We start from the raw sequence: 66,814 nt of genomic DNA, 5'->3' as shown, positions 1-66,814 counted from the left end.
CTGGCTTCTAAGAGTGAGCCCCTCAAGACGGCCTGCTGGAGGCCATGTCACTAGTTTCAGCCTGGTTTCCACTGAATCCTCAAGGAGGAAGCGATTATAGGCCAGCTTTTGGTGGGAGGAGTATCAGAGGACTCATGGACGTGTCAAAAACCAGCACAAGGGCATTTCCTTACACAAAGAGTACCACTGTGCTGGCTTCAAACACAGAAGGGTCTGCTGTGTTTTTGAACTTCACAGAAATGGAACCGTGTAGACGGGCCCTGTTTTGGCCAGATTCTTTGACTCAGCACGTTGTTCAGAGATGCAACCGAGCAGTAGCAGCAGACAGGCCTTCGTGCCTGCATGCTCTTCCATTGCGCACACAGACCACATTTCACCCCTTCTCCCCTTCACAGACGTCTGGGTTGTTTTCAGTCGGGAGCTGGTATAAATAAAGGTGCTGTGAACATTTCTGTGCATGTCTTGGTGATGGATGCCTGCATTTCTCTTGGATGTTCTATGCATTAGGGTTTCAGCCTAGAGGCAGAACCACTATTGGTTACAGACAGGGTTCAGCCTGCCAGGGTGCGTGAGGCTGTAGCTTCTGCCTCTCTTGGACCTCAGGTCAGCAGGCCTGGCTTCTGGAAAGAAGAGACAGCCATTCGTGGGAAAGCAAACCCCAGTGAAGCCTGCGTTGGTCTCACCGTATCCCCATGGTTCAAGTGGCCTGCAGACAAGCTGGTGCACAAGGTCACACGCACAGCAACCCCCAGCCATGCTTCCCCCAGATCTCAAATCCAGACCACAAAGGTACTCCGCCCTCCACCAGCCTTCCTACCCCCTCCTCATCTGCCAGATCACACCCAAACTTCTCCTGAGGCCAACCTTGACCTGGGATCACATGTGGAGGGGAATTCTGGGAAATTCAGAAATTTCAGTTCAGCTCGGGTGACACAGTACCAGAGCAGCCCAGGCACATATACACACGGGGTGCATGTGGTCAGCCGTAGCAGGTCCTGCCAGATGTTTTCCAGTGTGGCTATACCAGTTTACTGCCCCCCCCAGCAGTTCGTGAGCATTCCAGTTGCTTCACATCCTCATGGATACTTGGTGTTCGTGTGTTTTCACTGTAGTCATTCCAACAGGGCTGTGAAGGGCTACCTCATTGTGGTTTTAGTTTGCATTTCGCTGATGACTCATGGTCAGCGTCCGTTCATCTGCTTGTTGGCCATCTGCAGCTCTGCTCCTGGGAAAGGCACACCGCGTGATGAGGCCCTTGTTGATATGCAGGGCTTCTGTGTCCATTCAGAGGATTTGTCTTGGATGACAAGCGTCCCATAGCATCTTCTGCCACTCTGGGCTTTACCTTTTCACGCTCTGAATGACATTTGTTGATGAACAGTTCTTAATTTTAATGAAGCCCAACATAGTGATTGTTTCCGTTTGGGTTAAGAGAAGATCTTTTCTGTTAAGATCTTTTCTGTTGGTCTGTGCTCTGCTTCAGAGATTTTGGCTTCCTCCAGGGTCATGAAGATAGTCTCCTTTGACTTCTAGACACTTCATTGTTTTACATTTCATATTTAGCTGCATGCGATACCTCAAGTTGATTTTTGTTTCTGGTGGCAGGTTGACATCAAGCTGTCCTTTTTTTCCCCACGTGGACATCCTGTCTCTCCCACGTATGTTCAGTCGCTCAGTCGTGTCTGACTCTGTGACTCCATGGGCTGTCACCCACCAGGCTCCTCTGTTCATGGGGTTTCCTGACCCAGGAATCAGACCCGCGTTTCCTGCATCGCCTGCTTGGCAGGCAGATTCTTTACTGTGAGCTATTGGGGAAGCCTCCACCAGTAAAGTAAAAAGACCATCCTTCCCCAGTGGATCACAGTGGGGACTTTGTCATCAACCTGCTGGCCAGCTCTGTTCTCTGTTCCATCACAGCAGGCTCTCTTCCTTCTCTCTACCAGCACCGTATCAGCTTCATTACTGCTGCCTTAGAGCAGGTCTCTATTTCTGTGAGCGCTGAGACTTCGGGTTTGTTCTTCTAGATCATCTGGTTTTTCTTCCAGATCAATCTTCCAGTTTTTCTGGGCTCTTTGCATTTCCACATAAATCGTAGAGCAGTTGGAGCTCTCTTCCACGGGTGCTGGGAATGTCAAATGGGTCAGCCACTTTGGAAAATGGTTTGGCAGTGTCTTAAAATGTCATCATCCACTTATACGACGATACCCTCTTCCCTGGCTAGCATCTGAGAGGAGCAAATTCATCCATCCACACCAAGACTTGTATGCGAGTGTTCACAGCTGCTCTAATCACAACAGCCAGACAGTGGAAACAATCCTAACAGTCATCAGGTGACTGTGTGAACTGTATGTTCATACAACAGAGGAAAACTTAGCAATAAAAAGGAATGAACTATTGGACTCAGAGTAACTACACTGAGTGAAAGGAGCCAGACCAAAAAAGCACACAATTCTAGGAAAGGCAAACTTATCTCTCCTGACAAAAGCTGGTGGGTGGCTGGTCTAGGGATGGGTGGGGATGGAGGTGCACGAAAGGGGAGTCACCAAGAGGGAGGGGAAACTTTTGGAGGTGACGGTTTCATAGGTAGAACTTTCAGAGGTCTAGGCTTTCAATTACGTGCAGTTGAGTTTATGTCAATTCTATCTCAAGATAGCTGTTTGTTTTTTTTTTTCCAAAATAAAATGTGACTCTTAAGCAACATATTGTTGGGGTTTTTTTCCATTTAATCCAGCCTGGCAATCATTGTTTATCCACTGACATTTTAATCTAATTGCCCATATGGTTGTGTGTGTGTTTATTGTGGTTAAATATACATGACATAATATTTATCATGTGAACCATTTGTATCTGATTCAGTGGCCCTGGATACATTCACAGTGTTGTGTAACCATCACCACCATTGAAACCCCCCAATTTTCTCATCATTACCAACATAAACCCTGTGCCCACTAACCAGTGACACCCCATTCTCCCTCCTGACATGCCCATATTGTTCCATCTGCTCTGTGTTCCTTCCTTTTTCCTTTCTCACATTCTTTCAATGTCACTAGTGTCATCCCTCTTGGGTTACCCTGCAGATCAGGTCTGCAGCCCTGCATGTACCCCTCCCCCAGCACTCCTGGCTTCATAGTGTCTGCATGGTTTCACTTATGCTGTGTTGACCACATAGATTCCCTTTCTAATGTTCTGCATGCCTTCCTGCTGCTCTGGTCTTCCACCCTGGATCCCTCCTTCCCTCCCTTGCTTTATTTCTCAAATGACTTCATCTCTTGGCTGAAAATAGGGTCAAGAAAATAATGAGAGGATAATATCACCACCAGAGCCATTAATGAGTATGAACTATCCTCTGCTGTTTTCTGCTCTTGACTCCTGCAAACATCACCAAATCCCCTCTATGGGGCCCGTGACTTAGACATCAGTGTTTTTTGAATAACACTTTAAATAGCAAATATTCTCTGGATGGACCTCTGCACGCAGGGGAAATGTGGGGCTCCTTCAATCGTTTATCAAGAGGGCTGGGGTGACTATGCTGGGGTCTGTGACACCCTTTCTTGGCTATAACTCACATACCATAGCGTTCACTTGTTCCAAGCTGCAAAAGGAAATGGCATGCCCATCAGCAGTCACTGCCTGTGTTTCCCTGTCCCTCTTCCAGCCTAAGCCTGTGCTTGGTCACTCAGTCATGTCCGACTGCGGTCCCATGGACTGTAGCCTCCCAGGCTCCTCTGTCCATGGGATTTTCCCAGCAAGAATACTGGAGTGGGTTGCCATGTCCTCCTCCAGGGGCTCTTCCCCACCCAGGGATCAAACCAGAGTCTCCTGCATTGGCAGGTGGATTCTTTACCACTAGCGCCACCTGGGAAGCCCCAACCCAAGGCAATTATTAACTTACTTGCTCTCTCTATGGTTTTAGCTATTGTGGACATTCCACATAAATGTGACCTGTTGTGTCTGACTTCTTTCCCTGAGTAGCATGACTTTCAGGTTCAGCCACATTGCAGCCTGTGTCAGACCTCCATTCCTGTTGATGGCTGGATAATATGCCATCGTATGGAAAGACCACACTTTGTTAATCCATTCTTCCATAGATGGAAACATGGGTTGTTTCTACTTTGGGGTGCCTATGAATAGTGCCGCTATGAACATTTGTGTATGTTTTCCTGTGGATGTGTTTCATTTCTCTGGGAGTGGAATTGCTAGGTGGTACGGTAACTTACGTAGAACATTTTGAGGATCTGTCTATTTCCACAAGGGCTGCACCATTTTACAGCCCCACCACCAATGTGTGAGGGCCCCAAGTTATTGTCTGTCCTTTTGACAAGCACCATTCTAGTAGGTGTGAAGGGCAAGCTTATTGTAGTTTGCAGGTTTCTACTTCCTTAATGGCTAATGCTGTTGAACACCTTTTCATGTGCAGGGGCATTTCCCTTCAGCCTGAAGAACTACCTGCAATGTTTCTTACAGGATAGGTAGGCTGACATTGAGTTTCCCCAACCTTTGCCTTAAATGTATTTATTCCGCTTTCATCTTTAAAGGCTATTTTTCTGGGTATAGAACTCCAGGTTGGCAACTTTTCCCTTTTGGCACTGTTTCAGGTATCATCCTATCACCTTTCATTATTTCTTTTGAAAAGCCCACCACCAGTCTTATTATAATGCTTCTGCAGGCAATGTTTCATTTCATTCTAGCTGCCTTGAATAGTTCTTCTCTGTCTTGCGTTTTCAACAATTTGACTGTGTGAGGCGCCTGGCGCCTAGCTGTGATTTTCTTTGCGTCTATGTTGCTCAATGTTTGTAACCTCCTTTAACCTGGGATCTGACGTCTTTTTGTCACTTCTGGAAAGTTCCTGGCCACTATCTCTTCAAATATTGCTTCTGTCCTCTTTCCTCTGTAGCCACTCGAGTAGGCCTTGTTCTCTGGTGCCTACAAATTGTTCTTGAAAAAAATATATTTTGACCAACTTCTCAAGGTGTTCCCAGGGAGAGTTAGTTTTAATATACTCTTATCAATTGTGACCAGAATGAAAAGTCACCACAAGTTATTCTTGACACCTCCCATTCCCTCACTCATACTCCCAACACCAGCTAGCCAACACATCTTATCTTCTTCCACACTGTATATCTCTCCCCACTGCTTCCTTTCCTGCCACTTGGGTCTCTTCATAAAACTCAGACATTAAACTATAACGTCGGTCAAGACAGATCTGTGCCCAAGCAAGCCAGAACCAAATGCAAGCAAAGCTATGTCCCTTCACTCTTCTCTCTGTTGAAGGGATGAACCACACTAAGCTCCCCAGCTAATTCTGGGTGGTGTTTTTGGCTTGCTTGTGCTCTAGGAGCCACCAGTTGCAAAAGGAAGCTTGCTTTATGCCATCAGCAGGAGGTTCTGGGATGCCAGGCCACAAGTAGAAGCTGCAGATTCAGTAGAGCCAAAGGAATGGCTGGCAGAGGGCAGGGGACCTGTGGTCTCCTAGGGACAGAAGAGACATCACTCTGCTAGTGACAATTTAGAAGAGAGGGTCGACACATCCTAAAACCTTCATTTTTTTTAATCCTCTTGCCAGATTGCAAATGTGACATCAGAAATTCTCCCTCACTGTTGTTTTTCTAGAAGAGAATGAAAGTCAGCAGGCACAAACAGTGAATGGAGACCTCCCTCCTGGGCTAGGTTTTCTGCTGAGTCACTGCCTTAATGGCTCCCCTAGATAACTGGCTCCCCCTCTCTTAGCCTGTTTCTAAGGCAACGAGTGAGCAGGCTGGGAGCAAAGCCAACCTGGGATCAGTAGTCCCATTCCTGGCCACCATGTGGTCAGTTTTTTTCCTAGCCAGAACATTTTTAGAGTCCATTTTTTTTTTTCAAAAACAAACCTTGCCTTTGAAAAATACCTGCTTCTCATGGAGAACCCCAAACAGCCTAGGAGTACAGTATGTGAAGGAAGACAAAGCCCTTCTGAGTTTCCCTTCCTGCATCATCTCCTCCCCAAGAGCAGAGAGCAACCACGCCAGCTTCCATGGTCCACCGGCCACTGTTCAAAATGGTGCTCCCCCTGCTTACCCGGCAAACAGCTGGGTGCCCAAAGGCTGCTCGCAGGTGGACCCCCCCTTTTGCTCCTCTGCAGAACTGTGGAGCAGACACTGTCTGGATACGCTGTCAAGTGATGTACGTGGTCCTCTGTTGGGGAGTCACTTAGGTTGTTTCCAGTTCTTCTCTTTGTGCTTTTGCCACTATAAACAATCCTGCGTCCTTGCACGTGTATTTTTACACACTGAGGCAAGGGTATTTTTTAGGCCAGACCATCAGGAGCTGGATCACTAGCTCATTTTGGTAGACGTAGCCCACGTGGCCTCCAAGACACCAGGTATTGGCCAAAGTTTCACCTTTACCAATTCACTGGCGAAAAAGCATAGCTTGCTTTTTATGCGCATTTCTTTCGGTTTGAGTGGCGCTGGATGTTCTTCGTGGGCCCTTTTGAGTTTCTTTCCATGTGAGTGACCTAGTTACAGATTTTTCTTATCAGGAACAGAGAGTTCTTTCCCTATCCAGGATGATCTGTGTTCCAAGTATTCTATCCTTATTTGGGACACGTCTTTAACTTTGTTCCTGGTACTTGCCATGCAAAACTGTACAAATCTTCACCTGTCAGAATGGCTAGCATCAAAAAGATTACAAATAAATAACAAACGTTGGCAAAGACGTGGAGAAAAGGGAACCCTCATATGCCATTGGTGGAATGGATAAGTTGGTGCAGCCACTATGGAGAACAGTATGGAGGTTCCTTTAAAAAGTAAAAATAGAACTACCACAGGACCCAGCAGTTCCATTCCCGGGTATATGTCAAAATAGTCTTAAAACATAGAAAAAACGAATCCAACAAGAACCACACATGATATGGAATGATATGCAAAGGGCTTGTATTCAGCAAACTTGTGTTCTTACCTTTCACAGAGGCGTTCCCACAGTGGGGTTAACCCAGGGAGTGTAAGAAGGAATGAGACTTGGGGGACCTTGCCTGGCTGAGGCCTGCTGAGGGCTGGGGCCACATCTCCCCCCACCCGGTGGCACCATCTGGCTTTGAACACAATTCTGCCTCTTTGCCTAATTAACTTGGGAACCTAACACAACCTAAGTTGGGGATACATGTGTTTGTGTGTGTGGTCCCTTGCTATCTGTGTGCAGCCACTCGGGGTGACCATGGAGGCCCCCTCCCACCTTTTCCCAATTGCAGCTGTTGGTGGCAGACTCCTCAAAGACCACAGGCAAAACCTTTTGATCCAGCAAAGCTGAGTTTACTGGACTCAGTGCAAAGGCGATGAGGAAGAACACCACCTTGACCGAGGAACCTAGAAAAAAGACTCAGAGCCAGGGAAGTGTGCAGTGATTTCCAGGCGGGAATCTGGGGGCAAGCCAAGGGTATGACATAGTCACTGTGGATTGATTGATGGACACAGCCTAGGGGTAGGTCTTCACCTAGGGTTGGGTTACAGTCTTACCTTCCTGGACCAAGTTTGTCCTGGAGCCAGAAGCTCGTGTACTCTGCTCTGTTCCCAGTTTGACAATGCAGTGGGAAAGGATGCCCGGTCCCAGAATTGTTTGTCTTGGGGACAGGATGGTCTGTTTGTTCCCAGTGCAATGTAACACGGGACTAGGAAAGGATGCTGGTGTCAGATTTCACAAGTTAAGACCCCTAGGCCACTGTTGGCGCCCACTCACTCCCCTGTGAGGTCACCAAGATGATTGTTGGTCAAGCCAGGCCAAGATCACTGCGGCCTGCACTAAGAGAGACCACGTCCTTGTCAGCGCCTTAGAGACTTCTCAGAAGGGCCAGGTCTGGGGTGAGATGTTTTTAATCAGGTTTTTTTGAGTCTGCTGTCAGGCTGGACTTTTAATGATGGGATCTTATGGGGATGGAGCCAACCTGACTCAGAATTGGTAGACCCTGCTAAGCCAGGGCTTTGAAGGTACCTGCAAGAACAAAGGGCCCTCTGCAAAGCCAGGGCTGTGATGTTCAGTTGGAGGCCGTCACCCTGATGAGGGCTGGATAAAGAAGGTCATATTTGGATAAATGGATTTTGAGGAAGCTCCTGAAATCAACAATAAAGTTATTTACAACCTCTACATCCTAGACAAGAATTTCCTGGCATGGCAGAGGCACCGGGAGCTAAGAGGCTTGGTGACTGGGGTTGTGGTTCTCGCCTGAGCAGGTCAAAAGCTGCTGCAGTGTGGGGGAAGCCACCTCCCCCTGGGACTGAAAGTGACGAGATAGTGGGTATCAGGTGGGCTTTCTCTCTGACTTCTACCCAAAAGTATGTCCTACTGAGGGACCCCCAGCAGCAAGAGCTGCAGAGTCAGCAGGGCTGAGAGGCGAGAAAGAAGACAAACCCAAGGTGGATGGATTCCTGGATGGAGGTAGAGGACAGAGGAGCCTGGTGTGCTACAGTCCATGGGGTTGCAAAGAGCCGGACATGACTTGAACAACAACAAAATAACCCAGATTAATCCTCAAAATTATTCCCCAGAGTGAAGCATCCAGGCAGTAACTCATCTAGCCTTTTGGCTTGAGATTCACTGCTGATGGTGATTGCAGCCATGAAATTAAAAGACGCTTACTCCTTGGAAGGAAGGTTATGACCAACCTAGATAGCATATTTAAAAGCAGAGACATTACTTTGCCAACAAAGTTCCATCTAGTCAAGGCTATGGTTTTTCCAGTGGTCACGTATGGATGTGAGAGTTGGACTATAAAGAAAGCTGAGCACCGAAGAATTGATGCTTTTGAACTGTGGTGTTGGAGAAGACTCTTGAGAGTCCCTTGGACTGCAAGAAGATCCAACCAATCCATCCTAAAGGAGATCAGTCCTGGGTGTTCATTGGGAGGACTGATGTTGAAGCTGAAACTCCAATACTTTGGCCACCTCATGCGAAGAGTTGACTCATTGGAAAACACCCTAATGCTGGGAAGGATTGGGGGCAGGAGGAGAAGGGGACGACAGAGGATGAGACAGTTGGATGGCATCACCGACTCGATGGACATGGGTTTGGGTAAACTCTGGGAGTTGGTGATGGACAGGGAGGCCTGGCGTGCTGCGATTCATGGGGTCGCAAAGAGTCAGACACGACTGAGCGACTGAACTGAACTGATATATATCATGAGGAGGGCCTGGCAACCCACTCCAGTGTTCTTGCCTGGAGAATCCCATGGACCAAGGAGCCTGGCTGGCTCTACAGTCCATAGAGTCGCACAGAGTCAGACACAACAGAAGTGACTTGGCACACAGGCATATGTATCATATATCAGCTTTTGAAGCTAGCATCTATCACAGATTTCACTTTCCAGCAATGGCTGTAGTGATATCCCCCACACCATTTGCTCTTCCAGAACATTTCCACTCCCCCATCAGAAAGTAGAGTCCCCTTGGCCCTGGGCGGGCCTTTATGACTGCCTTGACTAGATGGAGTCTGGCAGAAGAAACTAGTGACATCCAAGGTGAAGTCCATCTCTTGAGAGGCTCACCCTCACAGGCCCCACACTGTGAGGGAGGTGACCCGGAGGGGCACGTGTGCAGAGGGACCATCCAGCACCCACTTGCCCACGTTCCATCTTGGCAATAGATGCCCAGCCCTTAGTGGGCTGGCCCCAGCTGACACCACATAGAACAGAGATGAGCCCTGCCCATGATTTGAACCCACCAGCCAAATGGACCCTTGGAGTTGATTTAAGCCACCGTTCTGGGGTGGATAGTGAACTGGAACACCATCTATTCCAATTCCTGTGTTATTAAGCGAACTGATTTATTTTTTTTTTTTAACAATTACCATTTTGACCACTTTGAACTGTCTGGGTCAGTGGTATTTAAGTTTAGATCATTCACACCACCACCATCCATCCCCAGAGCTCTCTCCATCTCCCCAACCGAAACTCTGTCCCCCTTAAATACTAATCCCCCCTCCCATTGCCCAGGCCCTGGCACCCAGTATCCTACTTTCTGTGTCTGTGAGCTGGGCTACTCTAGGGACCCCATACCATAGAATCATGTACTCTTTGTCCAGCTGTGTCTTGAGTTATTTCACTCAGCATAGTGTTTTCAAGGTTTGTCCATGTTGAAATATGTATCAGAATTTCTTTCCTTTTTCAGGCTGTGTCTCTACTGCGCTTTGTCCACTCATCTGTGGACACTGATGTGTAAGTACGTGTCCCAATCCCCGCTTTCAATTCTTTTGGGTGGAATTGTTTCCAATACCCTTTTGAGATCTACTGATGTCATGTTTTCCTCCTTGCATGTATTAATATTGCTAATTATAGTCACATCATTTGTAGTTGAATCACCTCTGCACTCTTCCAATGAACTCCACTTGGTTATGACATTGTGTAGCCATGTAGTCGCTGAGTCGTGTCCGGCTCTTTGCGATCCCATGGACCGTATCCCGCCAGGCTCCTCTGTCCATGGGCTCTCCAGGCAAGAATACTGGAGTGGCTGGCCATTTCCTTCTCCAGGGGATCTTCCTGACCCAGGATCTAACCCACGTGTCCTGCATTGGCAGGCAGATTCCTTACCGCTGAGCCACCAGGGAAGCCCAGGTTATGGTATATTCATTTCTTAATCTGCTTTTGGATTGTCTTAGCTAATTTTTAATTTTTGAACTGTGCACCAATATTTCGGTGCAAAGAATCTGCAGTTTTCTTTGTGGTGTGTTTGTTTTTGGGGGGTTGGGTAGGGATTCTTTGTCAAGTCTGGAAACCAGGTCAGACCGTCAGTCAGGCCAGAAGTATCCACGGAGCACCCCGCCCGGCCTGGACTCTTGGAACGGAGCCCGGGAGGGAGAACCACGGAGAGTCGGCCTGTGTGCCACTCTCAAGACGGTTCTTTCGGTTTCATTAGACGCACTTGGAAGCTTGTCTTTACTTTCTGGAATACACTGGCACGACCCGTTTCTGAAAAGCCAGAAAGGATGCATTTGACAACTCTCCCCTTTTGCTCTCTTTTTTCTGGGGTCACTGTCGGCGGTGTCCGCAGCCCAGTGGGCAGAGAGGATGGGCGAGGCCACCGCTCAGAAGCGGAAGACACTCCGCGCCGCCTGGCGGGGTGCGGCGGTTGGGGCCAGCGGGCCGGCACTCCTCCCTGCGGACCCCGCCCCGCCTCGCCTCCACCCTCACCCTCCCCCTTCCTTGCACAGCCCCGCCCCCGCCTCCTGCTGAGCCTCGTCGGTCGCCGGGAAACGCCAGAGAAGACCGCAAGGACACGGCTGTGCACACACACACACCAGGATGACTAACACTAAAAAGACTGGTCATACCAAGTCTCGATAAGGGAGTGGAGACAACCGCGGCGCAACCTGGGCCAGCCACTTTTCTTACGAACTTGAACTTCACCTACCCACCGCCCCCTCAGCCAGCCGTTCCCTTTCTAAGTGCAGTGCAAGCCGCTCAGTCGTCTTTGCGACTCCATGGACTATACAGTCCATGGAATTCTCCAGGCCAGAATACTGGAGTGGGTAGCCGTTCCCTTCTCCAAGGAATCTTCCCAGCTCAGGGATCGAACCCAGGTCTCCCACATTTCAGGCGGATTCTTTACCAACTGAGCTACCAGGGAAGCCCATTCCCCTTGTACCTGTGTAGCAAAAAGCAAGGAATGCACACGTCCATACAAAGACTTGTACCTGCATGTCCACCGCAGCTATCCTATGAGCCCCCAGCTGGAAACAAACTAAATAAATGCCCATCAACAGAGCTGCGGTACCTCCATATCACAGACTGCCCCTCAGTGATAAAAAGGAATGGACGCGCCGTACGGGTATGGATGTCACTGTGAGCTTCCTTTCATACCAACGTCTAGAACTGCAAAAGGAATCTGGAGAGTTTGCTTTGGGGCTGAGTTTGATGGCGCCTCTGCTGTGTGTATGGAAAGTTCCAGTGGTTACACTTAGTATGTTTTGGCTCAATAAAAATAATGCAGATACGTAAGCGCATAAAGTTGTAAATTTTACTTTAAATACCACTTTCACTGTCAGCCATCAGTTTTATTATTTCCTTCCTTCTATTACTGTAGTTCTAAGTCTTTTTCTTTTTGGTCACACCAGGCATCTTGGGAGATCTTAGTTCCTGGACCAGGTATCAAACCCAGGCCCTGGCAGTGGAAGTACAGAGTCCTAACCACTGAGCCCCAGGGAATTCCCTGTAGTTCTAAGTATTTTTTAAATTTTCGTGATGATTTTTTCAACTTCGCAGCGTGTGGCAATTGTGTGTGTCTGACGCCACACCTTGCAGCTTGCCTGCTTCTTGCTTTATGGTGACGACACTACCATGATCTTCAGAGCCACCTGCAGACACAGGGGTATAAGATGCCCCTAGCCACAGGTTCATTCATGTTTTCTGAATCTTCACAGAACTCCTCTGCTTGACCTAAATACCTTCAAGGAAAGTCCATGGAAACCTCCCTCTAAGGTGGTAGATGTGTCTATTTCTCCACGGAGTTCTGTCCATTTGTGCTTTATATATTTTGAAACTATTTTAACATTATTCCTAAAATCTTGTAGGTTTGTCTGATATTAATATAACTACACCAGCTCCCTCTTGGTTCTTAGGTGCCAAGTAGATCTTGTTTTTCTCCTTATCTCACATGTGATCTTTCCACAGACATATGTTTTAGGTGAGTGTCTAGTAAACAGCATATGCCTGGAAGTTGTGGTTTGGATGCAGTGTGACAATGTCTGTAATCTCTGACAGTCCTGCAATCTGAAGTCCTCTTAGAGTTGACATCTGTTGTTTGTTGTGTCGGCCACCACAGAAGCAACCCCCCTCCCCACCCCGTGGGGCTGGCTCAGCTCATTGTGGATGTCACACTCTCAGCTCCCCCACCTGTTTGGGTTGTACACTATGAAGAACAATCTGGAAAGAAAGCCCATCTAAATGGCAAGGACAAAGAGTTGCAAATGATAAACATTTCAGATGGCTGCCTGGCAAGGTCAGGGTGCTCTCCAGAGAAGCTGAGGTGCCCCATGACACAGTAAAACGCTGATTAGAGGGCTTTGAAATTAAGCATGTATGTTCAAACCACAATGAGACCCCGTATCACGCCCACTAGGAGGCTTACCGTCAAAAATCATTAAAAAAAAAAAAAAATCAGTAACAAGTGGTGGTGAGGATGTTGAGAAATCGAAAGCCTTGTGCACTGTGGTAGGAATGGTGTGTCCAGTCCTCCAACAATTCAACAGAAAATCAGCCCCTGTCCCAGCACAGCCCTGCGAATGTACTAAAAACACTGAAACATACACATTAACAGTGTGAATTGGGGTATTCTCTGGTGGTCCAGGGGTTAAGACTCCACACTTCCAATACAGCAGGGGGTCGCAGGTTCGATCCCTGTTCACAGAAGTAGGATCTCACAAGCCACATGGCCAAAAAAAAAGTTATCAAAAGTAACACGAAAGAACATGAATTATATGGTATGTCATTCAGATCTGAATTTTTCAATGTATTTTCCAAATGAAATTTGGCTCCCAAGCCATGGTAGCAAGGGCTCCAGTTACAAAGACCAACATAGCAGCCAAGAGCAGGGCAAGCCTCACCTTGGCCACTTCCTACCTCCTCGGACCTGAAGGTCATTCACCTCCTCTAAACTTACTGTCCTTGACAGTAAGGCCTCCATCCTCCCCAGAACGATCTGTGTTTCCTCATCTACAATGTGGCCTGAGAGATGCAGCCCTGGGTGGGGAAGGGTGGTCAGGATCCCACCCGGTTCTGTGCAGACACTTTCCTGGTCTGCTGGATTTTTTTTTTTAAAGATTTATTTATTATTTTTGGCTGCACTGGATCTTTGTTGCTGTGTGAGCTTTCTCTAATTGCGGTGTGGTGTCTTCTCTTGTTGTGGGGCATAAGCTCTAGAGTGTGCAGGCTCCAGGAGTTTCAGCTCACAGGCTTGTTGCTCCGTGGCATGTGGGATCTTCCCTGACCAGGGATGAAGCCCATGTTCCCTGCATTGCCAGGTGGATTCTGAACAACTGAACTAGCTGGGAAGCCTGTGACCTGCTTTTATGTGACCTTGTCCAGTGCTCATATGAGAGGTGAAACTGAGGCACAGAAGGCTGACAAAAAAAAAAAAAAAAAAAAAGCAAGGTGTCCCAGCTCCTGAACTGCAGACATCAATGTTGATTTTGAAACTGTAATTAAGTACAGATAGCATCAAATTTGGGCTTCCTTGGTAGCTCAGCGGTAAAGAATCCACCTGCCAATACAGGAGACCCAGGTTCGATCCCTGGGTCTGGCAGATCCCCTGCAGAAAGGCAATGACAACCCACTCCGGTATTCTGGCCTGGGAAATCCCACAGACAGAGGAGTCTAGTGAGCTACAGTCCATGGGGTCGCAAAGATTCGGACACGACTTAGCAACTAAACAACAACAAACATCAAATGTAGCATCTTGACCATTTTTAAGTGTCCAGGTTGGCGGCATTAAGTACGTTCACATGGGTGTGCGTCCATCCCCAGAACTGCCCATCTTCCCCAATGGAAACTCTTCCCCATTAGACTCTAACTCCCCCTCCCCCAGGCCATGCCCCCTCCCCATCCTCCTCTCTCTGTCTAGGGTCTGATGACTCTAGGCACCTCATACCAGTGGAGTCATACTGTGTCTGTCCTTGTGTCTGGCTTCTCTCACTGGCCATCACGCCTTGTCGGTCCAGCCGTGTTGTAGTGGCTGTCTTCTTAAGGCTGAATCACACTCCATTATGGGTCTGGACCACGTTCTCTTCATCCAGGCATGCATTGACAGATACTTGGGTTGTTTTAAATGTTTTAGTTATTTCGAATAAGGCTGCTGTGAACACAGGGGGATGAGTATCACTTCAAGGCCCCGCTTTCCCTTCTGGTGGGGAGATCACCTTCAAGTAGGATTGTGGGATCCTATGGTAATTTTATGTTTGATTTTTCCGGGCAACTTCAGTTTTAAGCCAGGAAAGGCAAGCAAGAAGGCAGTGCAGTTCTAGTTGGCTGCTGTCTGGGTAGAAGACAGCAACCCTTCTCCCAGCACCACGTGCTGGTGATGCTTGGCACACAGAGACTCTGGCGGGCAGTCATTTCAGCAACCAGCGTGGCTGGAGTGCAGGTGTGCTGCACGCGGGCAGATCCTCTAGCAACATGCTCACACGTAGGCAGGGAGTCCCAGAGAGCAGCACCAAAGGAGGAACTCCCCGGCTGGGTACCCAGGAGCCCTGGGGGCAAACGTCCACAGATCAGGTCCTGCAGCTGGTGGGAGATGGCTCTGGACCACGTGGTACATCTAGAGAAGTTTAGAGCACGTGACAGCGGGCAGTGGGCACGGCTGCTCATCTCCCTCCGCCCCCAGGAAAGGTTTCAGAATGTGCCAGGGAGTGGGTTACACTGAACTCCCGAGGGCGGCTGCCTCTGGGGTGGGAGGGTAGGGTCAGGACCCCGATGTGATCTGTGAGGCTGCACGGGACAGCTGAGATAGTGGCAGCGCAAGCCCCATGGAAGATGCCCCAAGTGGAAGGCGGGCAGGGCCAAGAAAGAAGAGGCAGAAGGAAAACCAGAAGTCAGCGGTCCTGAAGCGCAATGGAGGGCAAGGATCCAAGTGAAAAGCAAGAAATGGAAGAAAATACTAGAAACGCATGAACATGGTTAGAAGGACCCCGGGCCCCATCGTTCAGCCCAGGCGGTGGCGGGCAGCCTCCAGGTCACTTAGAAGAGACGCAGCTACGGCTCGAGGGGTACGTGGGCCTGCAAACACCAGGAACCTAAGCCCCGCTGATAAGGGGCTAGTTATGTGACTGTCGGGGGCTCGCTTGGGAACTGGAATTGCCTAGTTTCTATTTACCCAAAGATTTCCCCTCATGGAGGTCTTCACAGGCGAGAGGAAAATTCTTACCTGTGGGATGCGGCCAGTTTTAAGGGCCAAGAAACAAAACCTCCTTTGTTCTCCAGCCTTTGATGAAACGCGTTTCATGGGGTTTGGGCATTTCCTCTCGGCCATGTATTGTGACTGTGAACAGCTCTGGTCAAGTTCAGCTCAGTGAACTTCCTGTGAACAGTGATGACAGCTGCACTGTTTGGTTTCTGAATGTACATTTCAACTATTTTAAGTTTTATTCTGAATACTTTTAGAATACATGTTTATAAGGCAAAATGTCTGAAGTAGCTATTGGAGATGTTAAGATTTGACAAAGGTAGCTGATATGTACACAAGAACCCCAAAAGCTACAAGGAAAAAGACAGACACATAGAAATCCATGACTAGGGAAAACCTGCAACCACCTTCCTTTAAGATGCCCACAAACGCAAAAGACAAATGAGAATAAGAAAACATGTATCATCCATATGGCAGGTGAATGGCTAATATAATATAAAAAGAGCTCCTGCAAACTTTTGGAAGAAAAAGCCCAAACTGAGGAAAGGATATAAACAACTCACGGAAGAACAAATCCTAACTTTCAATAGAAAGCACAAGCGTAAGTTGTGCACAAGTGTGCATGTGTGTGTGTGTGTGGAGGGGCACGAGTTAAAGTCACAGCAAGATCTTGCCTCGCCCCCATCAGATTGGCACAAAATGAAAAAGCCCATGACACCTTGCCTGTGGCTGGGGACCCCGGGAGGCCTCTCTGACCACCATCAAAAACATAGTGTTTTTGTGGGAAATACAAGTGTCAGTGGGAAAGGCAACCCGGCTGTCCTCTGAGTTGCCTCCTGAGGTTGACTCGGAGGAAGGCAAGCTCCAGGGCACAAATGCAGGAGGTCAGGTGAGGGCAGCCCACGTAGATGCAGCTGCAGCCATGCCCAGCACCGACTGGGAAAGACAGGTGCGGCGGGGGGGGGGGAGTCTGATGTCGGGGCTACCACAACCCTGACTGAGCTCTCGGGTGGCTCGTCTTCCCTGCCATGAGCCTGGATACCTGCATAATCAGAACGAAACTGTTACCGCTACTTTTGGCAGGGGCAGGAAGGGGCCAGGTGGCCACGCCACGGTCACCGCCTCCTGGGAGAGGTGAGGCCACCCCATGGACAAGGCTTTGGGCCCGGAGGCTGGCCACCTGCCTTTCTGATGCTCAGTGATGAAATCTGCAGCCAAGTCGAACATCTAAGAGTTTCAGTTTCTGCGAAACGAGGGGGTTGGCACAGATGCTTTCTGAGATCCCGCCCAGCTAGGGAACCTCTAAACCGTTAGGCCAAATGCGGGGAGCAGGCCCATCTGCCAACCACTGGCTTCTCTGTTGTCCTCCGGCATCTCAGACAGGGCTGCGGCTGGGCTGGGACCAGCCCCGAAAGGCAGGACTCACCAGGGCTGGAGGGGACGCAGGAAGCTGCGTGGCTGACGCTGGCAACCCTTTGAGAAACGCTGATCAAATACATGGGCCAGAGAAGGAAGGTTCCAGGCCTCTGGCTTTGGTTGGATTGGCTCAATGCGGGGTCATCTGATTTGGCAAATGAAGTCAGGACACCCTGTTAAACCTGAATCTGAGATAAGCAATGAACATTTTTTTAGTATAAGCACGTGTCGTGCGACACTGGAGACACAGTGGTCCTGAAATATCGCTTGTCAACCTGTATTTCATTGGACCATGTTAGGTGGGAGGCCTGCCAGGAGGCAGTGGCTTTGGGTTTCTGGGGGTTTTGGCCGCCCCTGAAGTGTCCCTTCCACACGAGTCTCTCCTTTGGGCAGAGTCCACCCTGTCCAGGGTCTCCCCAGGCCCCAGAGTGAAAAAGACCCCTGCGGTTCCCCGCTCACTCTCCCCATCCGCACATAGTGGTGTGTGTGCCACCTGTTTCCTGTGGGGACCCAGCTTGACATGGGAGTGGAACGAAACCCAGAAGGTTCTCAGGGTTATTTATTAAATGGGAATTGATAAAAAATAAAATAAAAAACAACTAAATACGTTATGGGTACTTGCAGCTCAAAGGTATGGAATGAATGAGGCTATGCAAAGCCCCGGTTCTCAGGGGACCCAAGCTGTCAAGGAAGGAAACAGCAACTCTGAGAGAGATAGCAGAGCAGAGGGGAGTCAGAGCCCCCGCCCCCGCCCCGATCAGACCCTGGTCCTCCCCCGGCCCTCCACCCTCCCACCTCCATCTCTAACCAAGCCATCCGAGAAATCACATGTTCCCCTCTGGCCTCTTCAAGGAGATGTCCGTGGCCTTTGTGCTCTTGTAGGACATACAGAGCCTTCGAGATAATTGTAGCGGAACAAAGTTGCTTCTTGAGGCAAATGCTGCCTGGCAGGCCCCGCCTCGGGCCCCATTCCTGGGGAGAGGGGCAGAGGCGACAGTCCTCAGCTGGATCCTTCAGGTAACAACTTGGTTGAGACCCACCATCCAGTGGGGATGTGCCAGCTGGGACAGAACATCCAGCACCCGGTATCTGGTTTCAAAAGCACCTTGGTAGTCATGGCAACGGTCCACCGGCCAACCCTGGAGACTCTAGGGACACTCAGGGGACACTGAGCAGACAGACGCATGTGGGCTGCCCATCCCAAGGAGCCATTTGGCAGGGACAGGGCATCCTCTCCTCTCCACCCTCACCCGTGTCTTTAAAGACCAGATGCCTTTCAGGTGTCAGGGGAATGAAACCGGTGTCTAAGGAACACGTTAACCAGCAGGAGAGAGTGCAGAGTTGGTCTCCACAGGGCAACCCCAAAGCAGAGTCCTCAGCATCTGTCAGGGTCGCCCACCCCTAGGTGGGCCCGCTGGTTCAGACATCATCACCTGCACGAAAAGTGCGCTTCAGGGTTGAAAGATGCCAACTCCAGGGCTCGTGACCCTGAGATGCCATCAGGGGAATCATGGTTCCTAAAGGCCCCGGGTTTCTCCATGGGTGACAGACAATTGACACTTCAGTAACCCTAGCTGCTAAGGATATCTAAGCCATCCACTGGCTCTGAGGGAAGAGCCACCAAACAACATTTTGTTGAGAACTCAACTTTGTGTTTCTTGTGGGTGTTTCTTCATCTAGACGCACCCTGCCTTGTTCCACAGAGGATCTGAAGGGATGTGGCTTCCATGGGACCTGCTGTCAGCCTGGCAGTCACACATGTCACAGTGAATTAGTGCTCTGGCCTTTGGATTTCCCCATCAGTCTGCTAGGTGTGTGTTTAATATGACTCTGTCTCCCTGAAGCCAGCTACCTCTGGGGACACTCACTGGTAACCCCAGTGCCTTGCCTGGCACACTGGTCAGAAGCTTGCCCTTCCCCCCGGTCTCCTGCCCATGCTTGGAGCCAACATCCCAAAGCAGACAACCATTCTCCGGCCAACTGTGAGTGTGATGGATTTCTTGGGGGTCACTTCCCCCCAACATTTTATTTTGAAGTTTCAAACCACAGAAAAATTACAAGAATAGTACAATGACCCCCACATCCCCAGCCCTTAAATATTTGCTCTAAGCCTTTGAAAGTAAGTTGCAGAAAGTATAACATTTCATAAAATTGAATGCTCATATTCATAATACTGAAGCCTATAACTTTGAAGGCAGGGACAGTCTTCCGTGTAATCACCCTATGTCATCACACCAAGGACACTGAGCACTGATGACAGAATGCCATCAGTTAGCACATGTAGATGGTGGGGAGGGGGTTGGCAGTCATAAGCCCCTTCTTCCCCCACTTGAACGCATCTTCTCCACAGGAGGGCACCTTCGGCAGGCGTGTAAGCTGGTCAGGAACAGGAAGGCAAAGTGGAACTGAAGCACATCGCAGACTTTGGACCAGAAGTGGCCCGTGAGCTGCTGGAAGAGATGCCACTGTGTGAGCTCATGGTCATACAGCTTGAGGACCACAAAACCCAGGCAGGAGAGCATGCCCAGAGCCAAGTAAGTTCCCGAGGAAGCATTGCCATGGCGCCCCTGGGTGTGCAGGGCCTGGCTCACGGCAGCGGCAATGTGCAGGCCCAGCGCCAACTCAAACCCATGGGGGTGCAGCAGGGCCAGGCTGTAACTGCACAGGGAGAGGCCCTCGACAGCCAGGAAGAGCCAGGGCTTCCAGCCCCTCTCCAGGCAGAGGCACCAGGCCACCGGCCATGCGAAGATGGGTAAGGTGAGCCACTGATCCAGCACGGCGGTGGGCCGTGTCTGCATCCCAACGCGCAGCCACTGGACTGGGCCGTAGACCAGAGCCATGCCCGCGAAGATGTCCTTCAGGTATCGAGCCCTCCGCCTCTCTGTGGGGCCCCCTGGGGCACGGGCCTGGCTCTGCAGCCAGTACACCCCCAGGAACACATAGGCCATGTTAATGAGGGAGTTGAAGGGCATGGCCAGGAAGGCAGGGAGGCTGGCGACCGGTGCTTCCGCGTAGTGCTCATAGCCCACTTGGACAGACACACGTTCAAAAATACCAGTGTAGATGGTGGCCACGCAGAGGCAGCTGGCCAGGGCCACGTGGAAGAGGGCCTGCCCCGACTCAGGCTTCATCTGGAACCCTAGGTGTGGCCCCAGGATGGAGAGCTTCACAGAGCAGCTGCCTCGGCTGTTATTTCAGAATTCGGATAAACGGCTTCTTTTTTTTTTTTTTTCATTTTTGCAAAACACTCCTCAGCCTCCCAGCTGAGCCAGCAGGAAGAAGTCCCCGTGATTTCCGACGCAGATGCTGCGACCTTGCCCCAGTGGAGGTAGTGGCCCCGAGGAAGGCAGTGGTTCTGCTGATTGGTTGGCACCAGTGGAGGCCTGTTCTGCCTTCTTCCTTTGTGGTTACAAAAAGAGTGTGGGTAGAAAGCAAACCATCCAAAAAAGCGCCTCCATCTTCCCGAACTCAGCCTCAGGCTCTACCAAAGTTTTCATCATGACCCTCTCCTGACACCTATGCTGTTCTTCTTTCATCTGTGTACTATAAAAAAATCCCGCTCCTTGTCTCCGTTCCCCTAGAGCCACTGCATTTAGAGACAAATCTTTCCTAGGTCTGTTTTTAAAACTCAGGATATGCTTTCTCATCTCCCTGGTACTACAAATGTGGAGTTTTCCAAGCCAGTCCCAAAGCCCTTTGAACTAAATTCCCAGTTAAATTAGAGACCATTAGCTGTGGTCCTGATTCTGGAATCTAAGGCAAGGGAATGGTGGGGCGGGTTGGGGTGGGGCAGAGACAAAGGGCTTGGCTGCTTCGTGGGTGTGAGGCCAGGTAGCAGGAGTCATCCCCCCAGGCCTGCCAACCTGGGTCACCCCCTCCCCTGCCCTCCCCTTAAGTGCCACACCTTCCAAAATCACCTTCTGTCCTTGGCTCACATGAAAACCTTCCATTTCCTGAAGTCACGGAAACAGATAATTTAAAAACAGTGTGGACTCTTCATGGACTGTCAACTGTTCCCGGGTCAGCTGTGGCGTGAGTAGACCTCGTTACCAAGAAATGTATTAAGAACAGAAGAGGTTCGGTGCCCTGAAGATGACTCAAAGCCAAACTGGCAGGCAAGCACATGGGCATGGGGATGAGAAGAACTGTCCACGGTCAAACCCCAGCTCCCCCACCTACTAACCCTGTGTGATCTTGGGCCTTAACCCTTCTGGGCCTCAGTTTGCATACCCGTACAATGGGGATGTACATCCTAGCAGAGTTGTTCTGTGACCTACATGAGTTCTTAGGTATGCAGACCACTGTTTATTTTTGAGGCCCCTTGTCCCCTCCTGCAGTTGAGGCCCTGAAAGGGCAGGGCCCGGTCTGATCCTGGGCCCTCCCTCCCATGCTTAGCAAAGACCTGCTAATTTTGGTTCAAGCACAAAGTTAGCACCTCTCCTCTGTCCTCATCCTGTTTGCCATTTCATTGCTATGACTGGCCCTGGGGCCCACCTGTAATATCCAGGAAGTTGCCGGCTGGGCCTCATGTTGACCCTCTCACCCCCTCTCCCGCCTCCGGGGGGCCTGTTGTTAAGGGGAGCAGCACTTCCGTGAAGGAAATGAAGCCCTTGTCCCGACCCTCATCTCAGCCCACGCCACTGTTGTGCAACCTCCCCGTTGCAGCCTCTGGTGAAGGAGGAGTCTTTAAATCCGGGGACTGTCCCTCCCCCAGAGTTCCCACTTCCAGGCTCGCCACCGCTCACGTGGTCTGCACACAGCAGCCCCCAGCAGCCCCCTCGAGGACCGCCCCTGTTTAACACCCTTCAGTGGCTGGCTCTTCGCTCACATGTGATCACGCCCCAGCCTTTTGGCCACACACCAAAGTGCCATGCTCATGCAGTCCTGTGAGTTCCCAGGCATAGTCTGTCTTCCTGCCCTCCTCTGCCTGGCCTGCTGAAGCCTTCAACTCAGCTATCACTTCCGCTTCAGCACCAGCACTTCCCCACTCAGCTCCCGAGTCCGGCGGGGACACCAGCTGAGGCCTCACCTGGTGTCTCCAGGTCCTTCCCTGATCCCACCCAGGGTGTGATTCCCTGGTGTGAAGAGCCAGGCTTCTGGGGCCCCAGGCCGCCAGCGCTAGCCTGACCCTCCTGTCTACCAAGCCAAGCATGGAGGAGAGCTGCGGACAGGCAGTCCGACACTGTTCGCTTGCTAGAGGAGGAGGTCCAGGAAGGGCGTAGAAAGGGATTCCTCTCCGGCCGCTGGGCAGAGGTTGCTCGAGCCCTTGCGCAAGCTGAAAGCGACATGTTAGCAAACCAACTTTCCAAGTCCACCAGGAAGGCCAGGGCGGGTCTCTTATGGCCTAAGTCCTAAGCTGCTGTGACCCTTGTAACGTGCCTCTCAAAGTTCTTCCCAGTTTCCCCTGCTTGGCACACGAAGGTCCGAGGGCTCACCAGCATCACCCTTTCCCCTGGTCTGGTTCTGGGCTCACTGCGGGGGGAAGTCCTGCAAAACCCGACAATCCCCGGGCTAAGGGGTTAAGACGTGTTCCTTAAACTCTTCTGCTTTCTCAGTCTGTATGCATTTAAGCAAGAGCCACTGTCGCCTGTCACAGTGGTGGCTTCTTTAACCTGTATCCCTTATGACAACTGCTTGTTGTGCCTGTGACTATCCTGACCACCGTTGTTCCCTTTCTGCAGGTAAGGGGATGCCAGTCTGAAGGCTGTACCACGGGACAGCAGCAGGAGAGATCAATCTGAGCCACCTGGATGCCCAAGGAGCTACCATAGCAATTCTTGAACTCTTGAGGACAGAATCCCTGCATGTGGTCAAGGCTGCTGGGAACCCGGAGCTCAGTTTCCTTATCTGACAGGGGAAGGACTTGGCCAGAGAGGTGACGTGAATTGCCAAGGACACTTAGGGCAGTCGGTGGCACAGAAACACAGGTGAGGGTTCTTGTCCCTTGACTGTGTCACAGGCCTTTCCTCAAACAAATGCTTCCAAATCCATAAACTAAAACAGAATTACAACACAAACTTAATATGTTTAAAGATAGTTATTAAAGTATTTTTGATAATGTATGATATAGTAATAATGTGCTTCTTTACTAACATGTTAAGTTACAGGATCTATGGGCAGGTTGAATAACTACAGTAATTTCAAATGAGTTATTCTTTGGTAACTTGCAGTTTAGTTAACTTTCAGGCTATCTAAAAGAAAAGCTATATGATCTCAAATGACGTCATTTCCCTTGGTGACACAATCACCAGGTTAACGCTCTGTGCTTTGTTACCTACACTTTAGGTGTGGAAAAGGCCGAATTTTGGCTAGAGGCTGATGAATGTAAAGATCAAATAAAAATGAGAGAAACTGGAAAAACCATCTGTTGTCATTCCAAGATCCCGGACAGCAGCGCATTACAGCCTGCGCCATCGGGGAGTGAGCCTGGGGCGGCGACCAGACGGGCTCCTGCAAAATTTGGAACATCAGGATGATGTACCCACCTCTCAAGATTGTTGTGAAAACTTACAGTATTGGCGCGAAAAGGCCAGCGATCACCATCCGGGCATTTTGCCTCTCTTGCTTTGCTGGGGGAAATTCAAATCTCGAAAAAGGGCGGTCCCTAAAGGCGGTTGTGCGCCTGCGCGCGGGGCGGGGCCCAGGGCTCTAGGAAGCAGGCGGGGCGGGGTGACGCGAGGTGACGCGGGGCGACGCGGACCTCTCCCGCGCCCGCCCGCTCGCCTCTAACACCGCCAGCCTGGCCGTCCGCCCGGCGGGCAGAGGGGCGGGGGCCGGCCCGGCGCGCGGCAGCCTGGCTAGTTTCCTTGGGGCGCCGGCGCGTGAGGCCAGGGAGCCTGGGAGGGCTCCGCCCCTGGCGTCGCGCACCAGGCTGCGTTATCGCCCACGTGCGCCCCTCCCCCGGCTCCCCCCGTGGCGGGCTTCGGGCCGCTTCCCCGGAGGCAGCTGGGTGTGCGGAGAGGGAAAATGTCCGCTGCCCAATCCGAAGCCTGATTTAGTGTCAGCCACTCTCTGCAATCTGTGCCCTGTCCCCACTGCTAGTTAAAAGGATTCCTCTGGCGAGTGTCCCTTCAGCGACCCGGGGGGGGGCAGTCCCAAGGGGGCGGGGCCAACCGCGTCTGAAGCATTCTCATCCGGGCATTCCCCAGATGCCGCAGCCGCCATCTTTGTTTTGTGCTGAAAGTCGCTATTGACGCCCGCGGACGGCCGGGCGAAGGGAAGTGGCAAGATGGCGGCTCCCAGGACGGAGGCGTGGAGGCGCGCTTCGGCAGCAACAGAGCTAGGCATGCCTGTGGCTGACCCGAGCGCGGCCTGACCTCAGGCCGAGCGTGCAGCAGCCCCGGTCCCTTGCCGCGAAGCAGCGCGGAGTTCCTTTAACGGGCCTCGGCCGGGAGGCGAAGCCTGCGAGGGCGGGTGAAAACAGTGACGTCACCCGACTCCGCCCCCTCGCCCGACCGCCGCTGCCGCCATGTTTAGTTGTTACTTCTTCACACAAGATGGCGGCTCCCAGGGAGGAGGCATGAGCGACCTGCCGTTACCGCTCCTCCTGCCGTACAGTTGCCACTTCGGGGCCTAACTCTGCCTTTTTGAAGCGGCTCCTGTGGAAAGGAGTCATAAAGAGGAAAGCGAGGATCGGACGCTGCCTTGCGTTTGGTTTGCAGTGGAAGAACTGACCCGGGAGGAAGAGAATGGGGGGAAGGGGGCGCTAGTCTCAAGATGGCGGCTCCCAGGGTGGCAGGCGCAGCCTGAGCAGCAGAGGCGGACTAAGGGGAGACGCTCGAGACCTCACGAGCCATACGGGGCGAGTCTCTGAGCAGCCCTCAAGAACTCAAGCTCGTTTCACTGGCCTCTGGCGCGCCTCTATTCCTTACGAGTGTCGAGGCTGTTAAGGGAGCAGCCTCTACACTAAGCGCTGGGCGGGGAAGCGGGACGGTCTCAAGATGGCGGCTCCCACAATTGTGGTCTGAGCGCCGGCGGGGCTGAGACAACCGCTGCGCTTGTGGCTCCTTTCCACCCGCCCCGGAAGCCGGCCAGTGCTGGGCACTCGGGGGGTGGGAACCGGGCCGGGGCTCCGCCATTTCCGGCGGGGGAGGGCTACGACTGAGGAAGGGAGGAGAGAGAGGCGGCTCAAGATGGCGGCTCCCAGAGCCTCCCGCTCGAGCCTGTGAGTGGGAGCTCCCAGGCAAGTAGTTGGGGCGGCGGGACTCGACGGCCTCCAGCTTCTCGGGTCCAGGCGCTTGACAGTTTCAAGAGGCTCTTGACGAGAAGCGGTAAGCGAGAAGAAGGGGAAGAGCAGAAAGGAAGAAGAAAATAGTTAAGATGGCGGCCTCCATGGAGCCGTCCACCGCTGTGTGAGGAACAGTTTCTCAGTGAGAGCCGCCTTAGACGAAAAGGGGTGTGTGTGAGTGGAATTGGGGGGCTCCCTTCCCACTTGACGACTTTTCTCCACCGCGCCTTTTCCCGGAACTATGGCTTCGGCCGTGTCACCCGCCAACTCGCCAGCGGTGCTCTTGCAGCCCCGCTGGAAGCGAGTGGTGGGCTGGTCGGGTCCAGTGCCCCGGCCCCGTCACGGCCACCGCGCTGTGGCCATCAAGGAACTCATCGTGGTGTTTGGCGGCGGCAACGAGGGGATAGTGGACGAGCTGCACGTGTACAACACGGGTGAGTGCAAAGCCCGCTGGGTCCTCGGATCTTTCTCTTCCTCTCTCTCCCTCCTTCCCTCTTCTCCCTTCTCCTTCCCTCTTCCCTTCCTCTCCCTCCTTTCTCTCCCTTCCCCAGCTGCCCTCTTCCCCCCTCCTCCCATTCCCTTCTCCAGCCGCACGGGACTCCCCTCCGAGACCCTTTGCTCTGCATGGCTTGTCTGTTCTGCCCTGCTCTTGTCCCCATTCTGACACCCCTGCCTCCCCTGCCTTCGAAGGGGGTGCTTTTCAGTATTGGAGAGGAACCCTCTAGGCCGGCTGGTGAGGGAGTGGGGGCGGCGCCCGCGGTGGTGACTTCAGACAAGACACCGTTACCCCCGCCAACTAGGCGGGCGGATGCGTCCCTTTGGCGCAGAGTCCCACCCCCTTCCCCCCCGCCGTGACTGCTAGGCTCTTCCTCATCTCGGGTGCACTTTGGGGAGCAGTGACAACTTTTCTATGACAGATGAGGTGGCCGTCTCGAGAAAGGGGGCAGAGTTGAGCGGCCTCAGTCCTGACCCAGGGACGGGGTGGGCGGGCGGTGTGCCACGCTGGGGAACTGTTGTCCTGGGGCCCCACAAATCCGACGTCGCTGCTGTTCTCCACTTGCAGCGTCGACTCCTGCAGTGTTTCCCTTCCCATGGCCCGTTGTCTGGATCTGGGGCCTTTGGCTGGAAGAGAGAGGAATTAGTTGCGGTCATCCTGCAGTGTACCGAAGACGTTACCCTGCCCATTCCTAGGCCGCCCCTAAACCCGAGGCTGGGTTCATTGGGAGGAGTGAGGTGCAGTCAGAGTCGAAGACTGCGGTGCACCCCTGCCTCCGGGTGTTGCCGCCAGGCTGACTCGCCTTGGGCCTGTTGTCTGGTGCCCCTGCTCAGTCTCTAGAGCTTCGCCGCATCCTCCTGCGGCCCCCTCCCCCGTGGTGGCCAGTTGGTACACCTGGTGCCTTCGTGGGCCCCAGCTGCCTGTTGAATGGAGGCTGGCCTGGGGAGAGGGACTGAGCGTTCTCACTGGGGGCAGTGGGTCTGGGCGCGTTGCGTTCTGTTCCGTTCTGTTTCAGAGCCTGAAAGGCGGAGGTGGGGCTGCTGCAAACCCCCTCCTGGTTCCTAGTGTGCTTTAAGGAAGCTCTTCTCCGCAGCTCCAGGTCGCTTTGGGGTCAGCCGCAGCCAGGGGCTGGCTTCTAGCCCTTTCCCCCCACGCCAGCTCATCTGCCAAACTCCTTTGGCTCCCGAGCCGTCCTGTCCCAGGGTTCTGGTGGGCCAGGTCCTCGGGTCTGGGCACCCCATGTTGCCCCTCTCTGTTGCCGCCCCCAGCTCCGAGGTTGCTCTGAGCTAGGCTGTTGGTCGGTGCGCTGAGGGCTGGAGCCGAGCTTTCTCTCGGTTGAGTGCTCCCCGCCCGCGCCTCCCCCGAGGCACAGAGTTCAGTGTGCTCGCGTCTTGTAAGTGGTTGACCCTACAAAGTTGACTTTCCGAGGCTGGTGGGTTGCCGGTGACCCTTCACATTCTGGGTCGGAGCACCTGTTGCCTCCCGGGAGGCTGGGCTGGCTGCTGGAGCTGGGTGCCAGCTTGGACAGCTGCGGCGGCAGCGATTAGCCCAGTAAGGGAAGGCCGAGGGGCAGGGCTGTTTTTAGAGAGGCCGGTGTGCTCAGCAGAACCTCTTCAACCCCTTGGACCACCTTCCTTCTTGTAAGGCCTGGAGCAGGTTCCTTGGCAGGGAACGCCAATTTTAGAAAGTAGGCCAGGGGCCTAATTACCATCAGCTCCAAAGGCCACTGCTTCCTGGGGCCTCCGTGTCGACATTCGTGTATTAAACTGAATTGACCATTTCAGCATTCACTCGTTCCCCCTCTGGAAGGGTATGTTGCGTAGTAGCGGGAGCCAGCCTTCCAAAGGGCCACAGCCCTGGATTCCTCCAGGGTACCAGTTCAGAAAGTGCCCCAAGAACTCCCTCGGCGACTTCTCGCTGCTAGTGGACGAAGCTGCCCGGTCCTCACCGCATGTTAGTGTTTCTTATTTGACAGAGCCTCGAGCTTCTGCTGTTCTCAGAGAGCCAGGCTTGGTGTGGCCTCTCTCCCACCAGCCGGCGCCCAGATGCCCAGCATCCTTCCTAGGGCATCCTTAGTGCCGCCTTGACAGACGGCCTCCTGCTTACCTTGTGTCTTAAATGAGGTCAGAGCATATTCTCTAGCTGCTTCTTCTACAAGAGGAATGCTCAGAGAGAGTCCCCCGTTGGTAAGACAAAAGACCCTAGGGGGCACGTGCCTGCTTTGCCATCTCGGGCAGCGGGGGTGACGGGCCTGGGGTTGGCAGGTGTGCGCTGAACTGGAAGGGTGTGCATGAGGAAGTGTGTGTCCTTCCTCCCTGGTGGCCGTGGAACACTTCCCTGGCATTTGGGAGACCCATCCTTGACCTCAGGGAAGTTTCTAGCAACACCAAAGTGGATCATCCAGGGGCCCTGGCTCTGACATGGTGGGGTGCGCCCTGGCGCGGGGAGGCTCTGTCTGCTGGGCGAAGCAGCAGTCGAGGCGGGTCTGCCTCAGTGGTTCTCCAACGTCCCCAGCTGATGACGCCGGAAGGAGCCTTGGAAAGCGGCTGGTGAAACTTCCTTGTTTTCGAACACACAGACCCTGGGGTCTCAGGCAGGACGTGCCGCGCCCAGGGTCACCCTGTTGGCCGTCTCGGCCTTCAGTTCGGTTATCAGGCGCAGGCCCCCGCTTTGGGGACACCCCCTGGGCGCGCTCTCCCTGGAGCTAATTGGTTACTAAGTTGAGCTTATCTCCAACCTGTTCACCCTCTGTTCTGGGCCCTTCGCTTTCTCACAGGCACTTCCTGCCCGGCCTTGCTGGTTTCACTTGTCGGGAAGTCCTGTTCAGCCTTCAAGGCCCTGGGTCCTGCGTCACCTCTTCTGAGAATCATATCCCCCTCTCTACGCCTCCTAGCACCTGCCACTGCCTCCACCATGCAGGAAGCGGGGCGGGGGTGTAGGGGGCGCTGGGCCACCTCCATCCAGGGTACAGGCGTCTCTTGCTAGCCCCCCTCTCAGCCTCTGAGAGCGGTGACAGGCGAGAACTGAGGGGGGAGGGGGGACTCGCAGGGGTTGTGCACCACCACCCCCCTAGATGAGTGAGGGGTGATAGAATTAGGGGACAGCTGCCATCTCAGGGCAGAACCAGGCTTCGGCCCAGAACCTGTGCTGCCTGACAGCCTGCTCCTGCCTGGAGTGTTCTAGAACGAGGTCAGCCCCTCCTGGGTGCTGCAGAATGAGCTCTTGGGACGTCACCGGTCCCTCTCACCCAGCCCCTGAATCGTCGGGTGGCAGGGGACTTGACACCTGTGGGCCCGTGCCTTTCCCGTGTAGCCTCCCCCCAGCCCTCAGGGAGGCACCTGGCTGTCCCTTTTACTCAGAGACAGGGTTCTCGTCTCATGTGTCTGTTTGACCCTGTGATATCTGGTCAGTTACTTCCCCTTTTGACCTCTGTTCCTGTGTCCAGTTTTAACAAGTTTGGTGGCTCAGATGGTCAAGCATCTGCCTGGAGACCCGGGTTTGATCCCTGGGTTGGGAAGATCCCCTGGAGAAGGAAATGGCAACCTACTCCAGTACCCTTGCTTGGAAAATCCCATGGACAGAGGAGCCTGGTAGGCTACAGTCCATGGGGTCGCAAAGAGTCGGACGCGACTGAGCGACTTCACTTTCTTTTCTTTCCCGTGTCCACGGAGGGAGGTTCAGAGGTCTGTGTTGGCATGTATCCTGGGAACTTGGATGTAGCTCTTTTAGGCTACATCTCTGGGGAGATGTGGCTCTCTGGGGGAGAGAGCCACATCTCCCCCAGTTTGTATAGGGCTGAGGGCTCAAGCCTGGAAAGCTGCTGCTCTTCCCAGTTTGTTTTTGTGCCTTGAGGAAGGATGAGGTGGACCTTTGGGCTCAGGGGCCAGGGTGCACGGAGCAGGCAGGGGAGATGGAGGGGAGTGCTGGGTGTCCCCAAGGCCAAGTGACTCCTCCGAACTGAAAGTGGGGCCTGTAGCCCGTTCCAAACGGATGTGTCCACCTGGGAAGTGGCCAGCCAGGATGCCTTTATGCCGGGAGGTGCAATGTGCTTTGGGGTATGAGGGCAGGCCTCTCCCCCCTTGAGGGTGGCCCTTAAGGGTGACACCATGGGAGTCCGGTTACCCAGCGTGGAGAGGGTGGTAGGGACCAGCCCCCATCACGCCCTGGGAGGGGCTCTATTGGTGCCCAGGTCCCTTTCCTGACCACTGTCTCCTCAGCCCCGATTTGCTTGCCCATGTTTGACCAAAACGGATGAAGGGGCATGGAGTCAGGTTTGCAGCTGGCTGCTGGTTTGAGGTGTCCGGTGAGAGTACAGTGTGTGTTTGAGGGGATGGCCCTTCAAATAACACAGGACAGGAGGAGTCCCTCCAAAGAGGGCAGCGTTTTCCCCGTGACTTTGCCAGGAAGCCCTGGCACGGCAGAGTGGTTGCCTGGGAGGGGCGTTGTCCACTGTGGCTCGAGGCGGCGGACTTGAGGCAGCTTCCATGGCTGGGAGGCTGCCTGCCACCACCTCTGCCCGTGTTCTGGAGGAGGGCGCTGTGGACCGTCGCCAGGGAAACCGCAGCAAAGCTCGAGCGTGCCTCCACGGCTCTTCTCGGCCTGTACCCGGGTTGCTGCCCCCGGCCTGCAGCATTCACTCTTTCAGTCACTGAGACGTGCAGCCAGCTGTGGGCCTCCGGGAGGGTAGCTTGGGTATTAGATGTTTCTTTCCAAGTCCCCATAGAGTGGCAGGAGGTGGCCCCATCCCCAGAAGCTGATGGATTCTCTTGTCAGTGACTTTCTGCTTATTAAGATGACCATGATGAGAAGTAGGGTGACTTTGGGGTGGTCTCTGAGACCAAAGGGTTTGGAAGATGGCTTAGAGGGTCGGCAGTTGGATGCTCAAAGGAAGAAGTCCCACATGCTTGGGAAAAGAGGTGCTGTCTTAGCCCGTCCTTTCTTGGACTGTATTTTGAAGGCTGGTGGGTTTGGCGAGGCAGAGGGGTGGTGGTTTTGGTTCAGGTGGCTCCCAGGGTGTTCTGACTTCTGCTAACTTTTGTCCCCCAGCGACCAACCAGTGGTTCATCCCGGCTGTGAGAGGGGACATCCCTCCTGGTTGTGCAGCCTATGGCTTCGTGTGTGATGGGACGCGCCTGCTCGTGTTCGGAGGGATGGTGGAATACGGGAAGTACAGCAACGACCTCTACGAGCTCCAGGTAGTGTCCTGCTTGTCGGGGCGGGGGCGGCCCTGGGCCACCCAGACCTTCTTACGCCAGTCAGGTGCCCCCTCCTACCCCCAGCAGCCCCTCTGTATGTGACGAACGACTCAGCTCACCCTTGAGTTAATCACCGAGCCTTGATTTTGCAGGCAAGCCGGTGGGAATGGAAGAGACTGAAAGCAAAGACGCCCAAAAATGGGCCTCCTCCGTGTCCTCGGCTCGGGCACAGTTTCTCCCTTGTGGGCAACAAATGTTACCTGTTTGGGGGTCTGGCCAATGATAGCGAGGACCCCAAGAACAACATTCCAAGGTGAGGCTTTTCTCCTGTTCGTGTGGAATCCCATGAAGGCTGGGGTGCTCGCCCACACAGCAGTCAATTTTGCCGTACCAGGTCCCTTTCGTTTGTGAAACACGAGGGTGGCCTTAGACGCCCTCTAAGGAGCTTTCCAGCGCTGAGGTGTCTAACCCTCAGGAGGACTTGTGGGAGGAGGGTTGGTTCCTCCAACCTTGCCTTGGACTGGTTTCTGCTCCTCAGACCCAGTTTAGAGCTGGCCCTTTCCTTCTTGGTGCCTGCAGGCTTCGTGATGGGTATTTTCCAAGGGCCTTTCTAGAGTCTGCAGGTAGTCCCGAGCTGGTGCTCCCTTTTCACCTCGGAGGTCCTCATGTCATGTCCAGCTTCGTGCAGGGCAGCTGAGCACACCCCATCCTGCTGCTCCCCTTCCACTCGCACCCCTCCTTAGGGGTGAGGACAGAGGTAGAAGGGTTTGGAGTTGGTGTAGCCTTAGCCCCACTTTGTCTCCCCAGGAGTCTGCCATTCCCTTGTCAAAGCGGGTGGCCTGCCCTAACCTGACCTTTCTTTTCCAGGTACCTGAATGACTTATACATCCTGGAACTGCGACCGGGCTCTGGAGTGGTAGCCTGGGACATTCCCATCACTTACGGTGTCCTGCCCCCACCCCGAGAGTCTCACACTGCAGTGGTCTACACCGAGAAAGACAACAAGAAGTCCAAGCTGGTGATCTACGGAGGGATGAGTGGCTGCAGGCTGGGGGACCTCTGGACCCTGGATATTGGTATGACATGGGTGTGGCTGCTCCCATAGTCTAGGAGTGCAGCTGGTCTGCTGGGCAGCTGGCGTGGGGTGTCGTGGTGGGGCTCTTGCAGAGGGGGAGTGTCCTGCCTAGCACCCTACTTGTGGCTGGGTCAGGATAGGACCTATCTGGGGCTATCCTCTTTGCCCTGAGCTTGTAGTGTTTAAGAAAGAGCAAGGTTCTGTTGGCCGAGTCGATCTGCTAGCTTGCAATGGAGTGAGGGGAGAGGGGACAGCCTTTCTAGAATGACGTTGTGTGGTTGAGGTAGCACGAGTCCCTGTCAACTTGTCAGTGGTCACGGTGTGCTGGGAGCAGGGCCCCCTGGTCTCTCCCAGTCAGAGGGGGTGCCCAGACACGGTGAGACCCCTGGGGGCTATTTCAGGCTGAAAGGAGTTCAGGCTTTTGACCTGAAGAAGGTGGAGGGGAGAAGGTGGCCGACTGCACAACTACGGAGGGTTAGGTGGTCCTGTAGCATTGCATCAGCATTCTAAAGAGCGTATTGGGCGCAGAATTCCTAGCAGCCCTGGGTCTGTAGATGGCGGAGCTGATGGTGGGTGAGTGCCTCTTGAGTGGGAGGTGCTATGGCACGTCTGGAGGGTATGGCGACAGCTCCTACCCCCAGCCCCAGCCCTGGTTCATAGCAGGTGCTTGAGAAAGACCGCTTTGGAAGTGCCAGAGCCTGGTGATCAGGGGGGCTCTCAAGGCCTGTTGGGAGGCCAGGCGTGCAGTTCTTGTGCTGTGTTGATACCTGCTTTCCAGAGCCTTCCCCACGTCTGGGACACAGCCTCTGGGTCAAAGGGCACATGTCCAACCCGGTGTGAGTAACCTTCTCTTCCCACTGCTCTGCACAGAGACTTTGACTTGGAATAAGCCCAGCCTCAGCGGGGTGGCACCTCTTCCTCGAAGTCTCCACTCGGCCACGACCATAGGAAACAAGTGAGTAGCCAGCCGTGACTTTTTTCTTTCTGTAGCCCCCACCCCCCACCCGCATGGGCTCACAGTTTCATTCCAGCAATCCCTGAGGCCTGAGGAGACCTTTCTTTGGCTGGGCTGGCATTCAGCAGCCCTGTCTTCCCCTTATGACCCTGGGGGACCAAAAACAAAGAGGGTAGAGGGACACAGATTGTTCTAGATGCTCTGCAGCAGCAGCCGAGTGTCTTTGTCAATGCCTAGGTCCCAAAGCGAACCTAAGGATGATGGGGACGGAGCGGAGCTTTGGGTGAGCTACACCAAGGCTCCGTGTGCTGGAGGTGACACAGCTCTTGTGAGGGCTGAGCCACCAAGGCAGAGAGGGTCACGTTCAGAGCTTTGTGCGTCCTGGGGAGAACTAGAGGACCCAGTGTGTTCAGGACGTTCTGGATGGAAGAGGTGGCCTCGAGCTTGGCACCTCGTCCACAATCGTCTCCTATTCTTTCCTCCCTCGTCCCAGAATGTACGTGTTTGGTGGCTGGGTGCCTCTCGTCATGGATGACGTCAAAGTGGCCACACACGAGAAGGAGTGGAAGTGTACCAACACCCTGGCTTGTCTCAACCTGGGTATGGCCTCCTCGGGCTCGGCGCGGCCTGCAGAGGGCTGCGGGAGGCCGGCCCACCTTGGCCTGCGGGCTGTGTTGGGGGCGCAGGGGGCCGAGCTGCTTCTAGGCCGTGCCTCTAGAACTCTGCAAGGCGTAGCCAGTGGTCCAAGCACCCTGAGGGACACTCCTTGGCGTGTTTTGATTAGGCTTTTCTTCCCCAGTATAACCACGCAGTGCCTCCCTCTCATCTCCTGTTGGTGGTTTCTCACCCACCCTGCAGGGACTGCGCAGTAGATGTGAGCGTTGCCTATAGGTTCCTTAAAAATGGAGCACACAGGACGGCGGCCTGCTCTACGCAGCGCAGTGCCTGGCCCTTGTGTTTCCTCTGTCCCGGAGACCATCCCATCCCCGCAGAGTGAGTGGCTCATTCTTTTGAATTGCGCTCGTGGTGTCAAAACTTGCACCGATGCTGCTCCGTGAGTATCCTCGCACCGTTCTTGCCACGTGCAGGTATATCCAAAGGGGGACAACCTAGAGGTAGCCTTGCTGGCAGGGGGATATTGCCGGACATGCAGGTGTCCCTAGTGGTGCTCACTGGGCCGGTAAAGCGTATGCTCTTCACCAAGCCGAGTAGGCGCTTGACTTCCCACGGGCCAGCCCCCGGTCCCCTCCCCTGGCTCACCCTCAGCCCTGGCTGCAGCAAAAGGAACATCAAGCTGCCAGGCACCTTCTGGGTTAAGTTTGCCTTTCTCTTACCTTGAGTGAGGGTATGTGTTTTTTTTTTCTGGGATCTTCTGTCACTTTTTCCGTAACTTGTGTTCCTCTTTGCCCATCTCTTTCTAGAGGCTTTTGTGTTGCTCCATGTGCAAGAAGGGGAACCTTTGACTGTGTCTTTCATGTAGTTTTCCCGGTTTATAGTTCGTGGTTTCTGATTTTGTACAGTCTTTTTGCCATACGGAGTTGTATTTTTTTTGTTTTTGTCTTTGTCTTACTTTAGTAATCTTGGATGACTTCCTGGTTTTAATTCCCCATCCCTGACAGCAAAAGGCTAAAGAGCCCCTGAGGGTTGTTGGTTCCTTCTGTCCCCTGCTGACCTTCACCTCCTGTCCTCCCCAGATACCATGGCTTGGGAGACCATCCTGATGGATACGCTGGAAGACAATATTCCCCGGGCCCGTGCCGGCCACTGCGCAGTAGCCATCAATACCCGCCTTTACATTTGGAGTGGGCGTGACGGCTACCGAAAGGCCTGGAACAACCAGGTCTGCTGCAAGGACCTCTGGTACCTGGAAACGGGTAAGGCCTACTGGAGGAGAGCTGCCACAGCCGCCCCCAAAGTGTCTGCCTCTCCCTCCTCACCAGTGATGCTCTTTTACAGAAAAGCCACCACCTCCAGCCCGGGTACAGCTGGTGCGAGCCAACACTAACTCCCTGGAGGTGAGCTGGGGGGCCGTGGCGACAGCCGACAGTTACCTTCTGCAGCTCCAGAAATACGACATTCCTGCCACGGCTGCCACTGCCACCTCCCCCACACCCAATCCGGTCCCGTCTGTGCCTGCCAACCCTCCTAAGAGCCCTGCCCCAGCAGCAGCCGCACCTGCCGTGCAGCCGCTGACCCAAGTAGGGATCACGCTCCTGCCCCAGGCTGCTGCCGCACCCCCGACCACCACCACCATCCAGGTCTTGCCAACGGTGCCTGGCAGCTCAATCTCCGTGCCCGCCGCAGCCAGGACTCAAGGTGAGCCGGGCGCTCGAGGGCAGGAACTGGCTCACCCAGAGGTAGCAGCCTGAGTGGGGGCTGCTAGACCGCGTGCCTAGAGGCTGTTAGTGCTGCTGTGGGGGCCTGGTCCTGACCCGCAGAGACTGTCCCCGAGTGGTGCTGGAAGGGCGGGAGCTGAAGCCCAAGCAGGTCCCGGAAGTCGCTCACATTGGCCCCTTCTCTGAGCAGGTGTCCCGGCTGTGCTGAAAGTGACCGGTCCTCAGGCTACCACAGGAACCCCACTGGTCACCATGCGACCTGCCAGCCAGGCTGGGAAAGCCCCCGTGACCGTGACCTCCCTTCCCGCAGGCGTGCGGATGGTTGTGCCTACACAGAGCGCCCAGGGGACGGTGAGGAGCCGGGACAGGGCGCAGTGGGATGTTCCTGGTTCCTGGCAGTGGCACAGTGGCAGGGTTTGAATCCCACCGTGTGCTAGCACCTTTTATCCAGGGCCTGGAAATTGCTGATGAGGTGATCTCTCATCACTAACTTCAGGGTTAGTAAGCTGACACCTCAGAACGATCTCCTTACCATCTGATCTCAAGGGCATTTTAAATGTGTATTTTCTGAGGGGAGAAGCTAACCAGCTGGGGTTTGACGCGGGCCTGGTCGGTGGTGGGAGTCCAGGTCTGAGGTCAGTAGAGCAGCGCCTGGCCGTCCTCAAAGCCAAGAGGTGCTGCTCCAGGAAGCAGGGATTGGGGCTGCCTCAGGCCTGGCGCTCCCTGCGGGCTCACACTCCTTGTGTCCCTTGCAGGTCATTGGCAGCAGCCCACAGATGAGTGGCATGGCTGCGTTGGCAGCCGCAGCTGCTGCCACCCAGAAGATCCCTCCTTCCTCGGCACCCACGGTCCTGAGCGTCCCAGCTGGCACCACCATCGTCAAAACCGTGGCCGTGACGCCGGGCACCACCACACTCCCAGCCACTGTGAAGGTGGCCTCCTCGCCAGTCATGGTGAGTGTCCCTAGGGGCTGGTTCTGAGCCCACAGCCTTGGGGCTGGGGGCTTCTGGGCACTGTCATTAGATAGTGGTCACTGCTTCCGGCCTTTGGACCAGCCACAGAAGATGGAGGTCCGTGGTTGGTGCTTGATGGGGGCTGAGGAGTAAGCTGGCAGCCGTGGGGGTGTGGCAGCCTTGTGCTGTGGCCCAGTGACCCCCCTTGTTTCACTAAAGGAGAGAGAAACGAAACTGAGCTTGCTGGACATACACAAATGCGTACGGGCCAGCTCTCCCTCTGCCCCAAGTTCTAGGTCGAGTCTGGGGTGCTTTCTGCCCCACCCACTACTCTTCTCTGCGATCTCCAGGTGAGCAACCCAGCCACTCGCATGCTGAAGACTGCAGCTGCCCAGGTGGGGACCTCCGTCTCTTCTGCCGCCAACACGTCTACCCGTCCCATCATCACCGTACACAAGTCCGGGACCGTGACAGTGGCCCAGCAAGCCCAGGTGGTGACCACAGTGGTGGGCGGGGTCACCAAGACCATCACCCTGGTGAAGAGCCCCATCTCAGTCCCAGGAGGCAGTGCTCTGGTGAGTGACCAGTGCCAGGAGTGCCCAGCCCCGGCCATGCCCTTGACTGGTCTCTGGATCACTTTTTTTGGTACGCTGTTGTTTTGTTTTTAGATTTCCAATCTGGGCAAAGTGATGTCAGTGGTCCAGACCAAACCAGTTCAGACTTCGGCAGTCACAGGCCAGGCGTCTACAGGCCCGGTGACTCAGATCATCCAGGTGAGCTCGTGGGCCCTAGACTGGGACCCTGAGCTTGAGTGGCTCAGAAGGTCCTGTTGCTTGGTTCTGTCACTTGCAGTCTTCAGAATAGTCCAAGCTGCTTGGGCTGGCAGTGAATCCTGGCCAGACCAGACTCACCATTAAACTTGCAGTACCTCTAAATAATGACAGATACATACGTGTATCACTGACTGACTCTGATAGACACCTGAAACTAACACAGCATCGTAGAGCAATCAGACTTCAATGAAAATTCAGCGATGACAACAAAGCTATACTTTGCATCCCGGCAGTGATGCCCATTCATCTCAGCCTTCCTCCCCCCATACACTTTCCCTTTACAGACCAAAGGACCCCTGCCAGCCGGGACCATCTTGAAGCTGGTGACGTCTGCAGATGGCAAGCCCACTACCATCATCACAACCACGCAGGCCAGCGGGGCAGGGACTAAGCCTACTATCCTGGGCATCAGCAGTGTGTCCCCCAGCACCACCAAGCCCGGCACCACCACTATCATTAAGACCATCCCCATGTCGGCCATCATCACACAGGCGGGCGCCACGGGTAGGGGCCTTCCCCGGTGTGCTGGGGACAAAGCAGGTGAGGGGGTAGCCAGTCTGCAACGTCTTTCTGTTGAGGTTTTCCCCTCTGCTCTGCCCACTCTTTGCCTCTTGTTTAAGATTTTCCTGTCTGCTCTGCCCTCCCCTTGCCTCTTGTTTACAATTTGTCAGGAGGTAGCAAGGGTACGGCTGCAGTTCGTACTTCTTTGTTTTAATCGAGAGGCAACAGGTGTAACTGTTTGAAAAGAGGGCCCGAGAGAAGTGGGCCCGGGTGGGAGGCCAGCACTGTCGCCTGGCCCTGCCTGAAGCCAGACTGCCCCCTTTTCCTCTAGGCGTGACTAGCAGTGCTGGCATCAAGTCGCCCATCACCATTATCACCACCAAGGTGATGACTTCCGGAACTGGAGCCCCCGCCAAAATCATCACGGCTGTTCCCAAAATCGCTACAGGCCATGGGCAGCAAGGAGTGACCCAGGTGAGGTGTGCCCGGCCCTATCCTCCCCGAGGGTCCAGCCCGGGACTGCAGCAGGCCACGCGGGGCCTGGGAGGGGCAGCACAGGGTCTGCTCTGGCCACCCCCTGAGTGACATGGGGGCCCTTTTCTCCGTTTTTCCAGGTGGTGCTGAAGGGCGCACCCGGCCAGCCAGGCACCATCCTCCGCACCGTGCCCATGGGGGGTGTCCGCCTGGTCACCCCCGTTACCGTCTCTGCCGTCAAGCCGGCCGTCACCACATTGGTTGTCAAGGGCACCACAGGTATGGAGGCCTCAGGGTGTGGGGCCGCGACGGCAGGGTTGGGGTGTGCCCCGGCCCCAGTCACCTGGGGAGAATAGCCGCACCAGCCGCTGACCTCCCACATCTGCCTCCTTCCCCACCTCCAGGCGTCACGACCCTGGGCACGGTGACAGGCACCGTCTCCACCAGCCTGGCGGGAGCCGGGGGCCATAGCACCAGCGCCTCGCTGGCCACGCCCATCACCACGTTGGGCACTATCGCCACCCTCTCGAGCCAGGTGATCAACCCCACTGCCATCACTGTGTCGGCAGCGCAGACTACGCTGACGGCGGCCGCTGGGCTCACCACGCCCACTATCACCATGCAGGTAGGGCAGTCGGAGCTGCCGTGTGCTGCTGGGCCCTTGGTTTCCCTCCCGTGTGTGGCACCCGTAAGATGGTTACCCTGGAAGTGCATAATCGCAATTCTTAGTCACTGCCTGCTAGTCTGTCGGGTTGAGACGATATATCTCGGCCGTGTTTAGTGTTTGAGCACTAGATTCTTCGTGCATCCTAAGCTGAATTCCTGGTGAAGTGGTGAAGCTGGCCTTGGCACAGCATGGAGTCAGCCAGGTTTTCCCCCAACCCCTGCCCGACCGAGGGCTTGCCCCAGCCCAGGCCCTGTTCTTCCACCCCTTCCCGGTTCCTTTTCCCTGGTCCCTGACCCAGTCAGTGTCTTGGAGTCAGAGGGTGAGCAGGTCCTAGACTTGCCAGGGTTTTTGCTTTAGGTGCCAAGTCGCTGGTCCTGGGGGATACTGTAGGTTGGTGGCAGGGGCAGACACGGGAGGATAGGCAGCAGCACTAACTTCTTGTGTGCCCTCTCCCCAGCCTGTCTCCCAGCCTACCCAGGTGACTCTGATCACGGCCCCCAGTGGGGTGGAGGCCCAGCCTGTGCACGACCTCCCGGTGTCCATTCTGGCCTCCCCTACTACAGAACAGCCCACAGCCACGGTCACCATCGCTGACTCGGGCCAGGGTGACGTGCAGCCCGGCACCGTGACCCTGGTGTGCTCCAACCCGCCGTGCGAGACCCACGAGACGGGCACCACCAACACAGCCACCACCACCGTCGTCGCTAATCTAGGAGGGCACCCGCAGCCCACCCAAGTGCAGTTTGTCTGCGACAGACAGGAGGCCACTGCTGCTCTCGTGACCTCCACAGTGGGCCAGCCGAATGGCAGCGTCGTTCGTGTCTGCTCCAACCCACCATGCGAGACCCATGAGACCGGCACCACCAGCACAGCCACCACCGCCATGTCTGGCATCGGAGGCGGGCCGCGGCGAGACATCCGGCTCGCTTGCGTGGCCACCACCATTCCCACCGTGGTCCGGGTCAGCGTCGCTGCCGGGGCATCAGAGGGAGCCCAGGTTTCCGTCAAGCCCGCGTGCCAAACCCGTCAGACCAGCGCAACCAGCACCACCATGACTGTGATGGCCACTGGGGCCCCGTGCTCAGCCAGCCCGCTCCTCAGACCAAGTGTGGCCCTCGAGGCCGCTGGCCGCGGCACCACTCTCTTGCAGCTAGGGCCTCTAAGTGCCCAGGTCAGGCCTGGTAGTGAGGAAGGGTCCCTCGCCGGCCTGGGCCCGCTGGTGTCCATGGGGCGCCAGCTGGAGGTGCATCACACGCACACGACCAACACAGCCACCGTGGCCTGCTCTGCCATGGGTGCCGGGGAGCCCCATGAGCTGCTGGGGGCCCCCACACTCGTGTACGAGAGCTCAGCCAGCGCCTCTGTGACTGCTGCAGCCCTGGAGGCACTGCTGGGCCCCTCCCCCACCATGACCCAGGTCTGCTCCAACCCCCCATGCGAGACCCACGAGACGGGCACCACCCACACGCCCACCACAGCCACATCCGGAGGGGCTGCAGGCCAGCCAGAGGGCGGGCAGCAGCCTCCCGCCAGCCGGCCCTGTGAGACACACCAGACCGCTTCCACTGGCACGACCATGTCTGTCAGCTTGGGCGCCCTGCTCCCGGACACCGCCCCCTCCCACAGGACCCTGGAGTCCAGCCTGGAGGTGGCAGTGCCGCCCGCAGTCACCCCCCAGGCCGGCACTTCGTTGCTCACTCCTTTCCCGACGCAAAGGGTGTGCTCCAATCCACCCTGTGAGACACATGAGACAGGCACCACGCACACTGCCACCACTGTCACCTCCAACATGAGTTCCAACCAAGGTAAGTGGACACAACCAGCCGGGTCCCCACGGGCTCCCGGGCCCAGGGCTCACTGAGAGGCCCACAGTTCAGTTCTGCGAAGGTCTTCCAGGCAACCGTGTTCCCTCGTGGCGGAGCTGGGTGGTAGCCCTGCTGGAGGAGGGCCTGTCACCCCACTCTCTGCTTGCCCCACCAGACCCCCCACCGCCTGCTGGCGACCAGGGAGAGGTGGAAAGCACCCAAGGTGACAGTGTGAATATCGCTAGTTCCAGTCCCATCACGACAACAGTGTCCTCCACGCTGACGCGGGCTGTAACCACCGTGACGCAGTCCACGCCAGTCCCAGGCCCTTCGGTGCCGGTAAGAGCCCAGGAGGGTCCCTGAGACCTGGCGCCCCTGGGCCCATGTTGTTCCTGAACTGGACACCAGGTGGTGCTGTTGCTCCAGGCGTGCGCTGCTTCTAACTCCTTTTCCAGACCATAAAAGGGCAGTTTCTCGCCTGACAGGGCAGGGCACAGGAGGCCCCAGTCCTTGGTGGGTGTCCTGTGGGTGATTTTATTGCTGTAGCTGGTTCCTGTGGCTCGTCACTTGGCTGTGGAGTGGCACAGCAGGAGTTGGTGGGCCCCTTTCGTGAGACCAAGGGGTCTCTCTGAGGATGGGTTAAAATGGGCCGGCGGGTTGGAGGTCTTGCCTTTTCTTGCCATGCCCCCTGCCGCTCAGTGACCTACTGTCCCTGTCTGTCAGACAGAGTTGTGGCAACCCATTGAGAATGCAGATCCCGGCCCACAGGGAAAGATGAAGGTCTGCCTGGTTTCGGTCTTCCCCTCCTCCCCTCTGACGGGGGCTTCTCTCCCTTTCTAGAAGATCTCATCCGTGACTGAGACTGCCCCAGGGGCTCTGACCACCGAAGTCCCCATCCCGGCCACGATTACAGTGACCATAGCCAACACAGAAACTTCTGACATGCCCTTCTCTGCTGTTGACATCCTGCAGCCCCCAGAGGAGCTCCAGGCCTCGCCAGGGCCGCGCCAGCAGCTTCCGCCACGGCAGCTCCTGCAGCCTGCCTCCGCGCCCCTGGTGGGGGACTCCGCCGAGGTCCTGTCAGCCTCCCAGAGCCCTGAGCTCCAGGCCGCCGTGGATCTGAGCAGTACAGGGGACCCGTCTTCAGGCCAGGAGCCTGCCAGCTCGGCTGTGGTGGCCACCGTGGTGGTCCAACCACCGCCACCCACCCAGTCCGAAGTAGACCAGTTGTCCCTCCCCCAAGAGCTGATGGCCGAGGCCCAGGCGGGCACCACCACCCTCATGGTGACAGGGCTCACCCCAGAGGAGCTGGCAGTGACTGCTGCTGCTGAAGCGGCCGCGCAGGCCGCAGCCACGGAGGAGGCCCAGGCCCTAGCCATCCAGGCCGTGCTCCAGGCTGCACAGCAGGCTGTCATGGGTAGGTGCTGCATGTAGGCCAGCTGGCTCATCGGGCTGTCCTCGCTTGAGGCCAGGGGGTATCCTGAGGGAGGGACAGGCTGCTCAGGGGTAATGAACCGTGCTTAAGGCACCTCCCTCCCGGTGGCCTGAGCAAAGGGAGCTTGTTTGCCGCCAGGATGGCACAGTATGGCCTAACCGGGCCGGAGGCTGACTTCGGTGCACAGGCAGGAGGCGGGTCTCGCCAGGGGGAGGGCAGGGGAGAGGTCTGGGGGGACAGGCTCTGAGGGGTGGCATCCACGGAGCCTGTCCATCGCTCCAAGAGGGCAGTGGCGGTGGGAAGCTGGGGCTGGCGTCCCTTCTGAGTCGTCGTCGTCTGCCCCTGGAGCAGGCACCGGGGAGCCCATGGATACTTCAGAGGCGGCCGCAGCAGTGACGCAGGCAGACCTGAGCCACCTGTCGGCTGAGGGCCAGGAAGGCCAGGCGACCACCATCCCCATTGTGCTGACGCAGCAGGAGCTGGCCGCCCTGGTCCAGCAGCAGCAGCTCCAGGAGGCGCAGGCCCAGCAGCAGCAGCACCACCTGCCCACAGAAGCGCTGGCCCCTGCCGACAGCCTCAATGACCCGACCATCGAGAGCAACTGCCTCAATGAGCTGGCTGGGGCCGTGCCTAGCACCGTGGGCCTGCTGCCCCCCACGGCCACCGAGAGTACGTGGGGCCCTGCCTGGCCACGGGCGGGTTGGCCTGCAGCCCCACTCCCCTGGGGAAGTCAGTTAACTGGGGAAGAAAGTCTTGGGGCGGGGTTCCAGGCCCCTCGGGGTAGCCCGAGGGAGGGGCTCCTGTGCAGAAGCCCAGTCTCTAGGGCCTTTCCTGCTGACGCCTTTTTTTCCTTCCCAGGCCTGGCCCCATCCAACACATTCGTGGCCCCCCAGCCGGTCGTCGTGGCCAGCCCCGCGAAGCTGCAGGCCGCGTCCACCCTGGCGGAAGTGGCCAATGGCATTGAGTCCCTGGGTGTGGTGAGTCTGGAGTGATGGGGTGTTGGTAGTGAGCTAACGGATCCGGACTCGGAGCGTGTCCTGATCGCTTCTCTCTCTGCCGACCAGAAGCCAGACCTGCCACCGCCACCCAGCAAGGCCCCTGTGAAGAAGGAGAACCAGTGGTTTGACGTGGGGGTCATTAAGGGCACCAACGTGATGGTGACTCACTATTTCCTGCCGCCCGAAGACGCTGTCCCGACTGATGTACGTGTCCCTAGGAGCCAACACTCTCGGGGGGGCAGGCACTTGTGAATCTCCCAAGGGATGCTCTCTCTGTCTCGGGGCTGACCCGTCCTCACCCCATCCCCCTTCAGCCTTTGAAGCGGTGGCAAAGCTCAGCCCTGGCTCCCCTCACCCTGTCCCCCCGGTCATGACGGTGCTGCCATGGCCGCCCTTTGCCCGCCCCACCGTCCCCATGGTGGAAAAGTGCTCTGCTGGCTCCAGCAGCCCTCTCAGTGGTGGGATTCATGTCACTCTCATCTCTCCTGTTCACCTGATCTCTCCCTGTAGGATGACTCGGGCACTGTGCCCGACTACAACCAGCTAAAGAAGCAGGAGCTGCAGCCAGGCACTGCCTATAAGTTCCGCGTCGCTGGGATCAATGCCTGCGGCCGGGGGCCCTTCAGTGAGATCTCAGCCTTTAAAACGTGTCTGCCTGGCTTCCCAGGGGCCCCGTGTGCCATTAAAATCAGCAAAGTGAGTCTTGTGAGATCAGCCTCTGTCCTCAGCTAAGTCCATGCTCATGGGGCTTTCTTCTTTGCTGGGCTGGGTGGGCGTGATTTGGGAGGGGCCCCCGAGATGTAGGCAGAGTCTGGTGGGTCTGGGCTGAAGTTTCTGGTCCTCTCCGTCTCTATGACACATTGTGAGCCATGCCCAACGTGCTCATTCACCTAATTCTCTAATGCCTAAACTCCCTGACGAGGTCTGCGCCTGTGGTTCCCTCCATTTTTCTGATGGGGAGACTGAGGCACCAAGAGGCTAAATGACAAGCCACTTGTTAGGTGGCAGAATAGGTCTAGGAAAGTGTTTGGAGTCCTCGTTCGTTTTGCCATTGTGTCAGGCTGCCTTCCAGGTGGGGGCAGATGAAGCCATCTCGTTCGAGCTCCTTGAGCTCTGCTGTGAAATAGGTTTGTTGTGTTAGGAGGAGGGGTGAAGAAGGAGCCGTCAGTTTTGGAAGCTTCGACTCGGTCTAGGTCCTCTGTTCTCCAACGGACAGAGGAGAAATAAGTCACAGAGGCTGAAGACGGCCCCCTCAGTCTCTGCTTCCTCTGTTCCAGAGTCCAGATGGTGCTCACCTCACCTGGGAGCCGCCCTCTGTGACCTCCGGCAAGATCATCGAGTACTCGGTGTACCTGGCCATCCAGAGCGCGCAGGCCGGTGGCGAGACCAAGAGCTCGACCCCGGCGCAGCTGGCCTTCATGCGGGTGTACTGTGGGCCCAGCCCCTCCTGCCTCGTGCAGTCCTCCAGCCTCTCCAACGCCCACATTGACTACACCACCAAGCCCGCCATCATCTTCCGCATCGCTGCCCGCAACGAGAAGGGCTATGGCCCAGCCACCCAAGTCAGGTGGTTGCAAGGTGAGTGTGTGGGGGGGGCGCTCTCTGGGGAGGGAGAGCTCTTGCCAGCCACTGGCCTGGTGAGCTTGACCCTCTGGGTTGGGTGGATCCCTCACCTCGCCTGGTGCTGCGGAGAAAGCTCCTCAGGGGGCTGTTGGAGAGGGGTGGGCATAGGAAGGGCCACCAGGACCTGAAGCTGGAGGCGGGGCGTGGGCACCCAGGCTTTGGGCTGCTCTGTCAGTTGGGGAGGCAACAGCAGGGGCCTCTAAGCTGCGTCCAGAGTGGCCCTGGAGGGTGGCATGTGGGTGGCCAGGCCCCTGGGGCACACGCCCACGGGAGGGGCTGGCATGCTCAGTGCCTGGCCGCACTGTGCTGGGCAGCATCAGGGCTGCCCGCCCACTCCTCCCTCTCTTTCAGAAACCAGTAAAGACAGCTCTGGCGCCAAGCCGGCCAGCAAGCGGCCCATGTCGTCTCCGGAAATGTAAGCAGGGGGTGCCTTTCCAAGAGCCTTCTGGGGCCGGGAGTAGGCGGACCCCGAGAGCAAGGAGCAGTGGGGACAGCCGGGCCCTGCTTCTCCTGAAACGCGGGGGGCCACCCAGCCTGGGGGGCAGCCGGAGCCCCGGCCGAGTCCCGCTCGCTTCGCCACGCAGACCCACGCTGACCCTGTCTTTTTTTGCCTTTGCCTCTCATCTTCCAAGGAAATCCGCGCCAAAGAAATCGAAGGCAGATGGTCAGTGAGAGGCAGCTGCCCGGCGCCTGGCTTCTTCAGCCTCCCCTCTGCTTCAGGACCGCCGCCCGCCCCACCCGCCCCACCCGCCCGGCACGCACTCCGCCCTCACGAGCCAGCGGCTGCCCTCCTCTCCCCCTCCTCTCTGTTTTTACAAGAATCTTGAGAAAGCACATTTTACCGTGGCTGCGGGGCGGGGGGGTGTGGAAGGCAGATGCTGAAGAGCGAGTGAGGGAGCGGGTGCCCCCCCCTTCCTCCAGGGAGCCCTCGAGGGAGAGACCGAAATGCACTGGAGCAGACGGAAAGCCCGCCTCCTCCAAAGTCTGCACACCTCTCTCTCGCCTTTGGCTCCCTTGGCTCCAGGGATCTGCCAAGGCCTGAGGAGTTGGGGGGGTGGCTTGTAGAAGCACCCCGGCCCCCTTCCCTGCCTCTAGTCTCAGAGGCTTAGGGGCGCGCTCCCCTCCCCCCCGCCCCGAACCGGGTATTTCTCTGGTTCTATTTTCTTTTGTGACCTTAGCATTTCCTGCCACGTGATGCCCGCCTGCCCTTTTGGCTTATCCAACCCTGCCCTGCCTGGCAGTCCCATGGGAAGCTGACACATTTTCTCAGAGGCCTTCATCCTCCCATCCTGTCCTCCCTTCCCTCTTACCCATTCAGAGAAGAAAAAGTGAATGAAAAAGCGAGGGGCGGAGAAGGAGCCCTGTGGTGGCCTGAGCAGTGTTCTGTGAAAACCTCCCGACGCCCACCTGGGGCCTCTAGGAGCCCTCCCACCGAGCCCTGCTTCGGCCTCTCTGAGGTCAGGGTTAGGGGCCGCATCACCAACTGCTGCATTTGTTGTATTTTTTTTAAGTTGAAATGGATAAAGTTAACAGTTTTATTGTAATTTTAGCCTTAGCGTGTGGGGTTTTGTCCCTTTTTTTGTTGTTGTTGTTAGCTGTGTACAGAATGTGTATCTTTTTCTTTTTTTTTTTTTACCTTTTCTCCTTGGCAAAGCCTTGGCAGGGATCTTTCTGGACGAAAAAGCGAGGGGTGGCCAGGGCAGGAGGAGTATGGCATTTTCCCTGTGGGCCTGGTGTCTGCTGCCCAGTACGATTTTCTTCTTTCTGGCCCCTGCCCTGTGCCCTTCTGCCTGTCCCCAGGCTTCTGGGACGACAGAGCGTGAGCAATCAAATCTTCCCCCCTCACGGGCCGTGGCTCCAACACCTAGAGGCTTGAGCTTGAGAGTCCGCTAGAGCCCAGAGTCAGACTTCCTGAGTACGATGGTGCAAAGGCGTGGGCGCAAACCGATACCCAGTCCTGGGTCCGTGGCCCTTTCCACGACCCCCAGGCTCCCTCCCTGGCATGAGCACTTAGAGCATCCAGCACCCACAGCCGCTGCTTCCCACGGCCACCCTCTCTGGGCAGGGCTTGCACGCAAAGGACAGGAACCCGGCCTCTCGGACTGCCTGGGATGATAAGTCGTGCGGTACCATTGATGCTACGAAGTTGGGCTCTAGGCTCTGCTGGGAGCAGCTAGTCCAGTGTCAGCTTTGCCCCATGTCCAAGGTTTTAGCAAGGAGTGAGACTTGCAAGCAAGTCGCACCGAAGGATTTGAACCGAACAGCCTATGTCTTCAAAGCCCCTTCCTTTGCCCTGGAGATGCAGCTGGGGCTGGGAAGACCCCAGCCTCTGCAAACCCCTGCCCCCAGCCCCCACCCTCTGGGGCCTCTGTTGTATTATAGTATATTTCGCTGTGGAAAATGTCACGTTTAGTCACCTTGGAGCCCACCGCCTGGTCCCATTGTCTTCCCCCAGCCCGATTCCTGAGCGCCCTCTGATCTCTCTGTTTCTGGAAACAGTACGCCCATTCATTATTGTAGAGTAACCCTTGTGACTCAATATTACCATAGTGCGATGTCGTTTTGTGCTATTTTGAACAATTAAAAGACTTTTTTTGAAATAACGACCTGCTGTGTTACTGTGTCCGGGACTCCCACGGGAGGAGGCTGGAGGTGGGAAGCTGGGCTCTGTGGGGCTCGCAAACTACCCCTCCTCCGCCCAGGAACTTTTTGCTCCCAGAATTCTGCTTCCCCATTGCCTCCCACAGCTCAAAATTTGTGCTGCGGGCTGTGGCCTTGGCAGTGAGCTTGTCTAGGATCAGGTTGTCCCCGGAAGATCCCGTGATGGCAGCCGGAATGCAGGGCACAGGCCAAAGGGGCTCCCTGGACAGCTGCTGCTGACTCCCTGTGTGGAGGCCATGTCACCTCCCTCCTCTCCCTCACCACAGGACAGGGAACAACCGCCACCCTCCTTGGACTGAGAGCTCACAGCCCCCAGGACAGACCAGCATCACCGGAGGGATGCCCCTGTGGTCAGGGGGTGCTGCTGGAATAATTCCTGACCTGGCTGTTTGTGCACATGGGCCAGGTTCCCCAATTATGGAGTAAACTGCCGGAGTCCTGCTCCAGCTGGTCCAGGGGTTCCCTCAGGATGGACGGCGTCAGGCGATGTGAATGAGAAGACACAGCGAGTCTCGGTGTTTCCGAGTGTCTCCCGCCTTTATTGTTTTTTAAGACAGCTTTTATATTTTTAGTGGTACATAGAAACAAATGTATAGAGTCATATCAAATCAGCTTAAAGGGTCAACAGTGTTGACCTTTACCAACATCGTTTGCATATCTTAGTTCATTTTGTTTACATCCTCTTCTGGCCTGGGGGCCTGCTAACATCTTGTGACTCTCCTATTGATAAGGGTTGGTCAGTCAGAACACTTTTGTATCAGGCACAGCAGGAAAGAACCCATCAATAGAAAGTTTCAAGGCAAAACCTGTTTTCGGTAATTTACTCTACGCCTTGAGCTTAACAGAAAAGAATGTGGTCCCATAAAGTCAAAGAAGAGCAAGCTGAAGGTCAGCTCTAAGTAAGAATCATCAGTTAAATCTACAATTGTCTTATTATTTGTATTAAAGCTAAACTTTTATTTATATAAATTTTTAACTATTATGCTTTCATTATATAGGCTAAATACGTTAAGAGTAAAAACATAGTGAGTGAATATAGACTAAGTAACAGTTTTATAAAGCAATATTTCTTATATTTCCTAACAAGCCTTTTTTCCTGTGAAGGGTTTTGTGCCCATAAGGGCTTTCTGTGTGGAGGCTCTCAATGTTATTTTATTATTAAGGAACAGTTATGCACATTGGCTCCAAAGGCACAGGTACACTTATTAAACAAACCAATATGTTAGCAAAAGGAATTTAGATCAGCATACTCTATATCCCAGATAATTTTATTTAGGGTGCTACCGTTCAGGGGCCTTGTTGATTGGAGGTTTCAGAATGATCTATTTTAGAAGGAAATCAGGAAAGGCCTTTTGCTTAAGTCATAGAAAATAAGAAGAGGTTTTTTATAGTAAACATCAGAAAGACAGATATCTTCAAGGTGAGCGCTGAGGCAGCCTTCCGAGGATCCCTGAGGCCTGAGAAGCCGTGCTCAATCATTCCTCTTTCCCATGACTCTGTCATGGTGGGATCTCGTGGGCTGGCTCCCGGCAGTAAACGGTGACAGTCCCATGTTGGGTTGCAGTGCCAGGGCTAAGATGGTGGTGTAGCCAGGGGCAGGAAAGCAGCATCAGTCCTCAGTGCCAACCAGGCCAAAGGCCCAGAGAGCCAAGTGGGGTGGCCAGGGCTCAGCACAGCCTCGGTGCCAGACAGGACAGAGAGGACCAGTGAGGGCACTGCCCTGCTGACACGGATAGGGCTCGGACACTCTGGTACCAAAATCCAGCAGGTAGGGATGGAAAGTGGTCGACACACAGTTTGGGAAAAAAAAAAACTAGAGACAATTCAAGTTTTAAAGACGGGACCAGGGGACTCAAGACCTCTCGGATCAAGCGCCCTGTTCCTCGGAGCCATATCATATTTATTTAGTGTCTTGGCAAACAAAGTATCTGTTGTGCTCCGGTGAGGTCAGCCTCCTGTGTCCCCGGTCACTTCTCCCATTTTATTGATTACCTTAAACTATCTCTCTTATTTTCTTGTACAAGGGGTATCACCTAGCTGGAGGTCATAGACCCGCATATGCCTTGGGAAAACATATTGGTGTGTGCACAGACATTGTTCTGAACTTTCACTGACCCGGTGTTCCAAGGTCCACACTCTGTTTTTCCTTAGCTTAGCAGGGCATGATGACCCCAACTCATCAACCTGATGTACTTTTATTTGGGTTATGCTGTATTGCTCTATTTTAGTCTTTTCCCGTGGGGTTTTTCTCATGGCTTAGAGCAACAGGCGGCTGACTATTAACCCCTGCACCTCTCCACTCGGGGCACACCATGGCACCTCACCCCAGCACACGCTCCTTTTCCTGGTACCGTCTCTGTTGGAATCATGGGGTCTTGTGAGCATGGGGTCCCGTTGGTCCCTCGCCATGCCAACTCTGACCTGACTCAGAGCCCAGGCACCTCATGCCTCTGGGGGGCCTTGGGGGGTGGTGGTGGTGGGCAGAGGCCCAGGGAGAGCGGTGGGCACGTGTCCTTCAGGCTACAGCAGGGGGGCAGTGTCCAGGGGTGGGAGGATGTGGGCCAACTGTGGGGCAGAGGGTCCACCTGAGGGACTCCAGAGAGAAGGCACCCATGCAGACACTCACAGGGTGGGGAGCACCGCGTGCTTTCACCTCAGGGTTGGCCCATGACCGACAGCTACGTCTGAGGCAGGAACCTCAGAACCTTCCCCGGAGCAAGGCTCATCCTTGGCTAGGCATGTTACAGGAAAGCAGGGGAAGGCTGGGTGGAAGGGACGCGCCAGGAATAATGACGGGCATCTGCAGCTGGGCGGCTGATACCAAGCCAGCTGGGCCCCCAGGTGGAACCCCCCCCAAGCATGAGGTCACATGGGGGGCACACAGCGGCCACAGGGTGTGCTTACCTGCACGGTGCCCGTGGTCTTGTCAGGACAAGAACACGGCATGCCAGGCGCCTGTCCCTGGGCTGCATGGATGAAGCAGAGGCCCAAGTTACATCTCTGGCAAATGGGGCAACCGCCTCTGAAGCCCAAGCTTCCCCAAGCCCCCATGGGAGCCCAGGGTCCCGAAAACAGCCCCTCCACATAATTCTTCCATTGGCTGGGCAAGAGGAGGAAGTTTGACCTGCCTTCTTCGGAGCACCTGACATAATCGGACAGTCCAGAGAGGCAGACCGGGTGCTGGAAGGTAGGCCTGGAGAGCTCCGGCTTTGAGGACTCTGCTCTTCACTTGCATGGTTCCCACCTGACTGTCGAGCAGCATCTCTGGGGTGAAGAGGTCAGGGGCTGAGGAGCGGATTCCACAGAGAGAAGACTTGCCTGCCCTGTGGGATCACAGGTCAGCGGGGCCTCCGTGTTCAGCCATTTCCAGCTGTCTCTTCTCTTGGACTTCCCTGGTGGTTCAGACGGTAAAGAGTCTGCCTGCAATGCTGGAGACCCAGGTTCGATCCCTGGGTCAGGAAGATACCCTGGAGAAGGGAATGGCAACCCACTCCAGTGTTCTGCCTGAAGAATCCCATGGACATAGGAGCCTGGCGGGCTACAGTCCATGGGTCGCCAAGAGTCAGAAGCGACTTCACTGTCACTTTTTCCTCTCCTGGGCACCTGGCCTCATGCCCTGCCCCGCGGGGGCCCCCCTCAGGCGGGGAGACGTGGCTGGAGGAGGGAAGACGGCCCTGAGTTCCCTCTTCCACACCCTTCCACCCCCATCCCAGAACGTCCTGCCAACTCACCCAGCACTTCCCACCAGGAGGGCATTAAGTGGAGGGTGACCAGCAGAGGAGCTCCAGCGGCCTCAGCCTCCCAACGAGGGGGAGGGTCCGGCCGGGGGCGAGGCCGGAGGGTGGGGGCGTGGTCGTGAGCCAGCCAAGCCCCGCCCCCGCTGTGGGCTCGGCCCCCGGGCCAGGCGGAACCTGGGGGGTAGAGGTGGGTGGTGCTAGGCTGGGTCAGCTGAGTGAAAGTCACGCGACCGCACTCCGCTCCGTGTGGCTTCCTGGAGGAGAGGGAGTGATGAGCCAGGGTCTCCGAGTGTGGCAGGCCAGTGCTGGGCGGCCCGGGCAAGGGTGCGGGCTGGGGGTGGTCGGTGTTGTCCTGGAGGAGGCCATCCAGGATGGGGGGCGGGGACGGGGGGGTTCAGTCCCGGGGCCCATGGTGGTCAGGAGGGCAGACGTGCCCCGGGGGGGCGTCGGGGGGGGCGTCCGGAGGCTCCGAGTCAGGCAGCCCTAGGAGGTGACTCGAGCCTGGGGTGACCTGCGGCCCCGGGGAGTCCACCGACGGTACGGGCACCCGAGAAGACCGGGCGGCCTGTGGGGGGAGCCGTGTCTCCAAGTCTCTCTCCACAGGACATGGACAAGGAGCGAGAGACGCTGCGGGCCTGGAAGGAGCGCGTGGCGCGCGAGCTGGATCGCGTGGTGGCTTTCTGGCTGGAGCATTCCCACGACCAGGAACAGGGGTGCGCGCCTCGCCCTCCTGGGGGCCTTGGACTGGGTTCTTCGCTGCTCTGGGGCCCCCGCACCTCACTCTGGGCTGACTGCCGTCTGTGGGGCGCCGGGCAGCACCCCCGACCCCCCAACCCTCCTCACCCCACCCCCCCCCCCCCCCGCGAACTCGGCTAACGCCTGCATGTCCTGCAGGGGCTTCTTCACGTGCCTTGGCCGCGACGGGCGGGTGTACGATGACCTCAAGTACGTCTGGCTGCAAGGGAGGCAGGTATGGACGAGGCGTGCCCGGGGGCGCCCGGGACTGGAACCGACGCGCTGGGTCCTGCCTGAGTTCGCACACCCGGCAGGGATCACGAGCTCATCGCCCCCCTTCCCACGGCCCTGAGGACGGCGGCCCCCCACTTGAGCCAGGACCACTCTGCTCCCCCCCTACAGGTGTGGATGTACTGTCGCTTGTACCGCCAGTTTGAGCGCTTCCGCCGCCCGGAGCTTTTGAATGCAGCTAAAGCAGGTGACCTCCCTCCCCGTCCCCATCTCCCCAGAGGCCACTCCCGGTGATCCCCGAAGCCGCGCGGGTGCTCCCAGTTGCCTGCTTGCCAGCCGGCTCTGGAAGCCGCTCAAGGGCGACGGGTGTCTACCGATGGGGAGGAAGGCGCCGGCAGGCGCATCCCCAACGCGCCTTCCAGTGCGCCACCTTCCTGACCACCAGGTGGCGAGTTTTTGCTGCGTTATGCCCAAGTGGCACCTCCTGCGAAGAAGTGTGCCTTTGTGCTGACCAGGGACGGCCGCCCAGTCAAGGTGCAGCGAACCATCTTCAGCGAGTGTTTCTACACTATGGCCATGAACGAGCTGTGGAGGGTGACGGGGGACGCGCGGTACCAGGTACGGGGGAGGATGGGTACGCTGTACATCTCCATGCCCTCACCTTCGCTGGCTCCTGGCACCTGGATGCGGGCCAGATCTGTCCTTAATATCAGTCCTTTCTCTGGGCCCGCAGGGCCTGGGGCTGCCAGTCACACCCACTGTTAACTGCTGTTATTGTTACTGTGTGTCCTCCCTCTCCCAGAGGCCTTCCCCCCAACAACCCCCACAGGGGCCCTGGGGACCGTTCAGTTCAGTTCAGTTGCTCAGTTGTGTCCAACTCTCTGCAACCCCGTGGATTGCAGCACGCCAGGCCTCCCTGTCCATCACCAACTCCCGGAGTTTACTCAAACTCATGTCCATCGAGTCAGTGATGCCATCCAACCATCTCATCCTTTGTCGTCCCCTTCTCCTCCCGCCTTCAGTCTTTCCCAGCATCACGGTCTTTTCCAGTGAGTCAGTTCTTCGCATCAGGTGGCCAAAGGATTGGAGTTTCAGCTTCAGCATCAGTCCTTCTAATGAATATTGAGGTCTGATTTCCTTTAGGATGGGCACAGAGGTGTTACCAAACCAGACTTGGGCCCCTGTGCAGTGAAGGCAATCCACTGACACCAGGTGGTGGGGAAGGAACGTGCAGCATTTATTCCAAGGGGACAGGGTAGGTCCTGCTCAAAACACCTGAACTCGGCTTTCAGAGAAGGGCTTAGGGCAAAATCAAGGAGCAAGTCACAGGGCGCCTGATCGGCTTAGGAACGTTCTTCTGATTGGCTGGTGGTGAGATAACCAGGAGGGAGTTATATGATCCACTTTCTGGTTCCAATGGTCTGGGCTCTGCCAGTGAGCAGCATGTACTTCAGTTCTTCCCCCTGGTGGGTGTTTTAGTTATCTGCAAAACAGCTCAAGGATTCAACTCAGGATTTTAAGGCTCTCGGGGAAGACTTTAGTCTAAACCCTTATTGTTTTGTCTTGCTTATCTGTTTTCCTTTGTTTCTGCATTTCCTCACTTCTCTGATTAAATGTGCTCCTTGGAACTTGGAAAGGCCTAGGAGGCTAATGCTTTTCAACAAACAAGAGGTCGGGGACCCTGGGGGATCAACTGCATGCCCCCCTACCCAGGCTTTGCAGGGTCCTGCTCAGAGGGACTAGCCCTGCCCTGGCTGGGATGACGCCCCTCCCTGGCCCCCTCCCTCCTCCCTGGCCCCCTCATCTTTCAAAGCTGACCTCACTGCCTGGGCACGGTCTGCACCCCCCAGCCCGGGAGCCCTAGCACTCAGCCCAGGGCCAGGCCTTGGCAGGGGTGTCCTACCTAGGAGCTCAGCCCAGGGGACCTGGGCAGACCAGACTGGATGGGGTGCAGCCTCAGCCTGGGTCTCCCCTCACCACCACCCCCAGAGTGAAGCCATGGAGATGATGGATCAGATCGTGAGCTGGGTGCGGGAGGACCCCTCCGGGCTGGGCCGGCCCCAGCTCCCTGGGGCCCCGGCCTCGGAGTCCATGGCGGTGCCCATGATGCTGCTCAACCTGGTGGAGCAGCTCGGGGAGGCGGATGAGGAGCTCGCAGGCATCTCCGCGGAGCTGGGGGACTGGTGCGCTCAGAGGATTCTGCAGCACCTGCAGGTGGGGGCAGGAGGCAGACGCTGGCTGCCAGACTGGTCCTCGGGGGCTGGGGCACAGGGTGACCCCCATTCCCCACCCCTAGGCCCACACTCACCCCCGAGCTCAGTCATCTCCGATTCTTTGTGACCTTATGGACTGTACCCTGCCAGGCTCCTTGGTCCATGCGGATTCTCCCAGGCCAGAATATTGGAGTGGGTTGCCATGCCCTCCTCCAGGGGATCTTCCCTACTCAGGGATTGAACCCAGGTCTGCCGCACATTGCAGGCAGATTCTTTACCATCTGAGCCACCAGGGAAGCCCACTCATGAGCTGGAGGTCGATTTTACAGATGGGGAGACACATGGAGGTGCAGCCCAGAACCATTGGAAAGGGTGGGGGAGGCCCTCGGGGAGCCAGGTGGGGGTGAGGGCAGGAGGGTGGAGTCCAGACCCCCAGGCCCATCAGGGAGCACAAAACCCAGACCCAGCTTCCTCCCAGGCCTCTGGACAGCCAGGTTGGCTCAGTCTCAGTCCCCCCCCATTCAGTGTCTTCTGGGGCCCAGGCTCAAAGCAGGTTCCAGACCCTTGGGAGTGAACTGGCTCCTCCTCAAAAGCCCCTCGCCCACCCCCACTAGCCCACCCAAGCCTGCAGATGAGGAGGGAGGGGGAAGAGCAGGGTGCTGAGCGCTGAACCCCCTTCTGCTCCTCCCTCTGCAGAGGGGTGGGCAGGCTGTGCTGGAGAACGTGTCAGAGGATGGCGAGGAACTCTCAGGCTGCTTGGGGAGACACCAGAACCCAGGTGAGGGGTGGGGTGGGCTTCAAAGGTGGGGATTGCCTGCTTCCCTCCACACTGGGCACCGAGGACCAGGCAGAGAAGCAGGGATGGGCCTGCTATGCTGGGGGGCACGGCTCAGAGCAGCCCCCACTGCTGGCAAGAGAGGGAGTCAGCACACAGCACAGCACAGGGGGCTAGAGCCCCCTACATGGAGGAGACCGTGCTACCTGCCTTACCCTGAGCCCTCACCAGGCCATGCGCTGGAGGCTGGCTGGTTCCTGCTCCGTTACGCCATCCGGAGAGGTGATGCCAAACTTCGAGCCCACGTGATTGACAAGTTCCTACTGTTGCCTTTCCACTCTGGATGGGACCCTGAGCATGGCGGCCTCTTCTACTTCCAGGATGCTGATGGCCTCTGCCCCACCCAGGTGGGAATGTGCCCAGGGCTGTCCTCAACTTATTTCACAGAGGGGGTGCCCAGGGAGACCCCAGTGGTCCTCAAGCTCATGCACACAAGGAGACATGTGTCCCTCCATCTTGGAAAGGCTCGCTGGGTGATTCTAAGCCATCAGCAGTGGGGGCAGATTTGGTCCCTTACATCCATGTGATTATGCCTTGATCCCACTGAGGTCCACAGAGGGTGGCTGAGTCGGCCACCGACAGGAGCTGACTGTCCAAGGGGCTCTAGACAGACCAACGAGACAGCCAGGGTTTGGATTCCAGGGCTCAAAGGGAGCCTGGCCCAGCCTTGCCCTTCTGGCTCAAGAAGCTAGTGCCAATCTGCCAGGCGGTCAAGGCCTCCATAGACGTCCATGCCACAATGAAGCTCCAAGTGCCTGGGCCAGATGGAGTCTTAGCCAGGGCCTGAATGACGGGGGTGACCTTCCTGCTGAGAGGGGTGGCAGAGGGTCAGACCCAGGCTTCCAGATGCCTCCTCTCTGCTCCCAGCTGGAGTGGGCCATGAAGCTCTGGTGGCCACACAGTGAAGCCATGATCGCCTTCCTCATGGGCTACAGTGAGACTGGGGACCCTGCCTTGCTGCGCATCTTCTACCAGGTGGCCGAGTACACCTTCCGCCGGGTAAGTGATGCTTCCTGGTCTCAGCAAAGGTGTGGAGACTGCAGACCGGGCCGAGAGGGCGAGTCTTCCTGCACATCCCCCGCTTGCCCCTCAGCAGACATGGAGGTCCCGGCCCCAGTACCCTCTGTTGAGTCAACAGAGCAGCCCCTTCCCCACTGGAGCTCACATTTTGCTGGCAGTGGGACTGACTATAAACAAGTAAACAAGCAAACAGAGATGGGGATGAGAGCTCTGGGAAATACAACAAGGTCAGGGGCCTGGGGAGGGGGGAGCTGATGGGAAGGAAAAAGCTGGAAGGGGTGCTCAGCAAAGAGGGGTCAACCTGACTCTGGGGTTCACGGGTGCTGGGGCTTCGGGATGGGAGGCCATAGGGCCCCGGGCCAAGGCAGGGAGATGGCGCAGTGGCTGTCATCCTGGCCAGTGAGTGGGGGCCTGACCCGGGGTGGAAGATGCAACAGGCGCAGGGGTCAGAGTCTGGTTGAGTGGGAGGAGTCTGGACTGGCCACAAGTGTTTGCGTGTCCTAAGGATATAGATGATATATACCGTGAGCCACGAGGCAAGGTGAGCTTTGAGGACAGAAGGAAAAGAGAAGAGGGAATAGGAGGGCCTAGCAAAGGAGACAAAAATCAGTTGTGAGGCAGGAAGGAAGCCAGGGACCCCCACCCACCCACTAGAGGCCTGAGTGCAATGAGTGCAGTGATGACCTGTGCCAGCCATGGCCAAGAGGCACCTTGGGGGCTGAGCCTGAATGAAGGAAAATTCCCAGTGTGTTCTGAAAGCCAGGACTCACTCCATCAGTAAACCCCAGTACAGGAGGGATTACAACAGGGAGTCTTACTTGATGGTCTGTGGGTTTTGCAACCTGGGAGAAAACTCTTTCTTTACGCTAACCTCTAACTGAAATCCAGTATTCGCTTCCATCATGAGTGAAAGCACAGTGGTATTAGCAGTGTCTGACTTCGTCACCAGTAGACATCCCAAATGTGTTCACGTTACATTGTAGTTTGAGGGGCATCTCCCAATATTGCACACATTCATCATTACTTCCAAACACAACAGTCACAAGACCCAGGGGGATACATGTTAATATTGAATGCATTCAAAAGAACCTGTGTTCGAGGCCATTGGTGTTAACTGCAAAAAGTGAAATTTAAGGAATAAATTGTCAAGAAAGAGAGATTGCCATAGAACAATCAGGAAACTTATAAACAGGTAAGTCATTATGCACTGATCATCATAACAGAAGACAGGAAATTCAGACATCCACAGAAACGCTGGACAGGAAAACAGTTCAATGGGTTGTTATCTGTCCGTGTCAGATCAAATAGTTCAATAATAAGTGAGGACATGAGCAGTGTCACTGGGAAGATAGAATGAATAGATATAGAACTAGTGTTACCTGCTATGAAGAGGAGTAGACCTATTCACAGGTCGACATTTAAAAAGACATTTTCATAGTGGACTTCAGTGTCACTGACTTCTTCCACGGTCCTTCTGAGAAGGAGTATTTTAAGTATCCATTTAAAGTATTCAGGTCACTGAGATACAGCAGTGTATATATCTGTGTTTAGTACCTAAGTTGTATCTGACTCTTGTGGCCCAGTGGACCGCAGCCTGCCAGGCTCCTTTGTTCATGGGATTTCCCAGGCAAGAATACTGGAATGGGTTGTCATTTCCTTCTCCAGGGGATTTTCCAATAGCACAGAGCCACCAGGGAAGTCCCATATACATCTGTATAACTACCAGCATATTCAAGATATGGAACTGTTCCATCATACCCAAGCAGGGTTCTTTTATTCCATCTTGCAAGGTTTCATCTCACAGTCAGCAGCCCCTTTCCAAAGTGGGGTATCTCGGTGCCCACTCCTGCTGCAGAAAAAGGAAAAGAGAAAGCCCTTTGTGTTCGTATTTGTCCAGGACGTGGGATCTAACAGCACTGGTTCTGTAGTTAACGGTATCTGGGGTCTGTCCGGGCTCTGATCCCGGGTAGCACTTTAGTGGGACCGGTGAACGCTTATTCCCCAGGCCTCTGGCATCTGGGCAGCTCCTGCCGGTGCTGCCTGTCACTGCCTTGTTATTGCAGTTTCGCGATCCAGAGTATGGGGAGTGGTTTGGCTACCTGAACCGAGACGGGAAGGTCGCCCTCACTATCAAGGGGGGTCCTTTCAAAGGTGAGTGGGGGACAGGGAGGGGCTGCAGGGGCTCAGGGCACTTGGCTATTCCCAGCCCTCCCAACCCGCTGTCCCGCATCTCCCCGTAGGCTGCTTCCACGTGCCGCGGTGCCTGGCCATGTGCGAGGAGATGCTGAACGACCTGCTGAGCCGCCTCGCTCCGGCCTCAGCCCTCAGCGCCTGATCTCCGCCCGCTGGTCCCGCTAGCCCGGGCGCAGAATAAAATGAAGCCTGTTACACTGTCTGTGTGTGTGAGCTTCCGTGGGGTCGCGGGAGTGGGGGTAACGCCCGCCGCCTTCAACCGGAGGACACCTGCTCGCCTGGCCAGCGACCCACCCTGAGCGCTGGAGCCGCCCACCTTGCGAAGAGCCCCGCCCCACGCCGGGGCTCGCCCGGCCATTGGCCGGTCCCGCGTAGAGGCCACGCCCCACCCTTGGAGCGCCCTGCGCATTGGCCGAACACCCAGGAGGGTGGGTCCGGCAGCGCGCCACTTCCGGCCGGTGGCCAGGCCAGGCGCGTACCGCCTCTTCCGCCGCCGCCCCCGCGATCGCGGACCTAGCTCCAGCCGTAGCCGTGGCCTGGCACCCCCGGTGTCGCTCCGGAGCGTGGCAGCAGTTGACTGCGCGTTCACGACCCGCTGGGAGCCGCGAGCTCCGCCGCAGTTATGAACATCCGCAATGCGAGGGTGAGGGGCCGGGGCTGGAGACGGTCCGCGCCGCGTGGGAGCGGGCCCGGTGGCCGCGTGCGCATGTTCCCGAGGGGCTCGGTCGAGCCCCAGGGCCGGCCGCTTGGCGCGCCTGCAGCCGCCCGGCACAAAACAGTGAAGGCCACCGTTCCCGTGGGGTTGGCCGCAGATGAGGCCAGGGGTTCAAGGCCGGGGCTGCGAACCCCTTCTTTCGGGGATGTCGGGCCTCGGTGGGATGGTGTTGGGGAGCTTCCTGGCGCTCACGTCCGTTCCTGGAACCGTCAAGTTTTTGCCCGGCGGCCCTGGGCCAGGCCTGTGCTGAGAGAGATAGTCCCAGCTCCCGCCCAGATCTGGGGGTGGGGGCGGGGGGTCGGTGAGTAGACAGCGAGCAGGGCTCCAACAGAACCGAGGCCTACTTAGCGCAGCCCTGGGCCTGACCACATTCTATTGCCCTCCTCCCTCGCAGCCAGAGGACCTGATGAACATGCAACACTGCAATCTCCTGTGCCTGCCCGAGAACTACCAGATGAAATACTATTTCTACCATGGCCTCTCCTGGCCCCAGGTGGGCGGCTGTTGAATTTAGGGACCGGGTCAAGGAGGCCAGGGAAATCCCACCCTGGGTTGGCTGAGGCCATGAAGAGTCCGGGGACACCTGGGTGAAGGAGTCCCTGAGTGTTGGCTTCAGCTGGGGTGGCTGAGGGTGGAAAGGAGGTGCCTGAAGACGGGAGACAAACAGGGCCAACCTAGGAGCAGAATTACCACCTGTCTGCCCACCTCTTCCCAGTTAAGAACAAGGGGCACCGTGTGGTATGGGAAAACAAGGCCACCTTGCCTGGAGGTCAGGAGCTGTCACTGAACTCCACCCTGGGCTGCTGTCCGTCATGGCCAGGGCGAGAGACAGGCGATGGGGCCAGGTGTCTGCTGAGGGTTCCTCCAACTCGGATAGAAACTTGTTTTCTGCCTCCCCTTTCCTCCTGTCTTCCAGCTCTCATACATTGCCGAGGACGAGAATGGGAAGATTGTGGGGTACGTCCTGGCCAAAATGTGAGTCACCAGGGACAGAGAGACAAGACTGGCACCTGACCTGCGGGTGGGGGAGGGGGGACACCGACATTTGCACGTGTCTGATGGAGGCTGCCTGGGTTGGTTTTTTTTTTTTTTCGTTTTGAAATGAATAGACTGTTCTTGAGTTCAGTTTAAGCTTTAGAGGAAATGTGAGTGCAAAATACACACCCCTCTCACACAACTCCTCCCGTCTTCCCTGGTTGCCTCTCTTACTAACATCTCCTGGTACATCTGTTACAATATTGCTAAATCGTTATTAAAGTCCATAGTTAACAGTAAGTTTCATCCTTGGAGTCATATGGACAAATGTATAACAACATGTGTTCACTACTATAGTATCACACAGAGTAGTCTCACTGCCCGCCAAGTTTTCTGTACTCCACCTGTTCATCCCTCCTCTCTCCTCAGGGAATCACTGATCTCTTTACTGTCTCCATAGTTTTGCCATTTCCAGAACATCCCATGATTGGAATCATACAGTGTGTGGGCTTCCCAGGTGGCTCAGTGGTAAAGAATCTGCCTGCCACTGCAGGAGACACAGGTTCAGTCCCTGGGTGGGGAAGATCCCCTGGAGGAGGAAATGGCAACCCACTCCAGTACTCTTGCCTGGAGAATCTCCATGGACAAAGGAGCCTGGTGGGCTACTGTCCATGGGGTCGCAAAGAGTCGGACACTACTGACTATGCATGTACATCAACATACAGTGTGTAGCCATTTCGGATTGCCTCTCACTCATATGCATTGAAGTTTCCTCCATGTCTTTTCCTGGCTTGATAACTCCCTTCTTTTTAGCACTGAACAGTGTTCCATTGATACTGCACTTGTCTTTTGTCTGCTGCCTGGGGTCTGGAGAACCCTGACTGTCTCCCCTACCCTGGGTCTGTGGGCGCTGTGGGGTTCGCTCCTAGCCTCTCTTTCTTCTTGCTCTAGGGAAGAAGACCCGGATGATGTGCCCCATGGACATATCACCTCGCTGGTGCGTAGGACGCCCCCCAGGCTCTGGTGGGTGTGGAAGTTAGTTGGAGCTGCCTCTGAGGTCCCACTTTTCTGCCCCCAGGCTGTGAAGCGTTCCCACCGGCGTCTCGGCCTGGCTCAAAAGCTGATGGACCAGGCCTCCCGAGCCATGATCGAGAACTTCAACGCCAAATACGTCTCCCTGCATGTCCGGAAGAGGTGGAAGCCGGGGTCAAAGGAAGGGGGGTGGGGGCTACTATCTTGATACGGGTCCCAGGCTGCCTTGGCTTTTGGAGAAGACGGGGAGGTGGGATTCGTGGGGAAAGGGGCTGGGAGGAGGGGCAGGACCTGGACGTGCTGTCCCTGTCTGGCCTGGTCTATAGAGCTCAGCACTGCCTTGTTCCCCTACAGTAACCGGGCAGCTCTGCACCTCTATTCCAACACGCTCAACTTTCAGTAAGTAAATCTAGATGTTTCTAATGGGAGTGGGACGGTCCCCAGGTCTGGCTTGCCCACGTGGCTGAGATGGACTGAGCTACCTTGTAGGCACGAGGGTGAGTGACAGCTGGTGCTAGGGACAGGCTGTGGCCTCCACTCGGTGACAGTGACACCTACCTGCCACCGTCTGTTCGAGACGTGTTGTGGGCCTAGAGGACGTTTAGTGTTTCTTGCTGTGCAGAAGATGACTACTTGCTACTGGTGGGGACCAGGTGAAGGGCAGCATGGTGAAGGGGTTCAGAAGTACAGACAAGGACCCAGGACAGGAACAGGACTGAGAGTGACCAGGCACCTAGAAGCATCTCAGCAGAACCAGAGGAAAGGGTAAACCTAAGCACATTGGTGCAGGAAGGGTGCAGCAGAGGGGTCTAGAGCTCTGGTTGTCCTAGTGGGCGAGAGCAGCCCGCTCTGTGTGTCCAGCACAGGACACAGAGAGCCTGGCCAGGAACTGCCCTGCCCAGGGCATTGTGGTGAAAGCCGCTGGGATGGGCTGTTTGTGGAGAGTCCACTGAGACAGCCTTAGCTTCAGCTTGCTTAAGGAAGGGAAGGAGCCTACGGACTGGGCATCCGAAGATCTTTGACCTGGATGTAGACGCCCCTGCTGGTTGACAGTTCCCGGGTCTGAAGGCTGGCAGGGCTTTTCTGGAAGAAGAGAGGCCACAGCACCCCCCCCCCCCCGTTCCAACTGCTCGGCGTGCAGCCATGCGTGCCCAGGAAGTGACAGGGAATCGGGCAAGGAGGGGGAGGGTACTGCCACATTAAGGGGCTGCAGTTCCCAGGAAACCACAGACACAGATCCTTGGGAGCCAGGTTAGGGATGAGGGGCGGTGGCAGGATGCCAAGGGTGGGAGGGAGTCCGGCTTACTGTCAGAGAAAGCAGACGGAAGGCCACGTCGGAAGCGTCTCCAAAGGGCCTTTAGGGGGCACTGACACCCCGTCCCACTGGCAGATGGTACCGGAGGGTGGAGGAGAATTGCCCCTAACCCGGTTTCTCCTCCTCCTCTTCCTCTCCACCCCCCTGCCCCCAGGATCAGCGAAGTGGAGCCCAAATACTATGCTGACGGGGAAGACGCATATGCCATGAAGCGAGACCTTACCCAGATGGCCGATGAGGTGAGTCCGGTGGGGCCAGGGCCGCCGGCCCCAAGCATGCTGAGCAGGGTGGTCTGAGGGAGTTGGAGGTGTCCTGGTCCTCTTCATCTCAGCTGACAGGTGGGAAGCCAGACCTTGGCTGGGCTTTAAAGAATGCTGTCATTGGGCCAAGACTCCATTTTCTGAGGAGGAGGCCTGTCCCGCCCAGAGGCCGCTGTGACAGGACAGTGGGGAGGTGTCTGGACGTGCTGAGGCACGGGGCTGGGGATGGCTGTGGCCGGCTCCAAGGCTGAGGAGACAGTCAGGGTTCTGCCCAAGGCTCCACGGGCCGGGGCCATTCCGAGGGCTCCACAGCAGCCGCGTGAGGGAGTGTGAACACTTCTACTTCACTGCAGAGGAAACAGGCCCAGCGGGGGCAGCTGCCAGGATTAGCCCTGGGTCTCCCAACGCAGTCCTGTTTCCTGCCCTGCCTGCCCCCCCCAGCAAGGGACCAGAAACGGGCAGTGAGAGCGAGCCCTCGAGGTCTAGAGACTTAGGCCCTGTCTCCTTCCTCCCGCCTCTCCCGGGCTTCCGGTGGCAGCTGAGGCGGCACCTGGAGCTGAAGGAGAAGAGCAGGCATGTGGTGCTGGGCTCCATCGAGAACAAGGTGGAAGGCAAGGGCAACTTGCTTCCGAGCTCAGGGGAGGCCTGTCGTGAGGAAAAGGGCCTGGTTGCAGAGGACAGCGGTGGCGACAGCAAGGACCTCAGTGAGGTCAGCGAGACCACAGAGAGCACCGATGTCAAGGACAGCTCAGAGGCCTCTGACTCGGCCTCCTAGAGCCCACTCCCACTCCCCTCCCTGTCCTGGCCCACCCATCCCATCCTCACCACAAGAGGTTTCACAATAAACTTCACCCAGTGGCCTTGGGGGAGTTCATGTGTGCGAGTGTGCACCTTTTGGGTGGCGTGTGGGTGCCCCGCTCTGGCTCTTGTGTTCCTCTGGATGTGGACCTCACAGCCTTTTGGCACAGTGCATCCTGCAAGCCCTCCGAGAAGGGAAGAGCTTTGTCAGGGGTCTGGAGTGGTCTGATGGCTTAGAGCCATCTTTGGGTCTGGGGGGGTGGGGTGGGGAAAGAGACCCCGGAGTTCTGGAAGCCTTCTGAGCCTTGCTGTGCTGCTGCCCTGCCAGGCTCCAGATGTGGGAGTCCAGCTGCTCCTTGAGCTTATCTACCAATATCTTATCTTGGGGAGCGCAACCAGCTCCCCAGTTCCCCAAGCCCTGGCAAGTGTCCTTGATTCCTCCTTCCCCTGCAAACCAAAAGATCCACCAATTCTGTGCATTTGATCACCGTGATACCCCTTGAATCTCTTTCCTAACGGTTTTAGATTCACAGAGGTGAGCAGATAGTACAGGGTTTCCATGGATGCACGCCCCCCCCACCGCAGTTTCCACTATTAATGACATATTGACTTTTCTTTTTTTCTTTTAATCGGAGGCTAATTATTATTAGTATCATTTTGTATTCTTACATTTGACCCAATACTGATACATTATTAACGCTAGTCCAGGGTTTACATTTTCTCTGCGTTGTACACTCTGGGTTTTGACAAATAACACCCTGTCATTTCACGCAGACTAGAAACCTAAAATTTGCTCCAGTACCTTTCATCCCTGCCATTCCCCCTGGCTGCAGCACCATTGTTTGCTGCCCCTCCTCCCTGGGCGGGCTGCCTGGGCCGCCCACCTCCCAGCGGAGCCGAACACTCCTTAGGTGTCACTGTACCTTATGCCCCTGCTACCGCAGATGGCACACTGCTCTCCTGCTACGCTGAATAATTCGCTACCAGGGGTTGGAGCTCCTGTCTCTCTCTGGCTGGCGCCTGCCCCGTGACCAACAGGCAGCCGGATAAGCAGAGACCAGTGGGCGGGTCGGCAACTGGAAAACACGCCTGCGCGGGCCTGTGCGCCGCCGCAGGCTCCCGGGCCGGCGAGGGGGAGGGAGGCGGTGTTTTGATTGACTCAAATTTCTGTCTCGCCCTGCCTTCCGCTCCCGGCGTCGGTCCCTTTCGGTTCGCCGACGGAGCCGGCTTCGTTCCCAGGCTCTGATTGGTCCGGGGGCGGCTGGGCCGGGCTCCGCGGGGAGGGCGGGGCGGGGCGAGCGGCGGAGCGTGCGCACTACCTCGGCCGCGCCCCAGTGCAGACGGCGGGAGCTGGCGGAGGCTCAGACGGCCCCTTGCAGGCCTTTCCTTCCTCACTTGTCTGGCCGCGCTCTGTCCGCCCCCGCGCCCTGCGGCCCAGGTGGGCCGGTTGAAGCTCGGCCGCCCCCAGGCGGTCGGGTTTCCTGAGCGGAGGCGGGACCTGCGGCGAGGGCGGAGGGCAAAGAGGGGAAGCCGCAGGCACGAGTGACCCTTAGGGCCCAGCACTTCCTCCGCCTCTGCAGGGCTCGCCTCTGGAGCGGACGCTTCGGGGCCATCGTGCCGACCTGAGGCCTGAAGGCTGGGGGTGGAAAAGCAGGAACGCCTGCCCTCTAGCCGTGGGACTGTGAGTGGGTTCCGGGGACGTTTTCCCTTGCATGAGCCGATACACCGAGGTCCACAACCTGACGTGGGCACCTGGTAACAGCCTCGCCACCGATCTCATCTCCCTCTCGTCCATTCTCCGCTTAGCCCTCCGCTTAGCAGACCTGACCCCTTCAGCCCTGCGGTCACCGCCCCTGCTCCCGGACGAAGTATTCACTCGCCAACCGGTTTAGCAAGCTCCCGCAGATCTGGTCCTGTACAGATCTGGTCCTGCCCTTCTGAGCAGTTTAGATCCTTCGAAGTGGAACAACAGAGCTGAGGATAGAGCAGGCAGTACGGCGTTAAATGCCAAAGAAGCGTTTGGCCAGTACTAGTGACTCAAAAGTTTTACACCAGTGGCCGAATGGGGCATCACGTGGGTATTTCTGGAGTGATAAAGCAAAAGGACAGAAGGAGACCCATGGTGGATTCATGTCAACGTATGGCAAAACAAATACAATATTGTAAAGTTAAAAAATAGAAAATAAACTAGTTTAATAATAAAAAAAAAAAAGGACAGAAGGAGAGTAGGGGCCGAGGCCAGTTCAGCAGACGTTTCTTGCGGGCTTGAGCCCTGTGTCTGGCTTTGCTGAGTGGGGGAGGGACTTTGGGGGACCAGTCAGGGCTCAGAGGGGAAGGGGCAAGATGTGTTCCATCCAGCTCCCAGGCCCAAAAGCCCCAGTCCCCGGTGCACATACTGCACCTTAGAGAAGGGCCTAGACAATGGGGGTAGGGGGCGGGGAGCTGAGGAGGTATGTTTTCCCCTTCTGGGCAAGAGAACTGCTCACAGTTGAAAGCCAGGAAGTACCTGTGCAAAGTCCCCTCCCTTGCAGAGCTGCAGGTCAGGGTCATGTGTGCCCACATTCGCACAGAACCTGACTTCGACATCCATGCAAACACACGCCTAGACCCCTTGCACAAGTGCCCACAGGCTCCCCTTCCCTGGGCACCACCCTGAAGCCTAAATGACTTTGCCACTCTCATCACCATCTGTGTACCCCAGGGATTTCTCTAACGCGATTGTCTACTCCGCCTTGTCACCTGCTAACTGCCTCCTGCCTTAGTATACCAGAGAAAAACTGTTGCCCTCTGACTTTGAGTTGCTAGAGAGATGTGAAGCATCCCTGGATAAGAGAAGCCCCAAGCTGCCCCCCGGGCTCAGTAAGGCCCCGTTCTGAGCGTGCAGGAAGAGGGCTACCCCTCCCCAGGCCCCCAGGCCTAAGACAGAGCAGGTGTGAGGTACAGGGGAAAGGAGACAGAAGAATGCCTTCCGGTAGCAGGAAGTGGTAACCACCTATGGGGAAACAAGGCTGGTTCCTCTCTATGGGGCTGAACAGAAGGGGAACCTTAGCCTATCCCTGCCCTCTGTCCCTGCCCCCACCCCACCATGCGGCCTGGAGGGACCAAGGGCAGGTTCCAGTCTCCCCTGCTGACCTTCCTTCCCCCCTGGCTCTCCTAGTGTTGGGAAGGGTGGGCCCCATCGGATGTCCTGGGGGTGTGGGGAAGGCAGGTGACCCAGGGGAGCCCAGCGGTCAGGAGCAGCTATGGTG

At 56.0% G+C, this 66,814-nt stretch overlaps 4 protein-coding genes and 1 long non-coding RNA gene across 30 annotated transcripts; 3 read left to right on the top strand and 2 right to left on the bottom strand.

The window, feature by feature from the left end:
- Positions 1–19,256: 19,256 nt before the first annotated feature.
- Positions 19,257–23,841, bottom strand: TMEM187 (transmembrane protein 187). Of its 6 annotated transcripts, none has more exons than XM_081564583.1 (3): positions 23,759–23,841; positions 21,191–21,298; positions 19,257–20,672 (listed from the first exon to the last, which is right to left on the bottom strand). In XM_081564583.1, exon 3 carries the CDS (start codon positions 20,402–20,404, stop codon positions 19,580–19,582), a length of 825 nt encoding a protein of 274 aa, XP_081420709.1. In that variant the 5' UTR covers positions 20,405–20,672; positions 21,191–21,298; positions 23,759–23,841; the 3' UTR covers positions 19,257–19,579. The 6 variants fall into 6 exon arrangements, with proteins under 6 accessions (XP_081420709.1, XP_081420708.1, XP_081420706.1 ...); XM_081564582.1 differs by having other exon boundaries at positions 19,257–20,668; XM_081564580.1 differs by lacking the exon at positions 21,191–21,298.
- Positions 23,842–24,762: 921 nt separating this feature from the next.
- Positions 24,763–47,449, top strand: HCFC1 (host cell factor C1). 15 transcript variants are annotated; one of them, XM_081564574.1, is made up of 27 exons: positions 24,763–25,934; positions 31,043–31,191; positions 31,344–31,504; positions 32,059–32,267; positions 33,137–33,221; positions 33,715–33,821; positions 34,916–35,095; positions 35,178–35,236; positions 35,444–35,537; positions 35,748–35,908; positions 36,313–36,510; positions 36,861–37,085; positions 37,179–37,283; positions 37,628–37,883; positions 38,176–38,318; positions 38,459–38,597; positions 38,723–38,943; positions 39,443–40,790; positions 40,966–41,129; positions 41,631–42,207; positions 42,574–42,894; positions 43,084–43,202; positions 43,290–43,427; positions 43,734–43,919; positions 44,501–44,801; positions 45,198–45,261; positions 45,479–47,449. In XM_081564574.1, the coding sequence occupies exons 1-27, from the start codon at positions 25,742–25,744 to the stop codon at positions 45,516–45,518; spliced, it is 5,943 nt and encodes a 1,980-aa protein (XP_081420700.1). In that variant the 5' UTR covers positions 24,763–25,741; the 3' UTR covers positions 45,519–47,449. The 15 variants fall into 15 exon arrangements, with proteins under 15 accessions (XP_081420700.1, XP_081420699.1, XP_081420698.1 ...); XM_081564573.1 differs by having other exon boundaries at positions 35,178–35,537; positions 37,628–37,847; positions 41,763–42,207; positions 42,577–42,894; XM_081564572.1 differs by having other exon boundaries at positions 35,178–35,537; positions 37,628–37,847; positions 41,763–42,207.
- Positions 47,450–48,023: 574 nt separating this feature from the next.
- Positions 48,024–51,392, bottom strand: LOC145536075 (uncharacterized). Of its 2 annotated transcripts, none has more exons than XR_014075646.1 (3): positions 51,239–51,392; positions 50,636–50,935; positions 48,024–50,473 (listed from the first exon to the last, which is right to left on the bottom strand). It is a non-coding gene; the product is annotated as an uncharacterized LOC145536075 (long non-coding RNA). The 2 variants fall into 2 exon arrangements; XR_014075645.1 differs by having other exon boundaries at positions 50,636–50,974; positions 51,239–51,337.
- Positions 51,393–51,490: 98 nt separating this feature from the next.
- Positions 51,491–58,673, top strand: RENBP (renin binding protein). 4 transcript variants are annotated; one of them, XM_081564557.1, is made up of 11 exons: positions 51,491–51,542; positions 51,848–51,957; positions 52,139–52,214; positions 52,382–52,457; positions 52,656–52,828; positions 54,200–54,424; positions 55,120–55,201; positions 55,430–55,605; positions 56,126–56,257; positions 58,342–58,429; positions 58,519–58,673. In XM_081564557.1, the coding sequence occupies exons 1-11, from the start codon at positions 51,516–51,518 to the stop codon at positions 58,611–58,613; spliced, it is 1,260 nt and encodes a 419-aa protein (XP_081420683.1). In that variant the 5' UTR covers positions 51,491–51,515; the 3' UTR covers positions 58,614–58,673. The 4 variants fall into 4 exon arrangements, with proteins under 4 accessions (XP_081420683.1, XP_081420684.1, XP_081420685.1 ...); XM_081564558.1 differs by having other exon boundaries at positions 51,491–51,546; XM_081564559.1 differs by having other exon boundaries at positions 51,511–51,568.
- A 290-nt stretch (positions 58,674–58,963) lies between these two features.
- NAA10 (N-alpha-acetyltransferase 10, NatA catalytic subunit) lies at positions 58,964–63,637 on the top strand. Of its 3 annotated transcripts, none has more exons than XM_081564554.1 (8): positions 58,964–59,114; positions 59,581–59,679; positions 60,103–60,143; positions 61,113–61,158; positions 61,240–61,355; positions 61,548–61,592; positions 62,663–62,747; positions 63,307–63,637. In XM_081564554.1, exons 1-8 carry the CDS (start codon positions 59,094–59,096, stop codon positions 63,541–63,543), a joined length of 690 nt encoding a protein of 229 aa, XP_081420680.1. In that variant the 5' UTR covers positions 58,964–59,093; the 3' UTR covers positions 63,544–63,637. The 3 variants fall into 3 exon arrangements, with proteins under 3 accessions (XP_081420680.1, XP_081420679.1, XP_081420681.1); XM_081564553.1 differs by having other exon boundaries at positions 60,103–60,161; XM_081564555.1 differs by lacking the exon at positions 61,548–61,592 and having other exon boundaries at positions 60,103–60,161.
- The last annotated feature ends 3,177 nt before the right edge of the window (positions 63,638–66,814 follow it).

This window comes from Giraffa tippelskirchi, chromosome X (assembly GCF_054371585.1).
Source record: "Giraffa tippelskirchi isolate mGirTip1 chromosome X, T2T-mGirTip1v1.2.pri, whole genome shotgun sequence".
Taxonomy (NCBI): Eukaryota; Metazoa; Chordata; class Mammalia; order Artiodactyla; family Giraffidae; genus Giraffa; species Giraffa tippelskirchi.
The sequence above is the reverse complement of the archived record's forward strand: the minus strand, read 5'-3'. Positions and strand labels throughout refer to the sequence as shown.

What these genes read in the sequence shown, in the direction of transcription:
- TMEM187 (XM_081564583.1), bottom strand. Translation starts at nt 20,404, where the DNA reads ATGAAGCCTGAGTCGGGGCAGGCCCTCTTCCACGTGGCCCTGGCCAGC.
- HCFC1 (XM_081564561.1), top strand. Translation starts at nt 25,742, where the DNA reads ATGGCTTCGGCCGTGTCACCCGCCAACTCGCCAGCGGTGCTCTTGCAG. An exon ending in TCCCAGGCCCTTCGGTGCCG is followed by an intron (nt 41,130 to 41,630) that starts GTAAGAGCCCAG and finishes CTCCCTTTCTAG; the next exon opens with AAGATCTCATCCGTGACTGA. An exon ending in GTGCCATTAAAATCAGCAAA is followed by an intron (nt 43,920 to 44,500) that starts GTGAGTCTTGTG and finishes CCTCTGTTCCAG; the next exon opens with AGTCCAGATGGTGCTCACCT.
- RENBP (XM_081564557.1), top strand. Translation starts at nt 51,516, where the DNA reads ATGAGCCAGGGTCTCCGAGTGTGGCAG. An exon ending in TCCCACGACCAGGAACAGGG is followed by an intron (nt 51,958 to 52,138) that starts GTGCGCGCCTCG and finishes CATGTCCTGCAG; the next exon opens with GGGCTTCTTCACGTGCCTTG. An exon ending in ATGGCCTCTGCCCCACCCAG is followed by an intron (nt 55,606 to 56,125) that starts GTGGGAATGTGC and finishes CTCTGCTCCCAG; the next exon opens with CTGGAGTGGGCCATGAAGCT.
- NAA10 (XM_081564553.1), top strand. Translation starts at nt 59,094, where the DNA reads ATGAACATCCGCAATGCGAGG. An exon ending in ATGGCCTCTCCTGGCCCCAG is followed by an intron (nt 59,680 to 60,102) that starts GTGGGCGGCTGT and finishes CCTGTCTTCCAG; the next exon opens with CTCTCATACATTGCCGAGGA. An exon ending in ATGGACATATCACCTCGCTG is followed by an intron (nt 61,159 to 61,239) that starts GTGCGTAGGACG and finishes TTCTGCCCCCAG; the next exon opens with GCTGTGAAGCGTTCCCACCG.